Consider the following 72,089-nt stretch of genomic DNA (forward strand, 5'->3'; position numbering starts at 1 on the left):
AAAATATAAGAAAATGTTTGAGAGCAGCTTATGCTCATGTCAGTTCCTATTTGGTATCTTATTCCATGTATGTCTGTACTTTGTTCAAAATTAACCCTATCCTGTTTTTATGCTTTTTTCCAAAAGACCTAATTCTAAAATATTAGCAGGCATTAAGTGTACAAACTCCTTTCTTAATATTGCAGTAAGTATAACACCACAAGAAATGTTATGGAGACCATTTAGGCCATGCCACTTAATGTTTTCAAGTTGAGATTTGCGGGTTCTCAAAGTTTTACTGTCAGCAGCACTTAATCATAATTCTTTGCATGTACTGTAACTATTGTTTTATGTTTAAGTGATACAAAAGAAACATCAATTATAAATACAAGATGGCAGACACTGACATACAGGAAACAACCTGAGTAAAGGATTTAGGGGTTTATGTTGACACAACATTTTCATTGAGTAAGCAATGCAGAGAATCAATTAAAAACCAAATGAAATGTTAGGTTATATCATAAAAACTGTTGAATTTAAATCAAGGATAATTATGCTCAAACTATACAATGCTCTAGTAAGGCCACATCTGGAGTGTTGTGTGCAGTTCTGGTCACCACAATACAAGAAAGACATAGCAGCACTTGAAGCTGAGGAAAGGAGACTGCATGTGGACCAAATCCAGATATTTAAAATAAAGTAGATCCAGCAACATTCTTTTGGCTTAAGGGTGAATCATGTACATGAGGACATCAGTGAAAGTTAAGGAGAAGTGCATTTAAGACTAAAGCCAGGAAGCACTTCTTTACACAAAGAGTTGTGGGACTCTGGAACAAACTACCGAGACATGGTTGGGGACAGCTTAGCTATTAACTAAACAAAGGGGCTTGATGGACGCAACGGTCTTCTCTCCTTTGTCAAACTTCTTATGTTCTTTATTCAGTACATTTTACAGAATTTTCTGTTTGGTAGCTTCCATTGTTGTTTCAGTACTTTTGTTTTGAAAGCTAATTATAACAATAACATAAGCTACTAACCATTTTCAATTTTAAACAAACTGGCAATAAATCTTCTTCTTCTTTTGGCTGCTCCCGTTAGGGGTTGCCACAGCGGATCGTCCAAAATTGTTGTCCGCATATTGATTTGGTAATAAATAAATAACGGTTATTCCGTCCAACATAACTCGTCAATCCCGATTAGCATCATTTTTGCAACACATCATCAAGTATAACATTTTTGTAAAAGCTGCATATTTTAAATTTAAATCTCAAACAGTTACATGACTTCTTTAGGTGTGGATAATGGATGGATTCAAACCTTAACCCCTCACTCAGAAAAAAGCCCATGCTAGCCTGTCAGTCACAGCTAATAAAGTTAGTAAATAATAACCGGACCATTTCTGGATCAAAATATTGACTTTTCATGTTTGGTCACAGCCCTGCCAATAAAATGCATGAAAAATGTAGCAATTAAGAACAATAATGTTCTCATAAAGAAGTAATTTAGTAAAAGAATTTGCACAGTTGTACTTGGCGACCTTGCAGTCTGCTACTATAATATATTCAGCTCACTAAGTAAACAAGTAAGTAAGTAAATCAGTCAATAAATAAATAAATTAGAGAAGCTTTTTGTTTCCCATCTTGTTCAGCCTCATCCCTATTTCACTGGAGGCTGCCCATTATCAGGCATCATTAAAGAGCAATTAGCTGGAAATTAAGATGAGCACACATATTGATTAGATCATTTAGAATGCGAACCCTAGGCTGTCAATAAAAATTACTGCTGCTCACCCCATTATCTCCAAGGTTAAAGCGTGTGGTTAGGGAGCCTCATTAAAACCCCAATGATTTATTGATCTTGGCCCATAAAAAAAGAAGGAGGAATACAACTTTATTACTCTCAGCTGTCACAGATGGTTGAAGGCTCAATCATTTAACCTTAAGGCAGGGCTAACAAAAATGAAAGAACTAATTAATTCCGACTAATTTGATAATTCTTGTAATCAAGTAGAAAACATTATTATCCATTTTTTCTTTTCTTTAAAGGAATCAGATACTTACCCACATTAGCATTACAAATGTTAATATCTCTAATAATTAAAATGTTCTGTATTCTAGGATATATGTGCATGCTAGACAGAGAGGCATATTAATATGAATGGCAGTATAAGAGACAGATAGATAGATACATTTTAAATTAAAGGGGCAGTCCAAAAAAGAGATGCAAAATAAATAATTAATTTGATTAAAATCCTATGTTTTTATGTAAAATGTTACAAAGGAAACCCACTTGCTATTTTTAGATGTAGCCTAAATGCGTAATCAGGTTCTCTTTGTTTCAACAGTTCCCCTCACACAGATCATCCCTAACAGAAAATACTGTAAATGTGGGTCCACACTCTGCAGAATGAGTGGAAAACTGCCGTCCTAACCATTTGGTTGAGAGACTAGTCTGGCTTCTGACTGTAAAGTGTGTTTCTTCTTCACAGCTGCAGGGTCATTCTATTTGAACCCTGCTACAAATGTTTTACATGGAAATTCATCCATTGTGTCGGTGTGTTCTTTACTGGCTTTGTGTGGTGCATCTTTTATATTTTTAATGCAGAATAAACTATTAATACAAATTAACCAAAGTTCTGTATCAGGCATATCTGAGGTTCATTTTAAGAGTTCTTGTTAATTGGTAGATGATAAGGCCCCTTATAATAGATAGATAGATAGATAGATAGATAGATAGATAGATAGATAGATAGATAGATAGATAGATAGATAGATAGATAGATAGATAGATAGATAGATAGATAGATAGATAGATACTTATTTGGCTTTTTACAGAAGCTCTTTAATTAAGTAAATACATAAACAGGTAAAGAAATAAAAAAGTATTCGCACACTTTTGTCTGAACATACACTAGAATGACTATAAAGCAAGAAAATTCAAAAGACATAAAGGTTCTGATTTGGCTGTCACAGTCACAGCTAATTACAGACTGACTCTTTGGTATAGTTAATGCAACTACTGTCCAGATTCACAGAGTCCCAGGTTTGAATCCCTGAATGAGTTTTCACCTAGTATTCCAGTATCTAATTTAATCTAAAATGGTTTTTAAATGTGCCAGTTGCACAAAATAGTCCTTCAAAGGCGAGGAAAACTATAAAACCATAAACATGTGGCAAAAAATCGCAAAGGTCAGTGAAGAATCTTTCTAAATCAAGAGTGTGTGTGTGTGTTTATGTGTGTATATATATATATATATATATATATATATATATATATATATATATATATATATATATATATATATATATACATACACAGTATGTTGCATTGTTTACTGTCAAATAATACAAATAGTATGCAACATGTGTTTCACCCTTATTTGGGCTCATCAGGCATACACATTCACTGCACCCCTGTCGGGGATCGAACCTTGGACGTCAGCGGCAAAGCCTCTTTACGTTGTGCCACAGCGTGTGGTTCATTTATTTGACAGCCTGGAGATCGGGGTAATTACATTCATGGCATTCGTAGTCTGAATCACAATCTGTCGTGTACTCTTTGCATTATTTGACAGTAAACTATGCAACATTCCATGATCTGCTTCTCACAAATGAGAGGGCACCGTGGCGGATATTTGCCGACTTACAGACCAACCACAAGCGTTACCTGGTAGGTAACCACCCATACAATCAGATTGTGATTCAGACTACAAATACCATGAATGTAATATACTGTATATATATATATATATATATATATATATATATATATATATATATATATATTGTGGAAGCTCAGCCCCAGAACACAGACAGGCACACACAGGTGGTTCCTAAAAGCACACATTTATTTGTAATTTGTCCACACAACACACAGTGTCCCTGCACCAAACACCCTCTTCACGGGCCCTCCAGTGGTCCTGCACTGCCTCCACTCCTCTCCACCAAGCTCTGTCCTCTTCCTCCCTACCCCAGCTGTCGACTAGTGGGAGGCGGCCCCTTTTATATTTACCTGGATGTGCTGAAACCAGGATTCATTATAAAGAATGATGTCTTTTAATTCCTGCAGTGTCCTGTCTTTGAGTTACTTAGCCCATTGTAATGACTTCTTTTTTATATTTCTCGATAGAGGTACCGTTTAGTTCGGTTGTTGGGTACTGTAGTGCCATGATAAGATTTGGTCAGTTAAGCTCTGATAAGGCTGTTTTGTTATAGTCAGCTGATAGTTAATTCAGCATAGCCTGTCTGTTACTTGTCGTAAGTATGGTCAGTCTCCATTTAGTCCATCTTGTGAACAGGGAATCCCAAAGCATGTAAGTCCCAAAAGAAGCACTTCCAAAAATGCACACAAGAGGGGGAAACCACTGGCTACTAACAACAGCAAATGCATAACTTAATTAAATTTACATACATAACTTTATAAAAAGTGTATTTCCACAAAAATACTTTGAAACAATAGCAAACTTCATAGAGCACAAAAGGAAAATGGAGTTACCTAAAACAATAGACAATCCAGGAAAACATGGTCTCAATACAGAAACCCAGAGCAAACTGAAAAACTGAGCAAACCATTTGAATTCACAAAAGAACAGATAAAAGCATGAGGAAACTCACCAATCCCAGGCACACTCAAAATGACCAACCAGGAGCTGGGAAAGACCCTCCGGATTTTTAGGGTGAAGGGGAGTTCCTGGTGGTGACTGGCAGGTGGCCCCACCTTTTAGGGCACCACCCACGAAACACATGGAACATAACACAGGCAGGTTAAAACCACAATCAAAAACAAAGAACAAAGCACATAATCAACAAAAACAACATTAACATACATAAGCAAATACTCAAAAATTAGCAAAAAAAGACATAAAACAAGACTTTGAACCCCAGCCAGGGGAGGAATGCTGGCTGAAATATGACACTCCTTATTATCAATGGCCTGATTCTTACCAGAGGCCCTCCACTGCTTGGATGTTTTTTAGGGTGGTGGGTCATTTTCAATGTACCCATAATACTGAAGTGTCCGAATACTAAACCCCTCGCCAACTAGGAATCAGTAGCTATGCAATTAAGCCTTAATATAATAAAGCATTACAGCCAGGGTTCATTCTATCCAGGACAGGGAAAGGAGGTTGAGAAAGTGAATAAATATTTAAATACATAAATAAATAATTGACTCAAACTGTGAAATCTGCACCTGCATTTTTCCAAATATGATGTTGCACTGGAACTAAGTCCATCTTTCTGTTTGCATCTTCCTGATCAGATACTTTTAAGGTCTAAATAAAACAGTTTCCAAAACACATTTAAGATGTTTAGATCAGAAAAACTCACATGCAGGTAGTAATACAGATGAGTGTCACTGAGGTACAAGAGGTTAAGATGGCTACCTCACAGAATTCAGACGTCTTTTCAATTCTTTACTTTTTTTATGAGGAGTTCACAAGTTGGTTATAAACCGAGTCACTTTGTCCCTATAAATAACACTTGCAAAATGGAAACTCTCATGGGCTCATTGGAAATCTCATATTATCTTTTAATTGTTATGGCACCTTTTATTTAAACTACTTTTGCTCTATTAATGAACCAGCCTTTAGATTTGAAATAAACGGAACATTCACACAACCATTACAAAGCAGTTTACATAATACAATTAGAAGGAAACCAAATTTTTAAAATTGCCTTTCCCGATGGAGTGAAGCCGAAAAGAAGCCCGACTCCATCAACAAAGACATCTAATCACCAAATAAGAAGGAGAAGGAGAGAAATTTAGGAAATGACCAATAAAATGTAAACAGTTAACGCTTGAAAACTTCAATGAATTAAAGTGATTACTAATAATCATGAATTACCATTTCAAATGAAAGTTAGTGATGATAGGCATGACATGGAAACACCTTCATTTGGAATAAGTACAATTTTTTCATTACTTAGAGTATAGCGCGAACTGTATATTATGCACAATAGCAATACATTTATTAAATCTATTTCATACAAATCTTAAAATGGAATAAGGGGACTCAATAAATGGATTCATAGATCAATACTGTATATATACAGTGAGTTCAGAAGGTATTGGCACCACTTTCTGCCCAGTTTATTGTGTTATAGATTTATTTTGAAATGGATACATTTCCCATTTTTGCCCCTCAATCCACACTCATTAACCCATAATGACAAAGGTTAGGTTTGTATATTTATTAATAATCAGAAACTGAAATCAGTATTCAGACCCTTTGCTGTTGTCTTCCAAGTGATGGTCGGGTGCATCCTGTTTGCTTTAATTGTCCTTCAGACGCATCAAGAACTTGATTGGAGTGCACATGTGGCAAATTGAATTGACTGGACGTCATTTAGAAAGGCACACAACTGTATATAGAAGGTTCCACATGTCACACAGCATGTTAAGCAAGAACTTTAGGCAAGCAAGCTCAAGCACTTTGAGCTACTTTTTGTATGAAAATGTGCTATATAAATAAATGTTGTTGTTGTTGTTGTTAAGACAAAAACCAAGGCATGAAGTCCAAGGAGCTCTGTGTAGACCTCTGTGATCAAATTGTGGTGTGGTATTGGTCAGGGCATGGGTACAAAACTATTTCTAAAGCTTTGAGTGTTTCCAGCAGCACTTTGGCTTTAATAATTGCGAAAGGGAAGCAGTTTGAAACCACCAAGACTCTTCCTAGAGTTTGCCGTTTGGGCAAAATAAGTGACCTTGGCCTTGGTCAGGGAGGTGGCAAAGAACCCATTGGTCATTCTAAAAGAGCTTCAGTAGTTCTCTGACAGGTTCTTCCATTCATCAATCCAAAAGGAAGCCACTCTTGAGTAAATGACTTACTGTATTCATTGTATAGGGAAACGTGTTTCCTTACTGTGCACATGACAATAAACTTTGAACTTGAACTTGAACTTATGATAGCCCTTTTGGAGTTTATCAAATAGCATTAAAAGGATTATGAGAGCATAAGGAAACAAAATCTGTGGTCTGATGAGACAAAAATTGAACTTTTTGGGCAGCACTCCAAGCACTTTGTCTGGGGAAGATCAGTTACTGTTCATCACCTGCCTAATATCATCCCTACAGTGAAACAGGGTGGTGACAGCATCATGATAGGGGGTGCATAACAGCAGTAGGGACAGGGAAACTTGTTAAAATTATGGGAAGGATGAATCCAACCAAATACAAAGAATAACACCTACTTCAGAATACATGTGACCTCAGATTGGGCCCATGGTTCAGCTTTCAACACAAGAATGACCTGAAGCATACAGCCAAGACAACATTGGAGTGGCTTAGTGACAAGTCTGTGACTGTCCTTGAGTGGCCCAGCCACAGCCCTGTCTTAAAACCCATAGAACATGAGTGGAGAGACCTAAACATGGCAGTTTACAGGTTCTTTCCATACAACCTAATAGAAGCAAAGAGGATCTTTAGCTTGTAGAGCAAAGCTTGTAGAGACTCACCCAAGAAGACTCAAATCTGGAATGGCTGCCAATGAGAATGAGAAATTTCAGTTTTTAATTTTTAATAAATTTGCAAACCTTTTCAAAAGCATGTGATGGATTATTTTGGGTAGATTGATGGACAAAGCTGGCAAATTTATTAATTTAAAGTTAAATCCTTAACACAGTAAGATGTACAGAAAGTGAGGGTCGGAATACTTTTTGAATCCAGGGTAAAACACATGTCAATCTTTAATGGCAGTTTTTGAAATGCACTACTGTATATTTACATTCAGCTATATCACAAATTGACTACTACAGGGGGGCAGAGTTAGCACTGCTACTTTACAGATCCCAGGTTCAGGATTCAAATGCAATGTCTGATTGTTGCCTAAATTAGATCAGATTAGATTAGATTAGATTAGATCAACTTTATTAACCCCATGAGGAAATGCAGATGGATACTACAACAGAAATATTAAAAACAAGGACACAGACTCACACAGCAGATAACATGGTCAATCAGTCCACTGATAAGTAAATAAACAAATAAAAATAAAATTAATGAGTACATAGAGTGGAAGCATTGAATTGCCTGACAGCAGTGGTCATAAAAGACCATGATTGCATCTAATTTTATCACCATCCCCGGTAATAGAGCAGGCTTTCCTGATAAGTTTGTTCAGGCATTGTGTGTCTTTGAGCCCAAGTTGCTTCCACAAGAGACCACAGTGCAGAACTCCGCACTGGCTACTATAGACTGTTAGAACATTTCCAGCAGTTTGCTGCACACATCAAAAGACCTGAGTCCCCCTAGCAAGTCCATTCTGTTCTGGCCCTTCTTGTACAGCACCACTGTGTTGTCAGACCAGTCCAGCTAGTTGTTTATGTGAACCCTCAGGTTCTTGTAGCTCTGCACCACTTCCACATCCTCCCCCTGAACAGTGACTGGTCTCAGAGGTTTTTTGGCACCACCAGCTCTTTTGTCATGCTGATGTTGAGTTGCAGGTCGTTGTTCCTGCACCACAAGATGATGTCCTCCACAACATTCCTGTACTCTGACACATCTTCATTAACACAATCTCATCTGTGTGGTGTTTGAATGTTGTCTCCAGATCCGCTTAGCTTTTCCTCCAGATACTTTGGTTTTCCTCTCACATCCTCAAAGCTGTGCACATTAACTTAGTTGTTGACCATGAAATGACCATAGTGTGAGTGATTGTGTGTGTGTGTGGCATGGGCCCTCTGATGGACTGGCACTCTCTCCTGAGCTGTTTACTTCCTTGCACTCAGTACTGCTGGGATACATTCTGGCTCTTCGGAACTGTAGATTAGATTAAGCGCTTTTCAGAATGTACTGTATGTTCTGTATGTAATTAGCTAGGAAAAGGTTCAATTCAATAACAGTGTACACAATTGTTTCTCTTAAAGCTAGAAGTATTAAAATAATTGAAATAGAGTGTGGCAAACTCTCTGTAAGTATTACATTAAAGCAAAGTTTACAGTAAAAACAGAAACAAGATGACTCTAAGAGATGTGGATGAGTATGATACAAATGAATACAGTTTATTTAGATATGACAGGAAAAGCTGAAAAGGTTCAGGGTTGTATGTATACTTATCAGGAAATGTAAATACAGGGCTTCTATTGGGAGATAAGCAGCCTCTTAGTGAATATATTTGGTTTATAATTAAAAGCTGAAAAGAGACACTCGGAGTGTGTTAAAGACCCCCAATGTGGAAAGAACCATCAATAATCAAATTTGTAATAACGTCAAAAAAGTGAGTTTAGACTAGGATGTGGGTAACATTCATTATCTAAACACAAACTTGGGAAATCCTGTAAATAGAGGGCCATAAAAGCAGGAAATCATCGACAAACTGAATGAATGAATTAACTCAGCATATCAATGTACCAAGTGAAGCTTCACCAGACTTAATAGTCTGTGATGGTCCATGCATACAGGCAACGGAACAGAATAAAGGAAACACTTGTGTGAAAGAGGAATGCAGATTCTGCAGACAGCAGCCATTTCACTGCCAGTGAGACCATGGAAATTCTTAAGTAATTACTTACATGTCTGCTCAATTCTTTCAAAGTTTCATAAGGAACAGTAGCTAAGGTGGTAATGGTATGGAAATCAAAGGTAAAGACATAAGCCGGGCAGCACTCCACAAAACCATAAACCCCTTGACGATGATGTCCATGGAACAATGCAAATCCATACTGGGATCCTCTTAGCAACAAGTTTAATCATGAACTGTGACAAACAGAGAGTAAGACAGAGAATATTGACAGGTTGTAGCACAAAGACAATTTATTTAATCTAAAATGGCACTTTTGTGGGCATGGTGATCTAAAGAACACAGGCTGTGATCTACGGAGATGTGTCTTCTTTTACTTTGTTTTACAAGTACATGTGTGGCACACAACAAAATGTCAGAAAGTGAAAGTTTTGAATGGTTATGTTTTGGTGTGGGGTGCATTTTCCTGAGAGCATTGAGAATTCTCATTAATATAATCGGAGAGATTTTTATTCAAAATAATATGGTAATGGAACCTTCAAGGATATCGAGGATACATGTGAGGTCAACACTTTTTGATTGACCACATGGTAAACCTATATAGTACCATGGCTGTCCTAGTCACCAGAATTAAACCCAGATGAGCACTTCTGGGAAATTCTAGTGTGGTGCTGGAAACTGAATTGTACACCACAATAATCATCATCAGTTCTCATAGAGGAATGTGGTCAGATACAACCTTCAGAGGAACTGAAGCAGTGTGGGAGGCCTGAATTACCCCAATGCCATACGTAACTCATTTTTTTTATTTTATTGCACATAATCGCTACATAAGTGTACAGGTTTTCTTGAAAAATGGGCAAATCGGCCATGAGAAATGGGGATTGGGGGTGGAGGGGAGTTATTTCAAATGTCTAACCAGTAGGATCATAATGAGGGGAGTGTTTTGTAGGTTGCTGACAGTTTTTGCTCCAATGAGTTTCACAATCGGTGAGTCATTTTACTTCTAGCTGACCTCGTTCTTTAATTGGCTGGTCTTATATCTTCTGATATTCTGCATTCAGAAAAGTTCAGTATTGTGAGATTTATTTTTGAAAGAAATTTAGAATTTTCTTTATGTTTGCTTTGGCTTAAATGGGTAAATGTCTTTTTTCATGTTTCTATTACTGTTTTTTCTGTGTAGTGTGTTCTATTAATACTAATAATGATAATTGATGTCAAGCAGATTAGATACCAGGGCAAACGATACTGTATGGTATCAGACCCACTGGCACATTCATTAGTAAGTATGGCTTAAATAACCAGAACATCTGGAAACTTGGAATAAGATAAAAAAAAATAAACGCTACCCCTATGTAACATATACAATTTCTAACTACTATCTAATGAACAATTAGCACACATTATAAAATCTGCGTAAGCTTTCCATTGATTTCTCTTTTTGAAAAAGAGTCCAAGACAAGCCTGTTTTACCAGCACTGGTATCCTGCTTTAATAAGTACAGGTAAGTGGTATGTGTGTTTGCTTTGAGCATGGCTTCTGCTAGGCTTCTAACATCATAGGATTAAGACAGTGATGCCTGGAGACAGACAAATCCTCTTTGACTTACCCTCCTGCTTTGTTTTTTTGATTTGTTACGCGTTTGTTGCTGGAGTTGCATCTTAACAAAAGGCAGAGAGGATTTAGGAGATAACAGACTACAACTATAATTCTTATTAATGGTACACTTTCCATCATTGCCTCCCTTGATAAGCAAATGGCTAATCTGTACAAGCACATTAGCTTTCTAAGAGTAAGAATTGGAAACAGAAAAGAGAGAAACACACCAGTATGGGCTGGAATAATTAAGCAAGTGCAAAAAAGCACACACGCACAGTCAGTGCGTTTACATGTGCCTTAATAGCCTGATGTCTAAAATGCCAGGTAAGGTTCTATTTCTCACTGAACTCAGCAACCCAATCTAAAGAGCAGTAGAGTAACAGTTAAAAGTAACCTACCTTATGTAGTCTGATTACTTTTTAAAGTAATGCGTAACCTAACAAAATACTTATCTTTCTAAAGTAAAACTACCTATTGTTATCCCAGCACGCACTGGGTATAAAGGAGGAAGCAAAGGTACTGGATACATTGCAGGGCAGGAAAAAAATGGAAGAAACCTTGGGAAAGGCAGTTCAAAGAGAGACCCCTTTCCAGGTAGGTTGGGCGTGCAGTGGGTGTCAAAAAGAAGGGGGTTAATACAATACAATACACAGAACAGAACACAAGTAATCCTCAATACAGTATAAAAATAAAAATATTACAAGTACGGAGCAGAAGTTAACAGTAGAGGATATCACATAATAGTTACATAATAATCACATAATCACAAAATAGTAGCCACAGTATGTTTATTGATACAAAGAGAAAAGGGTAGTGTGGAAGATCAACCTGGCCCAAGACAGACACAGGATGTACAGGTCCAAATCACACATGTTTATTGCTCTTCTTCACAATGCATAAACCACACTAAGCTCAGTCCTTATTCTTTTTTTCTAATTGCCTTTTGCCACCTCCATTCCTCTTCCGCAAGCTCTGTCCTCTACCACCTGACTCCAGCTCCCCGAATGGAGTGAGGCGGCCTCTTTTATTTTGTACCCTGGTGTGGCAGAAGTGCTGCATGGGCATACGGAAGCACTCTGGGTGTACCTGGTTCCTCTTCCGGCAGTACTGCCTGGTGTGGGGAAAATGCTGCAGTCCATGGCTCCAGAACCATCTAGGCTCCCCCTGGCGGTGGCAACGGGTAACAAAGGGGGTGAGCTTCTAAGCTCCAATCCTGTGGCCCCAGTGCAAATCAAAGGGGCTACCCTCTTGTGTCCCAGGGGAGCTACTGTTTCTCTCCTGGACCTTCTATCCTCCAGACGCTGTCCACTTAGAAGAGAGTCTAGGAAGGGCTAGAAGAAAAGAAGTACTCATCCACCTGTCTACCACAACAGAGTATGTACTCCCTGCCAGTGATAATTGGAGCCTTTTAGCACCTTAGAATCAGTCAGGGAAATGCCTGAGACGCTGCATTCTTTAAGTGTTATCGTCATTTTGAAACAAACAAGCCATATAGGGTTTGAGTGGCAGAGACAATGTCAGTTCCTTTAAGGGAAGGGCAAACAAAGAGAATTTTAGTAGGTGAGCATCTGTTGAGATCTAACTCATGATGGACCAAAGCCAATACATAACCTAAACTCATAGTTCTTAATCATCATTCTTATTCAGGACTTTGTAAACTATGTAAGTCTTTTATTCCTTCCCTATTTAAACTAGTCTTTGTTGTTTTTTACCATATTTGATCCAGTAAGTGATGCTTACTGCCATTTTTTATGTGAGAGGTGGAGTGACATTACATGCCATAGCAGCAGGCCTGTGTAGCACAGAAGGCCAATGGGCACTGTGGGGGATGGCCTGTGTTCTTATCCAGCCGAGACGTCCTTGAGATGGAAGGAGAGGGGTAGACAGCTTACACAGGGCTTTGTCTCCCCCAGGATCCTAGATGGCAGAGAGCCCAGGCTCAGATCTCTGCATGGGTGCCCACAATGCATGTCTGGTATTGTATTCCCAGGGTACAACATTGTTGGGTCTCATGGGGGCCACCAAGTGGAGCTGCAGGATTTGGGAGTACCTACTTCATAGGGCTCCAACCTCACCCAGAAGTGCTTTGGAGCTGCAGTGTCATGTTACCGGAGGCACTCCTGGGGATTAGTTAAAAAGAGATGCCTGCTTCACATGGATGAACCCGAGTTGGGTGGAAGGTGGAGAAAGCTTGTGTGGAGGATGCAGTGACAGAGAGGAAGAAGGCAAATTTTTGTACATGTACTTTATTGTACTTGTGGCTGTGGTGGTGGGAAACGCATGATAAGGAAGAGTTTCCCACAATAAAAGACTCTTTGCCTTTTAACTTGTGTCCCTGCCTGTTTGTGCTGGGTGTTTGGGGAGCTTGAACAGCCCCTTGTGTCCACAGCACCCATAAAAAAATAAATAATTAAAAAACGTATCACAAAAAAAAAACAACCACAATAATTTGTCCAAAAACAAACAAGAAGGAAAATCAAACAAAATCCTACTGGAGACAACAGGGAAGGAAAATGCGTAAGCAAAATTTTCAACAAAAATGAACATAATATAAACCTACTGACATTAAGGCCTACACCTGCTTGAGATAACTGTAGCCTGGGGACCTTCAAATCTTGACTTGATGTTATTTTGGACAATCTAGATGAGTAGGCTGGATGAGCTTGTTAGGATGGATAGCCTGTTCTCATCACAGTTTTTTGAATGTTCTAATGTCTGGTTTCCTTGTACCCAAAGGGGAGCCTCTTACCTCAGACATGATTTTGGGGCTTAATCAGAATGGACCCCAAAAGGGCATTAAAAGGTGTGTTAGGAGGAGAAGTCTGGAGGAGGTTTAGAACCCGTATTGACTGGAGCAAGACAAGAGAATCAAGGAGCATGAAAAACAAAGAGACATTAGGTGTTTGGTGTGGTGCTTCAAAGGTTGGCAAGTGGGTGAACATACAGTATTACCACCTGTTTAGGAACACCCAGAGAGACAACAGTTTTTTTCTTTTCTTATTATTATTTTATTGTGTTTTTGCACTTTGTTTTCACATTGTGCCTGACAAATCCTTATGTGCCTAAACATAAATGCCCACATTTTGATATCCATTTCTCTCTTGGCATAATTAATTATGTGAACAGATGCCAGGTGAATACTCTCTATCATTAACATTTTTTAAACTAAAATGTATTCTATTCTGAAGAAGACACTTGATAAGGAAGTCCTCTTCGCTTCACAGATTATCTCTCACAGAGCCTTGCCTCTGACTCTCTGTAAAGCAGTGGCATCTCTGATGGATTTTATTAGCTTGTTTTATTGATAGCGGTATCTCATAAATCAGGCACTTTTCTGCGCAGCCTTGTTTGACAGTCTGTCTTAGACAAATGGTGTCACTGGACAATGGCAGGATGCCGGAGGGACACCCAAGCTGCTTAGTTGTGCACTCGAGGTGGCGTGTTTCAGCCTCCTAGCAGTCGCCATTTGTTGATCCTACCAGGGCTGATGTCATTTTTTTTCCTCTTTCTTCTTTCCTTCCTTCCTTTCTTTTTTTCACCTCAAATGCTGAGACTGAGAAAAGGGTGAAGAGACTGATATGCGGGAGCTGACAAGGTTATCTATTTCTGTACGCTGTCTATTAGGCCTGACAAATACACAGCCACGTCTGATGCCTTCCAGCAGTTCACATAGATTGCAGACACTGCAGAGCCAAGTGAAGGTGGCTGCTAATCTTGATGAGGCTTCCAGGTCCTTTCTATTCATTATTTTCATTTTTGCAATAGCTTTGTTTTTTTCTAACAACAAGAAGTTTCATATTTTTACAATAATAGTGTTTGTAAAAGAGCATCATTCTTAAATGATTGATATAAAGTGCTGTTTGCAGTAATTACATTCTTCAAACTATCAATCCATTTTTAAAATCATCTCAATCCTATTTAGATCAGGTACAAGACATACAAGACCCTGAATGACCCATTGCTGCCTAAAGAGATCCTGACACATATGAAACAAACAAACAATGCAGGCACTGCTTGTGGGCCCCCAAGATGGGCTGCTAGCAAGTTTATTCCCTTATTCCTATTATGTAAGCCACATGCTTTTGCCGAGAAAATAAGCCTTGTAAGTAACCTGACACTTAGACATGCCATTTCAATCCACCCAGCGAAATAACCATCAATTAATAAAACAAATAAACAGCGAGGTGCTTCCTAAAAATAAGATATTTTTTTACTATTTTGCTGCAATGTTTTAATAATAATAATTGAGGTTTTCTTTATTTAGACATTTGAATGTCATTTCTCTCAATGGCAGAATTTCTTCCTTTGTGACACAAATCAAACCACAAATGACAGATTACCACTTGTATCTGAACTTATTAGACAAGTTTTCCTTGTTTCATTCCTTGGGCACATCTATTTCCCCTCCTGAAAAAGCAGAAGGTCAGTCCTATTCAAAGGAGTGACATGTCATAGGAGTGACATAACAAAGAAGTGAAACCTCAGATCTAAATTTCAAAGGAGTGACAACCATCCAACCAACCATCCAAGTGGTAGGTGAGGTGACAACGATTCTTTTGGTGAGCGTACTTTCAGTTGTGTGTGGTCCAATAAAATGCCACTTCTTTAATATGGTATTTATGTCACTCCTTTGTTATGTCATTCTATGAAGTCTCACTCCTTCGATACAGACCCCAGAAGGTCACTCTTAAATCTGGAGTTAGGCTAATACTGGGGAAGGTTTAAAATAACTTCCAGTTACCCCCTTTTTGAATATGTCTTTTTAATAGCTACAGCAAAAATAACAAAATTTATTTCTATAGCACATTTTCATACAACATTGTAGTGCTTTCCAAGATGACAAAGAGAAGTTACAAGAAAAGAAAAATAATTAAGATTAGGCAGTAATATTAAAGAATTAAATAATAACAAAAAAAGTTTAGGTCAGATGGCCGAGGGGACAGGAAAAACAAACAAAAAAAATTCCAGTTAGGCTGGAGAAAAAAAAAATCTGCAGGGGTTCCACGGCCATAAGACTGCCCAGCCCTCACTGAACCTTCTACCAAACACAAATGTTACTAAATCTAAACTCTTAGTTTTCACACTTCACTGATAGGATTCTGATGAAGTGGGTCTCATGGACAGCTATGACGCCCGCCTTCATTCCATCGTCTCAGGGGGCTGCATGGTACCTTGATCAGGTGGTGGTGGCACACTGAAGAACTGGAAATCAGTGAGAGAGTAGTGGGAATTAGTACAGATTGTGGAACCTTGAAGAATATAATTCTATGCCCATACAGTCTGCTAGGAATACAACTAAATTGTAGCTATGAAAAAGCCAAATTAAAATAATGGGTTTTTGGCAGTTTTCTAAAATGCTCCACAGCATTAGTCTGGAGGATTTCTATAGGTAAAGTATTCCAGATTTTAGGTGCATATCAGCAAAAGGCCTCCTCGCCACTTCTTCTAATCTTGGCTCTTGGAATTATAAGCAGACCACCATTAGAAGATCTAATGGTACACTTGAAGTGTAAGGGGTGTGAGGGATTGCCGGCCGTATATCCCGGCCAACACCCCCAAGCTGCCGGATGGAGCCATCCCTCAACATGAAAGGGCCCCGAATTCCAGCAGGGCATCATGGATATTGGAGTTTTCCTTCACAGCCTTGCTGGATACCTTGGGGGGCCAACAGAGGATGCTGCAGGGAGGCCCAGAGACTCTAACGTGCCCTATAACCAGGAAGTACATCTTAGTCACAGTGACAGGAGGAATGACGTACTTCCGGGATGAAGAAAAGGATTTTTATCTGACCCGGAAGTGATAAGAGGTCACATGGACTGAAGGATTGAGAACACTTCCGGGTCAAGGATTATAAAAGGACTGTGGGAAATCACAGACATTGAGCTGAGCTGGGTGGAAGGGTGGCAATGCGTCTGGGAGAGTGGAGGATTGTTTATTGTTATTGTATTTGAGAAGTGGGGAGAGGAGGGTGCTTTGTGCACGTAATTATTATAATGTAATGAATTATTATTATAATTATTATAATAATTTCAATATTTTGGATTTTACCTGGTGTCTGGCGTTTGATCCGAGGGTTCAAGGGAGTGATAGCGCCCCAATCTGTCACAGTTGGCGTAGTCGGCAGGATTCTCTCTTTGGCAGAGGACCTGTATTTAAAAATTTACTGTGAACAGAACCCTAAGAAGGCAGCATCACGACACACGGGAAAAATCGCCACAAACCCTCTTTTCTAAGACCGTCATGGGGAAGAAGAAGGCAAGGCAGAGCAACAGTGCCAGCGGACTATCCATGCTCATCAGGGCTGATGCTCGGGATGAGTCATGGAGTGGCCACACGGATCGGGAAAAGCCTACGGAGGAAAACGACTACCACGAGGTATATGCCGGCGACTCCATTGAAAATGTATTTAAAATAACTCATTTGGTGCCATGCACATACATCAAAGAAAGTCATCCGGAGGCTCTACGGGATGCAGAAGAAATTCCCGAAGACAGGGGTGTCCTCCTGTTCGAGCCTACAAGCAAAAGGAACTTCCGCATGTCGGGTGCTGGCGAGGACCACGTGATCTACCCCGGTGGTTTGGGGGGAGGAGGACGTCCTCGTCCTGCTACTTTTGACTTCGCCCACACGAAGAAAGACTTGGTTTTTCCGAAGGGGAAGGGGGAGGCGAGCGAAGCACCGCTCACCCCGCAAGAAAGTAAGGAGGGCCGGGAAGTGGCTGATCAATCCGCCAACAAATTAGCACAGGCGGATCGCAGTCAGCCAAAGATGGCGACCTGGTCCTCGGCCAAAATAAACTCCAAATCCCAGAAGTCTGTGCGAAGCCCGTCAGAGCACGTGCTAGGAGCAGACGTGCTCATTGGCTCCCAGTCGGAGGGTAAGGCTAGTGATTGCCTGGGCCTGCCTCCGGCTAAACTGAATAACTTTATGGACGTGCGGGAGCTGGAAAAGCTACTCCAGCCCGTACATGCTTTTTTACAGATATTGGAGACGATCAAAAAGATCATCGGAGATCTGGGAGCGATGGCTGAAACGCCTTTGAGGAAGATAAATGAATACCTGCTGCGGATCAGTCAAGATCCTCCCGTCTTATATGATTTGGCAGTACAGGTAGGTAATGCCGGTACCGTACAGCATAAAGGGACGCAGTGTGATCCGGGCCCGCGTTTAATAAGTAGTGGGTGCCAAATCACTGCAAGCCCTACAAAAGAGAGTGGGACAGAGCGGTCGGGGGATGGGTCGATCGAACCGGGGCAGCTAGATGGTGCTGCGATCCTGAAGACCCCAACCCGTATTATAAATAAATCTAGAGGGGTGCAGACAGGAAAGGGTCTCTCTTTATTAAATAGAGACTCAGACTGTGAAGAAGCCCCAGAGTAAACAGGAGATCCCAAAAATAAACAGGGGGTCTCCTGACAAAAGAGAAAAGGGTGTTGGAACATTAGAGACGGCTGGGGACTCCTCCTCAACGGGAATAGGGGCGGAGCCCGACTTCCCCAAATGCTTTTGGTCTTGCAGAGGGAGGCAAACAGGAGGACCAAGGCTGTGCTACGAATGCCATAGGCCGGGCCATGGATGGCGAAGTTGTCCTAGGAGGACAGGGGTGCAAAGTACTCATTTTTATAATGTGCCTCCTAGGTTTGTACGAGAGTGTCGTCAACATTGCCAAAGCCTGACCGGAGGATCCTCCTGGAGGATGATGTCCCTCGCGGGGCTGGACGCTCCGCCCCACTGGGCTTCGCTGAGGGGAGGGAACTGTGAGGGATTGCTGGCCGTATATCCCGGCCAACACCCCCAAGCCGCCAGATGGAGCCATACCTGCAACATGGAAGTGCACCAAATTCCAGCAGGGCATCAGGGATATTGGAGTTTTCCTTCACAGCCCTGCTGGATACCTTGGGGGCCAACAGAGGACGCTGCAGGGAGGCCCAGAGACTCTAACGTGCCCTATAACCCGGAAGTACGTCTTAGTCACAGCGACAGGAGGAATGACGTACTTCCGTGATGAAGAAAAGGATTTTTATCTGACCCGGAAGTGATACAAGGTCACATGGACTGAAGGATTGAGAACACTTCCAGGTCAAGGATTATAAAAGGACTGTGGGAAATCCCAGACATCGAGCTGAGCTGGGTGGAAGGGTGGCTATGCGTCTGGGAGAGTGGAGGATTGTTTATTGTTATTGTATATGAGTAGTAGGGAGAGGAGGGTGCTTTGTGCACATAATTATTATAATAAATTCAATATTTTGGATTTTACCTGGTGTTTGATCCGAGGGTTCAAGGGAGTGATAAGCGCCCCAATCTGTCACAGGGGACAAACATTCCAAAATATAGGATTGAGCAAGATTGTTTAAGGCTTTATAAACCATTAGTTGTATTTTAAAGTCAGTTCTGAACAACACAGGTAACCAACGTAATGATGCTAAACTGGTGAGATGTGCTCAAATTTTCCTTTTCTAGTTAAAGATTCTGCCTGCTGCACTCTGCACTAATTGCAAGCAATTGACGTCTGTCTGAGGTACTCCTGTTAGGAGTGCATTGCAATAATCTTGCCGACTAAAAACTACATTTCAGTTCTACTTTTAATTGACTATTATATTCTTCATGGATCTGCAATCATTACTAATTCATACTTTTCATAGCTTACTTTTCTGGTTTTTCTGTGCCACCAGCACCTGACTGAGGCTGATGCCCCAGCTGTCCACGAGACCTACTGTGTCAAATCCTCTGGGACAAAGTTTGGATACAATCAGGAATTACTTAGTGATATCTGTGTTAGGCAGAATTCCCAGTGGGGACGGAGCGATCTTTATGCCTTAGATCTCATGCAGATTTAGTTTTTTTCTCCAGCTTAACTGGAGGGTTTTTATTCTTTTTTTTCTGTCCTCCCGGCCATGTGAACTTTTATTCTGACTCATCCTTAGAGACTTAGAATACAGTATTTTTTATTAGACACTACTTTTCAGTTACAATTTAGTTCAGGTTCCACAACTGTGTTTCTTTCTTCTTGTTGTTGTTCTTCTTCTTCTTGTTGTTCTTCTTCAGTAGCTATTCCCATTTTTATAAGGGGTCAGTAATTTTTGACTAGATGTCTCCAGTTTTGGCATGATTTTAATGGCCAGATGCCTTTCCTGACACCAGCCCTCCCCATTTGTATTATTCATTTGCTCTTACATTAACAAGGTCTTAACAAAGGCTTCTTTTGGTCTTCATAACGCTTATAAAACATCAGTAGGTCGGTTATTTGACTCTGTTCAGGGTTGCATATTGACATGATGGTAAAATTACCTATTAATGTGAAGGATTCATAGGTCTTATTATACTAAATATGTAATATGAAGAGAAATATGTCTCAGTTAAGCCCCTCAGACCACTCCAAAGTGACATTTTGTTAGTAGTTCACATTGCAAAGACGAATAAACACTTTACTAATGCTTTGTAAGTGTTATGAAGACTCAAAGAAGTGTTGTTAAGGTCTTGTTACATAATAGTACATGAGTAACAGATGCGCTTTTGCAGTACCTACTCTAAAATGATTCATACTTTTCTATTTGTTTAATTTTTTTATTATGTATTCATCATTATTCTTGTCTAATTTAATGTGTTTCTCTTTTCTTGTAACTATTTGTTTGGCATTTTGTAAAGGAGATTGAGCTACATTCTGTGTATGAAAATATTCTATACTGTAGAAATAAATATTTTTTTGTTGATTGACAGGTTCCAAGATCAGAATTCTAAAAATTAGCAATGAAGCTAAATACAGAGGGCACATATGTGTACTACTACTCTATTCTCTGTTAAAAGAAGCAGAACAAATCTTTAAGAAGGTGAAAATGACTATGATGCAGTTTAGGGATAGGTGGACGATTACTCATGGTAAACTTTATCCATACGTGTGCAGGATTTTAAAAATGGTCACAAAAACCCCATTAGTATCCTCCTCCGGATTGCAAATCACTGTAATTTATGGGTGCAAAAGATAAGAACACACAGTATGTGATGTGCACCAGGCAACCTCAGAAGATGTACAACTAGTGCCAGGATTGATACTGAAAAAACAGTTGAGCCTGGGCAACAACCTGTGCAGGTAAAGACCTACATCAGCTATGTTCCATATGGAAGTATCAGACAACCAATGGAGGTGACAGGCAAGCATGAAGGCTTGAAACAAAAATGATATGAGAGGTCATGGGCTATCACTTGTGATTACAATTCTGACCGCTGCATGCACTGCAAGACTGAATGAACTTATTGCTGCACCACACCACACTTCTGTCTAGTTAGGCCCAGTTCAGTGAGTGTCTGAATAATTGACTGACTTCGTACTTGACTGTTTGATTACCAATCAGATTAGATTAGACAGACAGATAGATAGATAGATAGATAGATAGATAGATAGATAGATAGATAGATAGATAGATAGATAGATAGATAGATAGATAGATAGATAGATAGATAGATAGATAGATAGATAGATTTTGTTTGTCCCCAGAGGGAAATTTGGCTTTTTCCAGAAGTTCATTAAATAAATTGATATATAAATAAATATATCTATACATTCACACACTACACCCTGAAAACACACCAGTATTACTAAAAAAATAGGAAAATTGAAAAGAAATAACTTCTAGCTCGGCAGTCCCAGTCCCAGTGAGACATTATACAGGCATATTGCTGATGGCAGGAAGGAGCCACATTAGTGTTTTCTGACACACGTCTGCTGAATGATTCATTGTCTGAAAGTCCTCAGTGTAGGTGTGTTAGAGAACATTAGAACATTAAAACATTCCAACATTCTAGACAAGAAAAAGCCATTCACCCCAACAAAGCTCACCAGTCCTATCCACTTAATTGTTCTAAAATAACATCAAGTCTATTTTTGAAGGTCCCTAAAGTCTTACTGTCTGCCATACTACCTGATAGTTATTCTAAGTGTCTGTGGTTCTCTGTGTAAATACAAACTTCCTAATGTTTGTGCAAAATTTACCTTTAACACATTTTCAATTGTGTCCCTGTGTTCTTGATTAACTCATTTTAAAATAAAAGTCTCGATCCTTCATAATTTTAAACACTTCAATCATGTCATCTCTTAATCTTTTTTTTTTTGCTTAAACCGTAAAGGCTCAGCTCTTTTAATCTTTCCTCATAGCTCATCACCTGTGGCCCGGTAAATGAGGCTACTCGCACTTCATTAGACATTTTTTATCGCTGCTATGTGCTTTTTGAGAGGGTGTTCAGCATTGTTCATAGTGGCAATCAGTTTTGCTCTAATTCCCTCCTTTGCCACGACCTCCAGGGAGTCCTGTGTGTGTTCCATAACTGAGTCTGCAATTTTAATTAGCTCATTGATTCGGTGGGCCTCACTTGAAGTGATGTTACCAGCCCAGCACACCACAGCATAGAAAAATGCACTGGCCATCACCGAGTTGTAGAAGATGTGAAGGATGTCACTTCCCACATTAAAGGAGCACAGTCTACTAAGATGAAAGAGCCTTCCCCGCTCTTCCCTTTCTTATATAGTTCCTTTGTGTTCCGAGACCAGTCCAAACTGTTAATAATGTGGACCCCCAAGTACCTGTAGGACACCACTACTTTTATATCCACTCCCTGAATAGTGACCGGACATAGAGGCTTATTGTTGTGGTAAAAGTCAATAAACAGTTCTTTGGTTTTCCTGAAGTTAAGATGCAGACAATTCCAAGAAACAAAGTTTTCTCCCATAGTCTGTCTCATCCTCCTTATCAATACACCCCACATGTGGAGAAACCCCTGCAAGTTTATGCAAGTGACATGATCTGGTGTTATATTTGTAGTCGGAGGTGTACAGAGTAAAGAGTAAAGGAGACAGAACTGTTTCTTGTGCTGCTCCAGTGTTGCCCTCATCCGTATCAGAAACACAGACCTTGAGTTTTATTTTTATATTTTAAATTTTTTATATTGAAGCATATTAAGTTATTTACCATAGTTCCTAGACAATACAATCACATCAAGCACATAACTGAAAACATACAGTACACTCATTTACTTTAAACCAATCAATGATGATTTTTTAATGCACCGGATCATAAAGTTTCTAACTTTTTAATGGCATACTGTATTAAAGAACTGTACCTATTTTCTGTCTGTATAATATGAAGTTTGCGCTGCATCATTAAATAACACAAAATGCTGGATTATGTGCATCCATTATGTAAAGTAGGTTGCTGGGGAAGTGTTAATGCATTTTAATTTCAATCAGAGCTGGTTTGCTTCACAAAACAGTTTCAATAGATTGCAATTTAAGCAGCCGAAGCCGTCACCAGAATAGTTCAATCGCTGTAGAATTTAAATTACATTTCAAGATGAGCTTTTAAAAGAATTTACACAAGTCTCTTTGCTTGAGTTTTCATAAAGTCATGTAAAATTGAAACGTAACAGCAAGCATCCACAGGGAGTCTCTCTTTTGGACTAAAGCAGTCAGGAATCAGGAGGCAAAAGACAGAACAGGCGAATATGTAAGTATCGCTCTGTCACATTCATGATTACAGTTCTGAATGCTGTCAGCATTCTTCTTGCTTTGTCATGTGACTTAATGGCCCATATCTGTTTAGAACAATGCAAGAAAAATATCCTGGTCTTCAGTTGTTGTTAAATGATGGAATTCAGAAGTGGATACAATTAACAGAAACCTCCCAGCTGTACAGTCAATGGCCAGCCTTTATGAACATTTTTCACTTCATTTTAACAAATGTGATTTGATCCCGCTCTTATTTGGCATATTTAGTGCATAAAACATGGGGGCCCCAAAATTAATCCTGGGGTCCATTATAACTGGTGTTTTTGTTCCAATAAATGCATTACTCCTAATTCAATTTGTGTCTTTACTTACATGTCACATTTTGACTTGTCTTCTGTAAAGCCCAAAACAGAATTAAGTTTTGAACATTAGGACGTTCTAAAATTTTTCACGAGACCAGGCTATCAAACACAACAATGCTCGACAATCCCATCTACCTAATTTCTCTACTCTCCACCACACAACTTGCAACTTATTCTAAGTGTCTGTGGTTCTCCGCATGAAGAGAAGCTTCCTAAAGTTTGTGCAACATTCACTCTTAAAAAGTTTCCAACTGTTGAGGAAGACAGCTGGCAGTTCAACCTGGCCGGGATGCCCACTGGAATGAAAGGATGGGAGAAGGCAGCTACTTGCCGAAACTGCCTTCCCCAAAACACTAGATGGCAGCTTCCCTGTAGCAAAGCAGTGCTGCAGATTCCCGCAGGGCATCCTGGAACTTGTCGCCCCTTTAACCCAACAGACATATACTCAGGACGCCAGGTAAAAGCACCAAGAAGATCATTAATTCTTTATCTTCTCTAAACAGTGCTCCCCAAGCTCCACAGCCACAATAACACAAGTAAGTAAATCAAGCACAATTAGAAATCTTCTGTTTCTTTCTCCTCCACACCTCCCAGCAAGCTTTGTTCACCTCCACCTGACTCTGGCTCCCTTGCTGGGTTTTCAACAATCCTTTATATAGTCCTTGACCCGGGAGTGCTTCTATTCTTCCTCCCACGTTACTTGCCACACTTCAAATTCTTTAATCAGCCTGGAAGTACTTTGGGGTTTCCGTCCTTGTGATCCACTAGTACTTCCGGGCTAGGTGAGAACTTTGTCTCCCACCACCTTCCCATAGTGTCCCCTGGCAGCACCTACGGTACCCAGCAGGGCTGTGTTGCTGAACTCCATGTCCCATAGTGCCCTGCGGGAATCTGGGGCACCACTGCAGTCCAGGGAAGCTGCCATCTAGTGTCTTAGGGGAAGCAGTGTCCTAAAAAAGCTGCCATCCCCCATCCTTCCATCTCAGGGGCGTCCAAGCCTGGTTGAGCTGCCGGCTGTCTCTTACAAGAGGTTAAACTTTTTACTTTCTATCTCATCTTCTGTATGCAGCACTCTTCTTCTTTTCTCCTGTTCCTTAGTATTTCAAGTCACATTCCTTATAATGTCTGCTTCACACCTCTAACTCACTGCCTCTTCTTCATCTCTCTTGCCACCTCACCAGTTTCCTCGCCACACATCAGGTTTAATGGAGTGTTGGAAACTTGTTCTATGGAGTGATGAATCACACTTCTCTGTTTGGCAGTCAGATAGTTCAGTCTGGGTATGGCAGATGGCTGGTAGAATGTTACCTGCCTGACTGCGTTGTGCCAACTGTTTGGTGGAGGAAGGATAATGGTGGGGGGCTGTTTTTCAGGGTTTGGGCCAGGCCCCTTACTTCCAGTGAAGGGCAACCTTAATGCTTCAGCATACCAAGACATTCTGGACAACACTACGCCTCCAACTTTGTGGAAACAGTTTGGGGAAGGCCCTTTTCTGTTCCAGCATGATTGTGCCCCAGTGCACAAAGCAAGGTCCAAAAAGACATGGTTGGATGAGTTCAGTGTGGAAGAACTTGAGTGACCCACACAGTGCTCTGACTTCAACCCCATCAAACACCTTTGGGATAAACTGGAATGGAGATTGCGAGCCAACATCATTGCTTGACCTCATAAATGTTCTACAGAATTAATGGGCACAAATTCCCACAGAAAAACTCCAAAATGTTGTGGAAAGCCTTCCAAGAAGAGTAGAAGCTGTTTTGGCTGCAAAGGGGGGACCAACTCCATATTATAGTCTATGTGTTTGAATGCAAAGTCATTAAAACCCCTGTTGATGTAATAGTCAGGTGTCCCAATATTTTTGTCCATATAGTGTATATTTTGAACAGTGTTATTTCACAGAGATATGACAATCTTTCTCATTTTGTCTGTCTTAACAAGGTGGTACGCTATATGAATTGAAAGAAAATCCATCCATCTTTTCATTTTCTAATCAAGTAATGAGGTAACCATTTAAACAATAATTGAAAGACTATTGTATAAATGAACAAGTAGAAGAAAAAAATGTGCACGAATAACAAACACCCCACCAGCTATAGACATCTTACAGTCAGGTAAAACAATTTAAACCTCTTCAGTCACACAGAAAACTTTAAAACAATAGTCTTCCATCATTTGGATATAAGATTTATTTAAATCTCTTCATTCAGTGTGATCGGTTCAAGGTCATCATTGTGTTATCACCCCCCCGCCTTAAAAAACAGCACACATGCTCATGACAGGAGATCATCTTTAGCCACCAGACATCCAGACACCGTGGACTGTCTGCGGTTGGAAAAGAGACGGTGACGTGGCCACCTCAACCAACCAACCCGCCTGCCTCTGTGATCATCTCATTGACAAAAATCAACATTTACATTAAGGTGAAGTGGAGACGCCTGGGATTCTTTAAAGCTGTTTCCTAAGGGACCCGCTCACATCCTTCTGGCTATGTGAGAGACCAAGGTCTGAAGAACACTCCATGGCCTCTTTGCCCAATGTTTGCACATCTAGTCTGTTACATCACGATTTATAGCATTACAATAATTCACCATAATGATAATTTATTGCAGCTAAACCCTACTAAATATTGTTTTATTTAAGTCTGGTTTATTCTTTCTCCCTCTTTCATGTGTATTTTCTATTGCATTTAAGTAAAATTAAACAGCATAATAGACCTGATGAAAGCCATACATTTTTTTTGTAACTAGTTCTTTTTATTGAAATTGAAATGTATACAAAGGTATTATTCACTAAAGGATATAAGAGAGGTAACAGGATCAAGAAAGAGATAAGCCATATAAACAGAATTTTAACACACCAATAATATATACATTACCAAAAACATATGCTTAAGTATACATTTCTTCTAAATTCATAATTTTAAAAAAATTTAAACCTTAAAGAGCTAACAATTGAACTTGTGATATTTTCCAATAAGAACATCCCTTTGAACACATTGGATATATAAATAAAAATATATATTTTAATTTACTTAAATAATTAAATCTTGCAGTTAAATCATGAGACAAAGACACAACCAGTCTGAACATTTCTGCAGTGTGTTTTTTTTTATATTGCCACCCCAGACCACTTTATACATCACAGCTCAGGCTGCCATTTGTGCCTGTCCTGATTTTTTCTTACTTGCCCTTTAGGCAATTACACCGGTGAAGGAAGCCCATCCACCCTTTGCTGCAAATGAGTGGGGGTACCAGGACATTTTATTGAAAAGAATGAGTTCTTTAATACTAATTATTTGTTTTCTGCAGTTTGAGGTCATCAGGCTTGAAATCACCATGTGTACATAGGAAGGCCTAATAGCTAAAGAATTGGACTTTAAACCCCAGGGTGGCCAGTTTGGTCTCTGTATCAGGCTCATTATGTGACCTTAGCAAGTCAATTAACCTGCTTGAGCTCCTATTGTAGAAAATCAATGTAAACAATTGTGAGACATTATATGGTTGTATATTCTTAACACTCACAAATTGGCAGTGGGCAGTGGTTAGTGCTTCTGTTTCCTCCCACATATACAAGGATACATTAATTGGCAACTCTAAATTAGCCCAATGCACATGAGTGAATTCTGCGTTGGTCTGGCACCCCAGCCTTGATGGGCTGCCCTATACCACTTACCAGATGGTATCAGATCAAATAGAAAAAGTCCAGGGTGCTTTGTGTGTTTTCTGATGCTGCTAGCCTTCTTCTTCAGTTGGCTAACATAGACATCGTCCATCTGTGAGAGGTTGGTCCCAATGATTCACTGAGCCAACTTCACCACACGATACAGATCCTTCCATACTAGACAGCCATGCAGTGGTTCAGGATGCTCTTGATGGGGTTGTGGTAGAATTTCACTAGGAGTTGTTCAGGAAGTTAGGCCTGTTTCAGTTTCCTATGGAAGTATAGTCTCTTTTGCATTTTTTCACCAGGTAAGAGGTGTTATTGGACCATTTCAACTGTTTTGTTAAGTAAATGCTAATGATTTTGATGGTCAGCATGTATTCACCTATTGCTCTATAAATATAGAGGGGGAGGTGTTCTGTCTTCTTAGTTCTTGTGAAGTCTGTGATGATCTCCTTTGTTTTGTTGGTGTTTAGGACCAGGCTGTCAACCTTACAACACTCATATAGATGTTTCACCTCATTCATGTAGGCTGCTTCCTCCCTACCTGAAATTAATTGAACTATTGTGGAGTCATAAGCATGATGATTTATGATATTGGACAGGTCAATGGGTGTGTTGACATGGATAAAGAGAATAAAGATAAGTGGGCTCAGCACACGGCCCTGTGGGGTTCCTGTGTTCAGGATGAGAGTAGAAGTGTGGTTTCCAATCCACACGTGCTGTGGTTTGTTCAAGAGAAGTCATAACAGAGCAGAGACAAATGTCCAGACCCAGGTTGCCCAATTTATTGACAGGGGGATTATGGTATTAAATGCAGACCTAAAGACCAGAAATAGAATCAGCATGTAGGTGTTTGTCCCCGTGACCCTGTGTTCAGATTCAGCGTGTTAGAAAATGGATGGATAGATGGATGTAGGTGTTTGTTCTAGATGTGTCAAAACTGCTGCATTCTTTGTAGATCAGTTTGCCTGGTAGGTACACTGATGGTAGTCCAGATCTGGGAGGAAAATGGATGTAACATGCTACATTGCTGGTCTCTCAATCCACTTCATAATTATTAGTGTGAGAGCAATCAAGTGATAGTAACTTAAACTCTTTGCTACTAACTTCTTAGGTACTGGAATGATGGTGGAGGATTTAAAGCATGTTAGATGAGCAGCTTGTTGTAATGAGAGGATGCATATGCTAGTAAAGACCTCTGATAACTGATTGGCGCATATGTTCAATGTTCATCCAGGCACTCCATCTGGATAAAATGAGTTAAACTCTCAGCTACATCTCTGTCTATGTGGAGTTTGAGTGTTTTTCTCTGAGTATTCTGATTTTCCTTCCTCATTCCAAACATGTTGTGGTTATGATAAATGTGTCCAATCTTAATGTTGTGCATGAGTATTCTGTTGTGGCACCACTGGTCCAAAGGCAAGAAACATCCTAGACTGAGTGCATGCCCAGGTCTTATGTACACATATTAATTTTTTAAATTTCTTTAAGGAGACACTAAATCAACAACCTTGTATTATAAAGCCTATAATGCCATAGCAGCTAGGCCATAGTGCGAGAATAATAAGCTTCAACTGCATCTTTTTCAAACATAAAGACCATTCCAACATATCCCAATTGATTTCATGTAAAATGAATTGAAGCAGTGATTATGTTTTCTATTATTAGAGATGTGAAAAGTCCATATGTCATTTAGTATTTAAATAAAGAGCTTTAGTGAAACATTTTGCTGAGCCACCAGAGGTGTTTTGGTAGTACGATCATGACTTTGTCAATTATAAAGGATATCTCTGTAATTGCAATGCTAAAAATGATTCAGTGATAGAAAAGAGACTTGAAGTTACACACGGCTAGGACAGTACATATCTGTAACCTGTTCAGCACGAATCAGGAAACAGGAAAGGGCAGTTGCTGGCTAATTGTGCAGCAGGGAGTTGGGGCTTTTCAAGTAGTGAGATTTTCTTGTGGAGAAAGCGCAGTAATGTATATGGTGGAACATTATGATATGTCTTTGTGCAGAAAAAATTTCAGCATGTCACATTTAAAAAGAAAAAATGCGGCACCTCTGTGATTTGACAGGTGTCTGACGGATTGCACACATTATGCATCGGTAAAAAAGAAGATACAGGTAAACACAGAAGTGTAAATCAGATATTTGGGAGCTATATTCCTTTTTTCCACAACTAAAACCCTCTAAATCTCTTTTTGGTGGGTTTCATATTTCACAATTGCAAAATTGTTCTTGCAAATACAACATACCAAACCAAGTGTATTGGTTTTCCTAAATATTATAGCAACTCCTGGGAGTGAGGGGTGTTTAATGGTCATTGTTTCTGTTACAAAAAAACTGTTCAATAAACTAACCAAATTAACTTCATATGGATAGGTAAACTATTATTAAAACTGATTTTTTTATTAGAAATTAACCACTGAAATATTTCTGCTTTATAGAAAAATATGAGTATGCTTGGAGGAAGCATGATAAATTGCAATTAATATGCAGTTAAGTTTAATTAAAAATGTTAATTGTTCGATTAATTGTGATTACATTTTTTAAATGAATAGCAGCCCCAGAAATACAAAGCTTTACTGTCTTCTAGGCCTAGCTTCTAATTAATGGAAACCTGCACCCACTACAGACCTACAGGAGCAGATTTGAGTACCCCGATCCTCAGTATAAACTGTTGACTATTTATTGCCCCAATGTGTGTGTGAATGCACCCTCTGATGACCTGGAATTCTATCCGAGTTTAGTTCTTGTATTGTCCTAAAACCAGTTCTTCCTGCAAGTTAGGTTTTGTTAGTGAAAACATGCTTTATTTCTATTAAATTCCATCAATGAAATGTATTAATTGTATAGCCTGTTTAGTCCACATTTAAGCTTACAGAGTGTGAAAGCCTATTATTCCAGCATCAGTAACCAAGTAAGAACCAACCATCTATGACATGCCATCCATTTGAAAACAGGGTACTTGCAGAAAACACATGCAGACAAGGGGAGACATGCAAACATACCAAGAGATCAGAAGCAGCTTTATGAATAAAGGTGTCATTATACTATACAACCCTTCCATGAGAAATTCCAAAAAAAAAAAAACCTATAGAAAAGAGAAAGGATTGAAGTTCGATCTTGGGGAAAAAAACATTTATTGCTTGGATGCATAAAGTTGTAAAAAGTTGCACATTGTGGAACATGAAACCATGGGCAGTGATGTCTGTTGGGTAAGTGACTTGTAGAATTTTGTAGCGACTTTGTGAATTTCCCCTTGGGATTAATAAAATATCTATCTATCTATCTATCTATCTATCTATCTATCTATCTATCTATCTATCTATCTATCTATCTATCTATCTATCTATCAGAACAGCTTGGTTTTCATCCAGTCATTATGAGCGTTTATACTGTGAGCTTGTATGATGTTACCATAGTTCAACAAGTTATTAATGGACAGATATTGCTGCTCTCTATTTATGTTAATCAGTTACCAACTCATTTTTATCCTGACTTTGTGACCACCAGGGGGCATTGCAGCACTCCAAACCCCAGACAGACCCTTACAGACGCCAGTTCCAGTATAAATACATTTTTTATTCACAGCAAATACTTTATACAAAGGCTTCAAGATCAACATAAACCAACAAAATTTCTCTCCTTCTTCTTTTTCTCTCCTTCTTCTCCTCCAGGCAAGCTTTGATATTTTTCCACCTGACTCCAACTCCCTTGGATGAGGTTGAATGGTCTCTTTTATCTTTGACCTGGGAGTACTTCTGGCGCTAGGGCATAGCCCAACAGACGTACTTCAGGGTCAATTGGAAGTCCCAAAACTTAGGGATTGGGAATCCCTTCAGCTGCCCCTGGCAGCCCCCACTAAAGGCAAGATGGCTGCCCGGCAAGACTACATGTCTCAGCCTGCCCTACGGGCATCTATGTGGCAATCTTAATCCAGGGAGGCTGCCACCTAGCGTATAGGTGAAGAAAATATTCATCAGTGCTCATCTCTCCCAGTTATTTTATTTTACTGGCCTCCATTAGGATTCCTTGTTGAATCCTTACTGTAATGCCAGTCTCTGTATGCCATCAGTTACAACTGTTTAAACAAATCTGTGTCTTTCTGTGTACTCATTACATGATTCATAATTTGTAAATTCTATGCTCGTATCTACCTGTGAACTTGTCACAACACTCTACGCCTGCCCTCAGTGAAGTGCGCTATAAAAAAATAAACTGAATTGAATTAAATTAAAAGCTACAGAAGATGGAGTGGGCAGAGTCATGTTGGGATCACTGCTCTTCTTCTGTGTCAGCAGCTTTCTGACTGGCAGAAGCACAAGGACACCGGACTTTCCTGGCCTACTTTGGAGCCACATCCTCTGCTTCCTACATTGTAGAAAACCTCATACACAGCTGAATGGTCACACTCATCACAATATTTTATTCTGAACTTTTTATTTAAAAATTTTAGATTAAATAACATAATAATCAGTATAATAATTTACTTTATTACTTTTTTTATTTTCTCCACTTTGCCATTTACACAAGGGAGCTTAGTGTTGCTTCTTCTGCGGCAGTTACATTGCAGATTTATAGCTCTGTAATTCACCACAATTAAATTGAGACATAATGAAAAATATAATAAAAATGTAATTCATTTTTCATAGCATTTCATTCTGTAATATCTGTATAAGAGAAGCTATAAAAAATCTCATCATTTTGCACTAGACATCTCAACAATATGTCCATGTTTAATTCATGAGAGACACAAAGGCAAGCACAAACTTTATTGTGGGTCAGGTACATTATTCACGGAGAACGATTTGACATCTCATTTACATCAAATCTTTAACTGTTTACAATGTTTTCACATCTGTCATTGCCTAGCATATCCTTTCAAAAACATAAGCTCTATTGTCTTATGCAGTGTGGAGCTTTGCTGTGTATAATGAATCAGGCGGATGATCATTTAAAAGCAGACTGTGGTTAGCACTACAGCCGCAGAGCTCCTGGGACCTGGGTTCAGCTTTCTTTTTTTCAGGGCATTTTGTGCCATGTACAATTGGCCTTTTTCTCAGTACTTCTATATCTCGAAATAATGTAAATTGGTGCCACTAAATTGCCCTGTGATGTACTGGTGCCCCATCTATGCTTGGTTTCTGCCATGTGCCCAGTGGTGGTGGGTAGGCTGTCACCCATGAAACCTTACAGTGCCCTCCGTAACGTTTGGAACAAAGACACAATTTTCCTTGATTTACCCCGCTGCTCCACAGTTTAAAATTACAAATCAAACAATTCAGACATGATTAAAGTGCACATTGCAGATGTTTCGTTGTCCCCTTTAATGCAAGAGGTTCCCCCGATTTTCAGGGCACCATAACGTTTGAGACAATTGGTGTCACAGGTATTTGTGATCACTCAGGTGTGTTTCATGGCTTCATTAATGCAGCCATAAGATACCTCGGCTTGCTTCTACCCTTTGGAGTCTGTAGTTGTCATTGTTCAACATGAGGACAAGAGCTGTGCCAAGGTAAGAAGCCATTATAAGGCTGAAATACAAGAATAAACCCATTCAAGACATTGGTTAAGATTATCTAAATCAACTGACTTGAATATCATTAAATAGAAAGAATGTACTGGTGAGCTCAGTAATCACAAAGGGTCTGGTAAACCAAAGAAGACCTCCACTGCTGATGACAGAAGAATCCTCACTATGGTAAAGAAAAAGCCCCAAACACTCATCCAACAGATCAGAAAGGAGGCAGATGTGGATGTGTCAGAGACGACTATCAGCAGAAGACTTCATGAACAGAAATACAGAGGCCACACTGCAAGATGCAAATCACTAGTTAGTCACAAAAACAGGATGGCCAGATTATAGTTTGCAAAAAAGGACTTAAAAGAGCCTGCAGAATTTTGGGAAAACATCTTATGGAAAGATGAAACAAAGTATAACCTGCATCAGAAAGAAGGCAAGAGCAAAGTGTGGAGATGAAAAGGAACTGACCAAGATCCAAAGCACACCACCTCTTCTGTTAAACATGGTTGTTAGGGGTGTTATGGCTTGGGCATGTATGGCTGCCACAGGTCCTGGCACACTTCTCTTTATTGATGATGGAACTTCTGATGGTAGACGCACAATGAATTTTGAGGTGTACAGAAACATCTGATCTGCTCAAGTTCCAGTAAATGCATCTAAACATTTTGGATGGCACTTCATCCAACAACAAGATAACTGATCCCAAATATACTGCTAAAGTGACACTGGATTTTTTCAAAGCTAAGAATTGGAAAATTCTTGAATGGCCAAGCCAGTCACCCAATTTAAATCCAATTGAGAAGGCCTTCTATATGCCTGAAGAGAAAGCGTAAGCGGAGAAGCCTCTTTAACAAGCAGAAGCTGAAGATGGCTGCATTGGAGTCTTGGCAGAGGATCCTTAGAGAAGACACTCAGCACCTGGTGATGTCAATGAATCACAAACTTCAAGTCAGTGCATACAAGGGATATGCAACAAAATACTAAATATGACTGCTTTAATAGATCTGCCATTGCTGTGTCCCAAACATTATAGTGCCCTGAAATGGAGGGGGCACAAAGAAAAAATGTTGTCATTTCTACATGGCATGACTGAAATGTATGCATATACCCATAAATTAAAGTCTGCAATGTGCACTTTAATGATGACTGAATTGTTTGATGTGTAATTTTAAAACTGTGGACCAGAGGGCCAAATCAATGAAAAATGTGTTTTAGTCGCAAACATTATGGTGGGCATTGTATATTGTAAGAAGCTAGTTCAGAAAACAAGTGGGTGGACATTGCACAACTACTGGTGTTGACATAACAAATGCAGTGTCTTTAAATGAAATTAAATGTCATTCAGATATATCAGTACTATTTTAAAAAATAAGTCTGCAATGTCTGATGTGTAGTCAATGACACTGGAATCATTCATTCATTTTGAAGGCCAATGCAATTCACTTTTGGGGTACAACAACCAGACCAGGAAAGGCTGGCACTCTGTGGCAAGCTACAAATGTGCACATCTTTCTTGTGCCAAGTGTCCTGAGATACAGTTTTTGGGATGTTGAAGTGAATTTTGGTTCCACAAAAACTTCATGATGACATGAGCAGAACATTCGAAATCGACAAGGACAAGCTAGGATCTGAACACACATCACAAAAGCTATAAGACATCAGCTGTAACCATTGTGCCACCATGCCTGCGCCACTTGTTCTTAAGTAAAATCACACTGGACTAAGTCTGAAGTTTCAGAGCATTTATTAATGCATTTTGCCTACCTGAATTTATCTTCATAGAGTAGATACATTTAATAAGATTAAACCCTACATTCATTCGTAAAAGTCGTACTTCACTAGAAATGGTATGCGAGTTTGATCCTGTAAAACCCCCCCAAAAAAATATAAATAAATAAATAACACGCTTATCTTGAATAATTGGTTGTATTTAAAATGCTGAAAGTAATAAATTACATACACCTGCATGCCAACTGCAGGTCATTAGTAATCTGGATGAGAGCTGGCACACGCTGAGGATCGCAGTTTCTCCCTGCTTCAATTTGCTGGTGTCTTTTGATCAACTCAAGTTAATAAAACATATTTAAAAAGGTTTAACAAACTACATTCTTAATTAAATAGTTCTGAGTGGTCAGTTTTAACAAAACTCAACAAAAATGAGTAAAAATTTATTAGCGTAGGCAAAAATGATGACAAACATTTATATGATGTTATCAAAATGAATGATTAGAAATGCTAATTGCATATTTAATAATACAATTAACTAAATGTTACCACAAAATAATCAAACATCAGTGTTACTTTTTATAGTTTTAATTTAGCAGAAATAAATGAAGCATAATATTAATCTCATTTGCATTTTGAACTGAAAAATACAATTTGAAAACTCCCATTTTCTTGTCTCTTATTCATTAATGATGATAATGATGATGGTGAGGAGTTGGTGGCACAGTAGTTGGTCAAGCATTGGAATCCTGTTCCCTGTCACTGTCTACATGGATGCTCTGCTTTTTGCACATCCAAAAAACATGCGTGTGATGCTAACCTGAGATTTGAAATTGGTTTGTGCTGAGTGTGAGTGGCTGTGTGCATATGGAGTGGGTTTAGATTATTCAGGGCTGGACCCTGGCATGCACTTGATTGTGACACGATATGACACATCTCCCTGCATCCCTAAAAGTAGATTAGACTAAGTTAGTCACTGGATGAACAATAACAATAATGTTCACTTACTCGGCAAATTATTAGGACAACTATAGCTATAATGGGTAAGGCCTTAATTCTTCACAGCATCAATTCTACAAGATGTTGGAAGCATTCGTTTGAGATCCTAGTCCACACTGACATGATGACATCACACTGTTTCTGCAGATTTGTCAGATGCACATTCATTCTGCAAATCTCCTATTCTAACTCATCCAAAAGATGTTCTACTGGTTTCAGATTCGGTAACTGGAAAGGCCACTGAAGAACGCTGAACTCATTTTCATTTCAGAACATGATAGATTATCGTGCTGGAATTAGCCATTAGAAGATGAGTAAATTGTGAACATGAAGGGATGCATATGGTCAGCAGTAATACTCAAATAGGCTGTGGCATTCAAGCAATAACTGATTGGTATTAACATGGCAAGAATACATTCCCTGCATCATTTCACCACCACCGCCAGTGTGCACTGTCGACACCATATTCTGACCCAACCATCTTCATAGAGTAGATACATTTGGTCAGATTAAACCCTGCATTCCTTCATTCATTCAGCCTCAACAGAAACTAAGAATCCTCAGAACAGGCTACGTATTTTCAGTCTTCAGCTGTTCAGTTTTGGTGAGCCTATGTCCACAGCAGCCGTAACTTTCTGTTTTTGACTGACTCTAGTGGAACCCAACATGGTCTGCTGCTGTTGTATCTCATCCATGTCAAGTTTTGACTTGCTGTACAATCTGAAATGCTTTTCTGTTCGCCACAGTTGTACAGAGAGGTCAAGTGAGTTACTGTAGCCTTTCTGTCAGTTTGAACCAATCAAGCTATTCTCCTCTGATCTTTGTTTTTGAGTAGACTCTAGAGACTGTTGTGTATGAAAATTTCAGGAATTACAGAAACACTCAAACCAGACCGTCTGGCACCAATAATCATGGCATGGTCGAAATTACTGAGATCACATTTTTCCTCCATTGTGATGTTTCATGTGAACACTACCTACTCCTCATCTATATCTGCATAATTTCATGCATTGCACTGCTGCTGTGAGATTGGCTGATTAAATAAATAAATGGATAAGCAGGTGTACAGATGTTCCTAATAATTTGTAACATGACCGTACATGAGAACATCAGAAATATCCTTATGATTTCTGTTGCACACAGTCAGCCTAACTGCATTTTTTCACTAAATATTGAACACTTCCCCAAGGTATTGGTGAAGGAGGTGAGCACTTCCCAGAAATTCTGTCTTCTGTAGATGATAGAGTTTCATTATGTCAAAGCTCAAAATGTTTAGTTTGCACTCCATATCATTAGAGATTCAATCAAGAGTGACAGTTACTGCAGGTACTAAAACTGCTAGCTTGTTTTCAGAATTGCTTAATCTCTTATTATTATTTTTGCTTTTCCCATTTATTCTGCCTCCAGTTATGGGTCCAAGCTTTGGTCTTAAGAACCTACAGGTTGATGTTTGGAACTCTTCTTATAACATGTGCTGTGTCCAGCAGAGCTATCTTCTGTAAATCCAAAAAATATTTACTATAATCTCAACATACTGTATTTATGGTAGGTATCTCTTTCTTTATAAGGCCAAACACCCCTGTAATTATTAGTATTGTCACAAGACTAGGGTCAGATGCAGTGTACTGTCGGCTCAGGATGATCCCATGCTGGGTGCTTCTTAGTCCATATTTACGATAATAAGACTAATGTTTGGGTTTAGCGCTGCTGCAGTGTGCCCCAGAGTTGTGGACTAACAGCATGGCAAGACAAGACTAAGCAGAGTTGCAGTGTGTTTCTAGGAGTTGGATAATAGGAACAAATATATACTTACTTAGACCACCTCGTGAGGAGGTATAATAGACAGTATGGGCATAAGGTTTCAAAATTAATTCCGAACGCATCAGACAGACTGTTATGGGAATAAGAAAGTACTTACATGCCATTAAAAAATATATTTGGACTGAAGTCTAGTGTGCTATTGAATTAAATATATTTAACTCAATGCCATTGTAAAAGACAAGCAATGCATGGCAATATTTATGTTGCATATTATTAGAATATGGATACAACATTTCAACCTACATTTAACCATTAATCTTCAGTAAAAAGATGCAGAGTCGATATCCCTAATTAAGACATCACTCAGCTGTGGGTTCAAAAAATATGCATTGAATGATGCTGCAAATTTTCCCAATGCTATATTCCTTTGGAGTATTGAGGAAATATCAAATGAAAATTAAATCAAATCAAATTTTATTTGTCACATAAAATTATACACAATTTTGAAATGCTTAGTCGCAGAAGCTCAACAGAAATACAAGTATTATAAGAAACAACTCCCAACCATATATTAGAACGTCTGGTTTGCTTTGTCTTCCAGATCTGATAGGAGATCTTGCACAATACGTATTCTATAGAGATGTGCTGTACTGTGAAGTTTGTGATGAGACATTCTTTATGAACGTTCTCCAGCCCCTTGAAAAGGTATTTTAACACACTTTGGTGACTGTTCGATTAATTTCGTTATTTTGCTAAAGCTGAGTGCATAATGAATGATAAGTATCAAGTTTTCTGTACTGGGAAATGACATACAGGTACAATTCTACTTATGTCTGTCTAACTTTTGCCATCGTTATTTTCTATATACTTTTCATAGATTTCAGATTCTTTTTATATATTCTTAAAGTGAATAATGTTTACATTTATGACACTCATTTCATTCTAACAGAGCTTAAGGACTGCAATTTGTATTACATTTACACAAAGATATGCTATTCCTCTTCATGTCATTAATCATATAAGATGAACTTTCAAGTTTCAGATCTCCCATTGCATTTTCAAATCTAACATTTCCAGACCTTATGTGTAATACCTTAAATGAATTACATTAATATTCCTGTGACTCAAATCTGCCCAAAATGACATGATGTCCCAATCCTCCTGTATTGATTTGGCTGATTCTAGATTACCTACCATTCCTCCTACCACATATACTCACATATAAGTCAGGTCTTCAAACCCAAAAAATCGATCATAAAATCAGACACCGATTTACTGTATATGCCTGTTCAAAAATACGAAACTTAAATTTTTTTTTTTACATCTTCTTGCCTCTTCTAATCTCGCATCAGTTTCTCAGACGCATCAAACTTTGTTGCAGCAGCGCAGTTACCAATTTCTTTTGCTACTTCACCAACATTTAATTTAAAATCAGCTCATATTTTCTTCTGATTAAATGCTCCATTATAGATAAAGGATGCTCTTACGATAAAGGCTTATGAGGGTGTGAGATACAAAAAACACAAATCAGTGCAAACATTGCTTCGGAGTAGTTTGGGTATTACCGTGTGGTCACATAGGCACAACAGAGAGAGAGAGAGAGGTTAGGAGCACACGCTGATACAGCGCATTGCCGCACCCACATAGAAAAAAAGGCCGTGTGCTCTGTGGTTACTCTCGCAGGTGGGCGTTAGCATATCATAATCTCTTGGACCAATAGTGTGAGTTTTCCGCATTCGACTTATACAACCAACATTATAAAATACCAGAAATGATATGGTAAAATCAAGTCCTGACTTATACGCAAGAGAACTTATCCACGAGTATATACGGTAGTTTAGTAATGTGAATAACAAGGCAGCACAGCACTTAGTGTTACTGCATCACAATTTTGGAGTCCTTGGCTCAATTCCAGGCCCTTGTGAAGTTTACAGTACATGTTCTCTATGTGTCTCTGTGGGTTTTTCTTGTACTCTTGTTTTTCTCCCACATTCCAAGAACATGCAGTTTAGTTGCTGACTCTAAAGTGGACGTTATGTGGGCAGAAGTGTAGCTAGGGTTTTCAGCGCCCGGGGACAACTGAAGATTTCGCGCCCCCTCCTGTTTGCCAAAATGCAATGGGGAAGGAAAATTTGGCGCCCCCTGGATGCTGCGCTTGGGGACAGATGTCCCCCCTTGCCCCCCCCCCCCCCATCTACGCCACTGTATGTGGGTTAGAGTTGCCAAATTTCCTAAATAAAATAATGGACAACCTAAGGCAATGACATGGGTGGGTAGATTTATTAGCATGGGTACTTGGAATGGGGGTTTGAAGGGGAGTTACCAGATGGCCCTTCTTGGCACTGGTGTCATCCGTGGGGGGTGGTTCCCCTCTTTAGAGCTTTTGTGCTGTATAAAATATGGAACAAATAGCACTTCAGTACAGAACTCAAAATATCTGTTTCAAACATGGAATGATTCCATAAAACAAGGAGAGGTTGACAAATCTGTGATGGTGTGCCCTACAATTCACTGGCACACCATTCAGAATTGGTTTCTGACTTGCACCCTTTACTGCCTGGGTAGACATTTGCTCCCAGAAACCCTGAAATGAATAAGTGAAAAAATGGATACATGTATAAACAAGAAGAAGACGCACACACACTTTTTGTTGTTATTTATTATTATTTCTGTCTGTAATTTGGCATATTATTAACTTGACAGTGCTTCAATTGAAAAGTGTATTATTAATCAGATCCTGTATAGTGCCTTGGGGTAGTGTTCACTACAGAAAGGCACTACAAATATTAAAGTAAAGTTTGTTTGATTAAAACAGAACATTGCCTGTGGTACCAGATAACGTCTTCACTCCACCCCAGGTTTTTCAGCACTCCAAACTTGAAACTTCATCATAAGACATCCAGATATTAAAGTTACCCTCATTTAAGTTTTGATTTTGTTTTTTACATATTTCTGTATGCCTTCAAAAGAACATGTGTATAGAAAAGAGATTAATTTTTGTTTTGTTTCTTTGCAATGAGTATGCAGAACTGGCTGAATTTGTCCAAGGACTGAGCTGTATTTTTCTCATCTTTGGCTTTTCATGTGTTATCTTTTATAAATTGCCTAATGACTTATTTCAGTCAATAAGCTAAAAGTTTTTCTGTTATAAATGAGAATACATACTAAGAGTTACAATATCATTTATCTAGATCAGGGTAGTAAAAAGTGACATTACCTGAAGAAGAGAACAAATTGGCTGGAGAGAAGCAAAGGGATCCCTTAATGATATTGACTAGAGATTGAAGGATGAGATCATTATCTTCTAAATTACATTACTAGTTTGTAGCTGCGCAAGGGTTGATTAACCAGAAGACTGAATGGGTGGAGTACAGATCAGTAATATTAACACACATTAGAGCATGGCGTGCTGTAGCGCAATCTTGGTTTCATTCCAAATGAGCTAGCAATCTGCTAAAAATAAAGTGAAATCATTAAAATTATGTCCTATTTCGTACGTTTCTGCTTCATCCCTTTTACCTGTTGCAGGAAGAATGGTCTTTTTCTTTTCAGAGACTGAATGTAAATACAGTTCTCTTTATATAATGTAATGGTCCTGATTACATAAAATAAAATTACATTCTCAAACCTGCTCAGTTCAATTAAGGGTTGTAAGGGGCTAACAAGAACCAACCTTACATGGTGTGCCGCTTCATTGCAGTGCCCATTCACACACGCACACTCTACAACTGCCAATTAATTTAACATTTTTGGAGGAAAACCAAAGTGCCTGCAGAAAAATCCAAGCATTAATGACCAGATGCAGTATTTAAACCCAAAAACAGCAGCAGGCAGCAAAAACAAGCAGCAGAAAGAATTTGAAAAGACTAGGACAATCTTCAGAACTGGACAAACAATTGGAAAATGCAGTTTAATGTAGAAAGTCCAAAATGCTAAACATGTACAAAATGGAAAACCAGTTATAAATACAAGATGGGAGACACTGTCCTAAAGAAAGCAACCTATGTTGAGGATCTAGGCAGTTATGCTGACACAACATTTTCATCATCTAAGCAATGTCAGAAGTGATTAAAAAAGGAAAATAAAATGGTACCTTATATAATAAAAATTGAACATAAATCAAGGGATGTTTTATTTAGTCTATATGATACACTAATGAGACTGCATCTGGAGTATTGTGGGCAGTTCTGGTCAACACACTAAAACATAGCATAAAACATAAAACATAGCAGCTCTTTGAAGCTATGCAGAGGAGAGCAACCCATGGACATAAGACAATGTCATACTCTGAAAAGCTCAAAGAATTAAACCTGTTTAGTCTTGAGCAGAAAAGACTGTGTGGGGACCTAATTCAGGTCTTCAACATTCACAAAGGTATTGATAAAGTAGAGACAACAAAATTCTTTCAAGTAAATGGTAAGTCATGTACTCACGGACACCAGTGGAAATTAAGGGGATACGGCAGGAAGCATGTCTTTACTCAAAAAATTGTGAGAATATAGAACGAACTGCCAAGTCATGTAATTGAAGCAGGTACCTTTGATTAGATAGAAAATTAACTTAATGGACTGATTGGTCTCCTTTCGTCTGCCAAATTTATTATGCTCTTATGTTATGTTCTAAGTTTTTTTTTTGAGTATTTGAACTTCTTCCCATTTTGGACCTGGATAGGCCATAGCCTGCCTGTGCTCATTCTAGGCAGGCTAGGGATTCCCATAGACCTGAAGCCTCACACAGTTTTGTTTTGTTGTATGCACTCAGAACGTAAAACACAGAAGTCATATGTGGTAACATTATCGTGTGACAATTTAACAGCCAGTGCCACATGTTTACCAAACTTGCAGGTTCCTTTTTAAAAAGAAACCTGTGTGTATTAGTGTTTGTTCAAAAAAATTACTATTACAAACTTCTGGGATCAACTTTAGACTCTGAAATTTTATTGCTATTTTTGATTTTGTTAAAAAGTCATTTGATCTCAAGATTTAACAGCGATAGCTGCCTTTTGACTATGTATTTTTAACCCCTGGTTCTTTTCACTCTGCACACTTCTGACTATAAATATAACAGCAGGTCATGTCACTCACAAAAATGCTCAGGTGATTCTGCACTTTTGGGGAGAATTGACAAGGGGGGGTGAGACACAGTATAGGGGACAGGTGGAGAAGTTTGTTTTTTGGTTCAGAAAGAATTGCCTGCAACTTAACATCAGCAAAACCAAGGATCGTCATGCCAAAGACCCTCTATGTTCGGTCACTTTTCAGGAAGTGGATGTTGAGAGGTTCATTCCTTCAAATATTTGGAGGTCAACATCAATGACAAGGTGGACTTGTCCCATAACACAGAGGAACTATATAAGAAAGGGCAGAGCAGGATCTTTTTCCTCAGGTGACTACATTCCTTTAATGTTGGAAGTGACATCCTACACATCTTCTAAAATTCAACACCTTGAACGCCTTCAACACCATCCAACCTCTGCTCCTTAGGGACAAGCTGACAGAGATGGGAGTAGATTCATACCTAGTGGCATGGATCGTGGACTATCTTACAAACATACCTCAGTGTGTGCGTCTCGGGAACTGCAGGTCTGACATTGTGGTCAGCAACACAGGACTGGGACAGAGAACTGTACTTTCTCCGGTCCTGTTCAGCCTATATACATTGGACTTCCAATATAACTCAGAGTCCTGCCACGTGCAAAAGTTCGCTGATGACACTGCTATCATGGGCTGCATCAGGAGTGGGCAGGAGGAGGAGTATAGGGACCTAATCAAGGACTTTGTTAAGTGGTGCAACTCAAACCACCTACAACTGAACACAAGCAAAACCAAGGAGCTGGTGGTGGAATTTAGGAGGCCCAGACCCCTCATGGACCCCGTGATCGTCAGAGGTAACTGTGTGCAGATGGTGCAGACCTTTAAATACCTGGGAGTGCAGCTGGATGATAAATTGGACTGGATTGCCAATACTGATTCTCTGTGCAAGAGAAGACAGAGCTGGCTATACTTCCTTAGAAGACTGGCGTCCTTCAACATCTGCTGCAGATGTTCTATCAGACGGTTGTGGTGAGCGCCCTCTTCTACGCGGTGGTGTGCTGGGGAGGCAGCATAAAGAAGAAGGACGCCTCACACCTGGACAAACTGATGAGGAAGGCAGGCTGTATTGTAGGCATGGAGCTGGACAGTTTGACATCTGTGGCGGAGCAACAGGCGCTCAGCAGGCTCCTATCAATTATGGAGAATCCACTGCATCCACTAAACAGTGTCATCTCCAGACAGAGGAGCAGCTTCAGCGACAGACTGCTGTCAATGTCCTGCTCCACTGACAGACTGAGGAGATCATTCCTCCCCCAAACTATGCGACTCTTCAATTCCACCCGGGGGGGTAAACGTTAACATTATTCAAAGTTATTGTCTGTTTTTACCTGCATTTTTATTACTCTTTAATTTAATATTTTTTTTTGTATCAATATGCTGCTGCTGGAGTATGTGAATTTCCCCTTGGGATTAATAAAGTATCTATCTATCTATCTATCTATCTATCTATCTATCTATCTATCTATCTATCTATCTATCTATCTATTGTGACAGACGACCGGCTATGGACTCCGGTCATCACCCCCAGGCCGCTAGGAGGAGCCCTCCGGACAGCATATTTGTGCCCCGAGTTCCAGCAGGGCCTCATGGACTTTGTAATGTTGTGACACAGCCCTGCTGGATACATTGGGGGCCGCCAGGAGTCGCTGTAGGGGGGCTACTGGGCTCTGGCATGCCCTATAACCCGGGAGTGCATATCAGTCACGTGACTGGAGGAAGTGACGTGCTCCCGGGATAAAGAAGAAGACTGTGTGCCCTGACCCGGAAGGAAAACGGACTTGTGGGTTTGGCTTGGAGCCACTTCCAGGTCAGGGGCTATAAAAGGACTCTGGGAAGCCCAGAACACTGAGCTGAGCTGGGAGGTAGGGTGGCGACGTGTCTGGGCGAGGAGGAGAGTTATTGAGAGAATTGTTTATTGTTTAATGAGTGTGGAGTGGAGGGTGCTTTGTGCACAGTATTATAATAAAAAGAAATATTATTATACATTCACCTGGTCATCAGAGTGGTACCTGAGGGTTCGAGAGGTGGACACGAGCCTCATCTGCTACACTATCTATCTATCTATCTATCTATCTATCTATCTATCTATCTATCTATCTATCTATCTATCTATCTATCTATCTATCTATCTATCTATCTATCTATCTATCTATCTATCTATCTATCTATTCTATAATGGCCAGTGTGATCTTCTATGCTGTGGTGTGCTGGGCTGGTAACACCACTTCCAGGGAGGCCCACTGAATCAGCAAGCTAATTAAAAGGGTAGGCTCAGTTATGGGATGCACTCTGGACTCCCTGGAGGTAGTCGTAAAGGAGAGAATTAAAATAAAACTGAGTGCCATTATGAACAACACTGCACATCCTCTATCTGACACACTAACACTAAGGACTTGCAGTCAACGAATTATTCAACAGAAGTGTGTCAAGAAACTATTGGGGCTCTTTTACTGTATACCAACAGCAGTACACCTGCATTATGTCTCACTGGTGCAGTCACAGGTTTTCTTTCTTTCTAAATTTTTTTCTTTTTAGTCATTCTGTTGTGTGTTCAGACCATATCATGTGTGAATGTATATTTATTTATCAATCTATCTATGTATTTATTTATCTAAGAAGCTTCTGTAAAAAGCCAGATTTTCCCCTGAGGACAAATAAAGTTCTATCTTTGTATTTTGCATTGGGATTTGGCTTGCCGTGGATTTTCTTCACTGGCAACTCTTTTTTTGCCTTTTGTGCTCCAAAAGCTTGCGTTTGTTCAGAGCTTAGTCTATATGGTCCTCCATGTTACTGGCCAGAGCTTTTGATGGTGTTTCCCCCTCTAATGGACATTTTTGGAACTATTTGGGACTTACTTGCTTTGGAACTCTTGAGAAGATACCAAGAAGACAGTATATTATTTTCACAAGTGTACCTGTCATAATTTGACCAGGTCTCCACTTCATTCCTTGCTTTAATTTCTTTTCTGTTTATACAGGTATGTTGTTTTTTTATAAGTTCCTTTGTGTTTTATGTCATTAATTATTTCCAGCTTATCTTATTTTTTGTATTGTATTACATGATAACAATTATTGTTAATTAAGTTCCTTTTTTCTCGAATGATGGCCCACTGACAGTGCATCTGTGACTGTCAATGTGAAGCCTGAGAAGGATAAGATTGAAGCATTCTCTCCTGCTGGTCTTGTTTTGTGTGTTTCAGACTGGTGTTGAAGAGTTTTTGTGAGTTTGTTGTTTGTTTCTTGAGTTGATGAACTGTCTGCTCTCATTCAATTCAGATACTGTTCTTAAGGATGTTGGATCTGGATTTGATTTTTCCATGTGTTACACGTTGAGGGCAACATTATGTAATTTTCCCTTTTGATTCCATTTGTTTTGTTAATACATTTTATTCTACAGATGATAGTTTTTGTTTTTCGTTTTTCTAGGGTTTTCTTCCTTTTTGAGAACTATAGGTCTGATCTCTCTGGGGTTACAAGTCCAGGCCTGCTTTAATTCTCAGTTCCGGCATAATTTTTGTTTTAAGGCATACTGCGTTTTTGAGACCCACTTAAGAAATCAACCTGTTGTGAAATTTCCATGCAATTCTTTTTTTGAAATTGAGTGTTTGTTTTGAGTTTTGTGGGCCCTGAAATCACAATAGCACCCATCAATTCTGAGATTGTTTAAAGCTTTGCACAGTCCTTAGGATTTAAAATACACACAGTCAAAGATTCCAAAGCCACATCAAGGTGATCCTCTCATTCTCCAATTAAACTCCAAATGCATCTTAATCTGCCAGGATATTGTGTATATCCCTACTCTCATCAACCAGCAAGCATTTAAAAATCAACTGCCGATAATGTAGTGTGCCAGCTGAGAGACATTTTGGTGTGGCAAGGCAGAAGAAGAGCAGACCAGAGGGCTACCCATTATGTAAAAGACTGACACTGAGAGGAAGAATAGGGATGTTTCCTTGAACAGGAGAGAGTAGCGAGCTGGACGTAAGGTGGAAACAATGCGAGCTGAAGAGTGATGTATGATAGAAAGTTCTAGTGAAAAAGATGGAGTAGCTAGGGCCAGAACAGTGAATGGTTTATACCTAGTCGTAAATACTTCTTGTTTTATTTATTTCCAAATCACTTTTACACTCATTTATTTGGAATGATTAAAATAAACCATTTCCTACTACCACTTCTTTGTCCTGTTGCACCATCTTCTCAAACCAAGTATTGGGCTGTTACCACAATACTTCAGTGAAAATGTGATAATTAAACACAATGATCTCGTATGTGATGGAAAAGACACTGAAAAGAACAGCTAAACACTGAAATTGAGGCACATGCAGATGCCCAAACCAGAAAGGCACACTAAGCCAATGGCCTCATACAGCACTGCACACAACGATGTGGTTTGTCTTTTCACAGTTACAGAGGACATCACAGCTTACCTTGTGACTGAATCCTATTTACCTAAATGCCTGACTCTATTAACTTTCACAGAACCTGCAAACTTCACACAGTGAAATATCAGGCTGGGATTCAAACTGAATCTTGGGCGGTTGTAAGGTGTACCTTACTTGCCAGTCCTGCTAAACTCTAATCATAATAGAATAATTAAAATACTTGATTAAAACAATTTAAGATCATGGGATGACAGGTGTTTATTTCTGCAATATCAAGTACAAGTTGGGTACCAACCTTGGATGACCCACCAGTCCATCACAGGGTCCTCTTATGCACTCACCCACAGGGCCAATTTGGAATTTTAATTAATGTGCACATCTTTGGGATGTGGGACAAAAACTAGAGCATCTAAAGGAATATGGAGGGGAATGGACAACATACAACTGAGCATGGCTTACAAACAATGGACATTGGAGGTAAGGTAGCATCTCTAACCAATGCACTAGGGTGCCATCCTAAATTAATATACGATAGAGAATGATATACTGTAAATACTGTAATGCGTTGTTGCACTGTACTCCTTGACTGCTTGAATAGGCCCTGACTGCTCCGCAACCCTGCCCTGGATAAGCGGGATAGGAAAATGGATTGATGGATGGATGATCTAAGTAATGCCATTTTTGTTTCAGTCCTTATTTAGTTCTTTGAAAATGTCCTTTTAGTACTTCTTGTTCTCATGGTTAGCCAGCAGTTGTTTAGTTTTTAAGATCTAATTTCCAATTCTTGATTAGTAACACCACAAATTATTCCTTCCTTTCCAACATATTAGCCTTCTGCTGTGTTTGACTCTCATTCTCTCCTTTCTTTGTTGCTTACCAGTTAGTTTTTCAGCCTTCTCCTAAAGAAAAATCCTCCTTCTCAATCTAAATAAACAATAAGGTGATGACCGCTCTCATTTAGAATTCAACATGAATTGCAGGTCATTCCTATCAGTAAAGAACATCCTTAGAGATTTGTGGTGAAAAAACATTATAACAGCCATCAAATACATTGCTTTGGCATGCTTTAATATATTTTGAAACCACCTGACAAATTATTTTAGAAGTGGTTTGTTTTCTTTTATTTAGAAAAAGGGCTGCAAGCAGAAGAGTCAAAAGAAAAAAGCAGCAAATGTGAAAACAACTTCATGACTCGTCAGTAGTCAATGTAAAGGTCATATATCAAAAATGAGCAGCTTCAGATCTGGAGTGTTGTAATGGTGGCAGATTTTCATTGTGATCCATGCCACTGTAGGTGTTGTATCTATCTATACAACAAGTGAGTAGGAAGCTTGATAATTTGATTCTATTTGAGATATATGATTGAGAAAAGGATGGAGTATGCTCCTTGCAATGGAAAATGCTTTGTCAAAAATATGATCTGATTGAGCTTACTAACCGTAAACCAAAAGGGGTCACAAGAGAGAGTTTTATAAGAAGCCTGGGAAATTATGTCTGTTTCCTTCACAGTTCTGATTTTTCTGATCTGGAAGCAGATCTGTGACCCCCCAACCTACTCCATCCACCTCTCAACCTACTGCTCACTATAAAAGGCTCATTGCATCATTCATCAGCTGTCCTTTGACCAATGTGTGGAAGACAAAAAAATTCAAAGTATTGTACAACAAGCCAAGCTAAATGTGTCCTCATGCACCTTACTACCTCACAATCTACTCTACAATAAATTAGATATTATCCTGCCAGGACTTTAATCCTTCTCCTTATCTTTGTCTGGTTATTCTTAATTTAGTTTGAAAAAGGATCATTAGTTGGATGAGTGGATGGATGGCCTGACACTGTTTGCAAAAAAAGAGACAATTCTGATTACTTTTGAATGAAGAAAAAGAATACATTTAATATTACTAAGAACAGACCTGATGGATTATTTACCATTCTCTCTGAACAGTACTGTAGAAATAGTGCTGAAAGCATGTGCAAGTCAAGTCAGGTTTGTAGTCAAATATACATAGTTCAATGAAATTCACACTTGTTTGTCTCATCAGAACAGCAGACAAAAATATATATAAAAAATAGAATCATGGATGGAACAGAGATGTATTAATAGTGTTAATCAAAGAGAGGAAGTATGGTCTATTTTCAACTTCTTCAACATTGGCAGATGATTATTAAAGGACATGAATGCTGCCTAGCTGACTATAAAGACAGTTCAAAATATTACTGATTTTAGAAGACATTTTTCTCCAGCTTTCTGAAGATTATGTTGCAACCTTAAATATTCAAATGACAGATAAGTAATTCAGTATGCTTTATTACAGACAAAAGGCTATCCCTGAGGTATCAGAAAAAAATAGTCCTAGAGGACAAAAGCATCTACAGGTTTTCATGGTCACAGACATCTACCTATCTATTTATCTATTGTGAAGAGAAGAACTAAAAGAAAGCATAAATGGTTGGCCAACAACCGGGTACCGTGTTTAATAAAGTCAAAAACTATGCATAAAGGTTCAACGAAAAAATCACACATGTCTCACATCCAAGGCTGCCTAAGTCTTGCCAGTGCTCTCTGATTCTCAGTTGTCTTCAGTAAATATGTTTCTTCCTCGTAGCTCCATACTCCTCAGAAGCGGACTTCCAAGTGAATGCCAACTTATGGTGCCATTGTACTTTTAAAAGCCCCTGAAGCAGAAGGGGTGGGAGTGTCATGCATAACCAATGAAAACAGCATTAACACACATTCGGACTTGAACCCAGCATATGCAGGCTTGAAAAGAAGAACATGCATGTAAAAATAAGACTTTATGACCAACAACCCCGAACTCCACCTCATCAATTAACCCCCCCCCCCCCCACACCTTCCCCTCCTCATTTGCTATATATTGCCTTGTATTCATGTAAGTCTAGTCATATTCCTCTGATGATGATTCCTAGTTGGTAGTCAAAAGCTTATGAATAAAACACTATTTTAAGATTCGTGATTCATTTTCACCCTTTGTGGATTTCCAACAACAAATATGCAAACTGTATCACAGACCTTCGCTTCCATAACCAAAAGTGTCATCACAGTCTAACTCGTTCTCCAGTTTCCATTATAAAAGGAATAAGATGTTAGTGTCAATGTTTCCTCATGTGCTGGAAATGGGTGGTTTACCTCAACAGAGACCTGCAGATGCCCTCTATGTACAAGCGTACAACACTATCTATCTATCTATCTATCTATCTATCTATCTATCTATCTATCTATCTATCTATCTATCTATCTATCTATCTATCTATCTTTTGTCATTGACTGGTAGTACTAAGGTGTTGTACCGTGTTAGCCATTATGAATGTAGAGAAAAGCCAAGCAAAATAACACCTTTTATTGGCTAACTAAAAAGATTACAATATGCAAGCTTTTGAGGCAACTCAGGCCCCTTCTTCAGGCAAGATGTAAATTGACTGGTAGTAAGACAGGAACCCCAATGAAATGACTGGGGGCCAGCCGGGTCACCACATTTACTTTGACAGAGTTGAAATAAAACTGACAGGTGCTCGATGGCACAGGGACTAACAAAGATATAACTAGCCATTGGCTAAAGTAAGGATGCTGTAACAGGGTTGGAGCTCCGTCTTGCAGGTTGCTGATGCCTAAATGAGATGCCTCCTTTCAATTCAATTCAATTCAAACCTTTATTAACATGGAACATACAATGAAATTTGAGAGATGCTATTCATGATCAATGCAAATTCAAATGCACAACCATAAAAACAGCAATAAACACATACACATTTAGATATAAAGTGTAATATCATTCCTATATGGAATTTAGAATGTTGAATGACATTAGATGCAAGAATTTAATTCACATACAGTATAGCCCTTGGGAAAAAAATGGTTTTAAATCTATTACATTGAGTTTTGATTGGATTGAAATGCCTATCGGAAGGCAGCAATTTAAATAAGTAATAATCAGGATGTGAAAAATCTTTTGCGATATTAGTAGCCCTCTTAAGACAATGAGACCTGAATGTGTCCTCTGTGGACAATGGACAGCCGATAATATTTTGTGCTGCATTTATAACTCTTTGAAGAGTCTCCAAGATCAGGCTGCTTCTAATGAGCTTGCACGCAGTTTGTGTGAGGAACTTGCAGATTTGGGTACGACTGCTGATCCTAATGTGATGTGGGAAACCTTCCGTGACAAGACCTTGAAGGTTGCTGAGGGTTGTGTTGGTGTTACTGGTGTTCCCAGAAGGAGGTGTTTCATCTCTCAGGGCACCCTGGATATCATCGAGTGAGTCACAGTGCACGGCTCAATGGCAACTCTGGTCTGTACCGGGAACTGAGAAGAACGGCTGCGAGGGCTCTGAGGACAGATAAGGAGGCGTTTGTTAGAGGAATCTGTGAGCAAGTGACACACCATCTGTGGTCCAGCGACCCATGTCCTGCTTACAGAAGAATCGAAGCATTATGCACATCCAAATCTGTTCCTCGGAGAGTCACAGTCTGGGCAGCTGATGGAACGGTCCTTATGGATGACACTGCAGTTATGACCCACTGGGCTGGCTACTTTGAGCAGTTGTTCAAAGCTGATCCTCCAGCTAGGACATTGGATATCTCTGGGTCCACGGTCCTTGAGGTTGATCCTCCAATTAGCTGTGAACCACCCAATTTCACTGAGATTGCACAGGTGGTGAACCAGCTGAGAGGAAGAAAGGGATCTGTGGTATCCAGGGTGAACTTCTCCAGGCTGGTGGTAAGGCTGTCCTCCTGGCATTGCAAACAATCTTTGATTTCATTTGGGAGATTGGCATCCCAAATGACTGGAAAATGGGACTTGTTGTCCCTATCTGGAAAGGGAAGGGTGATCACCTGGATTGCAGCAACTACAGGGGGATAACACTGCTCTCTGTGCTGGGTAAGGTCCTTGCTAGGGTCGTCCTCAATAGGATCCGTGTTCACTTGCCCACCTACTAGCGACCGGAACAGTCTGGTTTTATGCCTAAGAAGTCTACCACTGTCCGCATCCTGGCACTGAGGGTTCTCATGGAACGCAAACACGAATATTGGCAGCGTTTCTTTGCAGCCTTTGTCGGTTTTCGCAAAGCGTTTAACTCAGTTGATCGAGCTGCACTGTGGGACATCCTGACGGTTTGCATGATCCCCTCGAGATTGCTGGATATCATGACTGGCATGTACACTTGTACTGTGAGTGCTGTGCAGAGTGGAGGCAGGAGCTCTGCGTTTTTCCCAGTTGATTCTGGGGTTCATCAGGGGTGGGTTCATCAGGGGTGTGTTCTTGCTTCTACTCTGTTCAATGCTTGTATGGACTGGGTGTTGGGCAAGGTCGTGGGGTCCAGCAGTTGTGGGGCATCTGTTGGTGAAGAGAGATTCACGGATCTTGACTTTGCTGACGATGCTGTGATCTTTGCGGAGTCAATGGACACTTAGATCGAGGCACTAGAGATACTGAGTGAGGAGTCTGAGTGTCTGGGCTTGCGAGTGTCCTGGATAAAAACCAAGATCTAGGCTTTTAATGACCTCTTGGGCACAGCAATCAGCAGTGTGTCTGTTTGCGGAGAAAGTGTCAACCTTTTTTGAGAGGCTGACTTACCTTGGCAGTGACATTCTTGTCTCTGGTGACTCTTCCAAAGAAGTCAGTAGATGGATTGGGAGAACATGGGGGGTCATGCGGTCGCTGGAAAGGGGTGTGTGGCACTCCCGATATCTATGCAAGAGGACGAAGGTCCAAATTTTTAGAGTCCTGGTGCTTCCTGTCTTGCTATATGGTTGTGAGACATGGATGTTATCCATTGACATGAGACAAAGACTGGACTCCTTTGGTACTGTGTCTCTTCGGAGAATCCTTGGGTACCATTGGTTTGACTTTGTGTGGAATGAGCAGTTGCTCATGGAGTCCCAAATGAGGCACATTACCTGCATTGTGAGGGAGCATCAGTTATGGCACTACGGCCATGTGGCACATTTCCCCGAGGGTGATCCAGCTCGCTAGATCCTATTTGTTGGGGACCCGTGTGGCTGGACCAGGCCAAGGGGTCGCCCACATAACACCTGACTGGGACAGATAGAGGGTCATTTCCAGAGGGTGGGACTGGACCACGTGTCGCCTGTGGGGTTGCAAACCGGGATCCTGAGTTGTTTCGTCGTGTAGTGGGTGCGGCAACTAACTGTACCAGTGCATGCTCCCCAACTTGACTTGACTTGAAGAGTCTCCCTGTCTGCTGCTGAGCAGCTGGGATTTCACACCAAGATATAGTATGCCAGCACACTCTCAATGGAAGAATGGGCCACAAGTAGTTTCTCTGCCAAGCTGCTTTTCTTGAGTACCATCAGAAAGTGTAGCCTCTGCTGAGCCTTCTTAACTACTGCAGTAGTGCTTTCAATCAGGGAGAGGTATTAGATAACAGTGCATCTCAGATCTATATTTTGCGGTCGAGTGAGGAATCACAAGTCCCAAAAAATATATTTTGGACCTGCGACCCAGTTGTCCCTGTTTCCTTCTAACAGAAATTAAAGTAAAGTACAAGTACCCAATGGTGTAAAGGCAATGAAAACAAACAGAAACAAAAGTAGCTAAATCAGGCCTCAGATCGTTTTGTGCTTTGGTCAGTCACGCTGGAGCTCCTTCCTGTGTCATGCTCTATTCACAGAATGACATCTCCTTCCATCATCCCTCACTGGACACCTTCTCTGTGCTGTGGAAGCAATAGGAGAGGATGTAATTAGCGATAGCACCCCATCTTGACCTGGTGGTATCACATATCTTAGAGGATCCCTGAGGGTGATCCCCAAATGTGCATGCTTGACAATATCTTCAAGCTTTGGAAAGACATGCTATAAATAAAATGCAGTATTATTATCACATGTATTCCTATTTTGGTTATTCTGCATGCATTTATGTTTAAAAGTATAACAATAACACTGTCAGCATTGCTCTTGTTCTTGAATTTGTGAATGTGTATGCCTTAAAATAGACTTGCAGTCTATTCAGGGCTACAAAATGGATGGATACATTGTCAGTATAGAGTGAGGGAACAGTACAACTAGTTTTCATCTATCTATCTATCTATCTATCTATCTATCTATCTATCTATCTATCTATCTATCTATCTATCTATCTATCTATCTATCTATCTATCTATCTATCTATCTATCTATCTATCTATCTATCTGTGTTGCCAACAGAGACCACAATATAATATAATTTCTTCACATAGGCTTTAAATTCTATAATGTGCCCCCTCATATTCATAGGAATATTAGGAGTCTGACAATTTATATTTCTTTGCATGGTTTTAGGTTACCAGCTTTTTATTATTCAGTCTCTTCTATTTAATGCAGATCACATGACTGTAGTTTTTTCAAGTGAAGTCATTCTGATATGAAAAGCCACTGGTGATAGTGGCAGAGACTCTACTGCCCTCTTCACTTGTGTCATTTCATCTTCAGATATGGTTAAATGATCTAAACTGCCTGAAACCAATGTTCCACCTTTATATAAAGTAGTAAACCAAACTAACAGTAATTGCTTTTAATTATGAGCAACATAAAACAGAGACATTGACAGTGGAGATGGGTGGCAAGTGCCAGAGCAGGCAGTGCTGTCACTTCACAGATCCAGTGTCCTGGGTTTGAAGCTCACGCGTAGCCATTTTCCATGTTTTTGCTGCGTCGGTGTTGATTTTCCTCCCATATCCCCAAAAACATCTTATTTAGGTTTGATTGGTGATTCCAAATTGGCCAGTGTGTGTGTGTGTGTATGAGTCAGCCCTGTGATGGAGTGGCACCCTTTATAGGATTGTTTCCTGCCATTCACTCCATTTTTCTGCTGGTTGAAGAATGTTTTGGGTTTATTTTTTTGTATTATATTGGAGTTAAAATTAAATGAAGAAATCACCAAACAGTGAATCTAATTAAGGATTCCAACTATAAATAAAATAAAAATAAGGAAAGGGCACTTGTCCTCCAGAACCCGAAATTTTCCACCTCTGATATTCATACACACGACTTAAATAATAAGTACTTAAGGGGGCACATTAGCCTTAACATAAAATATTGTCATTTTTCATTTTATTAAACTTTAGTAAGTCTCATAGGAGCATATTATTTCCATGTAATATTTCTTTCTTTGCCACACGCCTTTGGCTTATCAATGCAAGTATGTCTTTTATTAGTTTTGCAGCCAAGTAAAAACACTTGTTTCTGTAAGACTACCAGGTGTTTCCATACTCTGCACAGCTGAAGTTCACTTTTATGAACCTTCTCAAGCAACAACAAAGTAATCTCTGGCATGTCATTAAAAGTTGTGACCCTTAATGTAACCACAGTATTATACTGCTCATCATTACAATTGCAACACTTGAAAAAATGTATGAAATTGGTTTGAAACTTGCAGGATGTCTAGGCCATGATAGAGCGGAAAATGATCACAAGCATAGCATTTATTGTATGCAAATGACTGGTGTGAGTAATGCCCCCTGGACTTTTCCATAGTGGGCAAAAAAAGGTAACTGCAAAGGGAAGCTCTTCAAGTGACCACTGGTGTGTACTCTTACTGACCCAACATTCCCAGCTATAGAACTTTGAGCAAAGGAAAATTGTGGGACTATAGAAAGGTGGATTATCCTTCCAGGACATCAGCACTCATGTTGGATGGAATGTAAGTTCAGTGATCAGAGTAAGACATCAGTCAGACTTACTGACATGCGTGGTGTGGAGCACCACAATGCACAAATGAATATGAGGACAGGCATATTATGCGCATGGCAGTGATCACCCAAACAGCCACATCTATAGAGCCTAGCCTGACAGATGGGGTCTGTCACACATCAGTGGGTGTCTAACTGTTCACCAACTGTAATTCTGCCAACTAAGAATGGTGCTAGTGACACGATTATAGACATTGTATTGCGTTTTTCGATAAGTCCTGGTTCAGTTTACTGTAACATGAAGGACAGATCATTTAATGGAGGCACAACATCAAAAGGCTCCTGGAGGCACACATTTTGTGGCTCCAGAGGGATCTTTAGTAGGAAGTGGCCTTTAAACCGCACTCTGGGGGCTTACTTCCAGGCATCTCTGATATTACTTACAGAGTTATGATGTCTCTCCTAAAAAGTCATAAAGCTAAAATGTGAAAGGTGAGAGCTCCTTGACACAATGTGCTCCTGAGTTCTGTAGTACCTTCTGTAAGGGTTATAGGTACCAATGTCACCTTCCAGGCCACCTACTATATTATATTCATTGCATGTGTTTGATAGATAGATAGATAGATAGATAGATAGATAGATAGATAGATAGATAGATAGATAGATAGATAGATAGATAGATAGATAGATAGATAGATAGATAGATAGATAGATAGATTTTGTCACACATGTACATCTAAGGAAAGCACTACCACCCTGGAACACCAGGGAGTTCAATTGCTAACCATGTTGTCTTCTTTTCCACCCACAGCTCTTAGAAGATGCTCAGTGAGGGCAACTGACCACACCCCTTCCAGTCCACGGGCTATAAAAGCAGGACAAACCCAGAATAGAAGACATCCTACAGAGATGAGGACCAGAGAATAATAGAGTGGTGTTCAACAAATAATTTGTCAGTGAACATCACAAAAACTAAAGAAATAATCATCAACTTTAGGAGGAACAGCGCAGAACCAACTTTTCATCAATGGGGTCTGGGTGGACAGGGTTCCCATCTTCAGATTCCTGGGAACCCAGATCCCCTAAGAACCTCTCCTGGACAGCCAACAAAAACACAGCAGTTAAGAATGCTCAGCAGAGGGAACAGTTCCTCAGGGTACTGAAGAAAAACAGATGAACAGATGATACACTGCATCATACTGCAATTAAAGGACAACATGAGGTCCTTGTGCACTTTAAATGTCTTAGCACAGGAAGAGAAATAAGCACTGACTGCATTTAGAGCATACTTTTTTTGCGTTTGTATATCAATCAAGACATTCTGGAGCAAAACTTACAGCCCAGTGTCAGAAAGGTCTGTCTCAGTCACAGGTCATGGATCCTACAACAGGATAATGACACAAAACACAAAGCACCCAAGAACAGCTAAGATCAAAACATTGGACTATTCTGAAGTGGCCTTCTTTGAACCCCAATTTTAATCCCATCAAACATCTTTGGAAAGAACTGAAGCATGCAGTCTGCTCAGGAAGAGTGGGCCAAACTACCTAGACAAGTGCAGAAGTCTCACTGAGCACTGCAGGAATCACCTGTTTGCTGTGATTGCCTCTTAATGTTGTACAACAAAATATTAGTTTAAGGGTCCCATCATTTTTTGTCCATGCCATTTTTAATTTATGTGATTATCCTCTTTAATAAAATCCCTCTGTTAGTCCATGTGTCCGTGTCTTCTGGTGAAGTGCGCATGCACGGGGCATGGAGCGATGCTTCAAAGGTCGCCTGACGCGTCACACAAGACAGAGAGGGCGGGACCTATAAAATATCGCGCAGCAAATCCAATCGGATTTCGGTAAATGAGGTAAGACCTAAAACAGAAAACACGAAAAATCCAATCGGGTACTGAGACGCAGAGACCAACTTCCCCATTGTTGTGCAAGTGTTCACTCTGAGGATGTCAGATTTGCGATTAAGAAGCTTGGCCCGGTAAAGTGTAAAGTAAATGTAGATTTATTTTCGCGCACATTACATCAGTTGCTGGGGAGAATCTGCTGATTCCCACTGTTGTCACAGAAAATTAAACACATATTACGGACAGCAAAGCCACTATTACTGTCAGAGAAAATTACTGGCATTTTACGGAAAAATGTAATGAGGTAAAAGGTCCCTTGCCATTTAATATAGACTTTTCCTACTAATGTTTATGGACTACTGTTCTAGCGTCCGTTATTGTAACGGGCTTAATGTCTAATTTGAAATATTCTGTTTAATCAACACTGTCTGATTTTTGTAAAATGCAGAATAAACAATGATGGGTGCCAATTACTGTTGTCAGTTTCAAGTTATTTCAGAGAATATTGTGGGATCTTCTTTTCTTGTGGGGGAGTACCAACAGATTTTTCCATGTCTGTGAGATATAAGAGGGGCTCGTGCCATGGATACAGAGGGTGACTCCCTTGCCTAGGTCTCCATATGGGCTTCGACCATCTCTGCCTTTCAGTGTTTAACTACATTGATTGTGTGTGCCCCCTATAGCTGTTATTGTGCAGCAGCAGATCTTGTACTCAGGCATATTATCCCGTGATTTTCCATCCCCTTTTGCCTCAAAGCCAAAGTAATTCCAAATGTCACTCCGGCTGTCCTGTTTGTCAATTAAACATGCTAGTGAAGACTCTGATGTCAAAGAAGTTGCCATATTAACACCTGCGAGTAAATGGAAACTGGGATGCAACTCTAGTCATGGTGAACTGAATCAATATAATGAAATATGAGTACTGAAATAATTTTAAAATGTTAAAATCTATGCTTGTCAATATTTCAAAATTTTTCACAAACCTACTACCTGTAATTCCACCCCAAACCGCAGGTTGGAGTGGTTGCTCACATCTCTCCCTCTTGTGTTCACAAAAACCACAATTTCAAAGACTGCTGACCTTACTTCCAGCTATCCAAACCCGACTCTTTCGATTACTTAAACCAATGATCCACTGGAAGTAGGCAGTCATAACTGACTCACATCTGCAAAAGACAATTTGTTCCTGTTGGTGCATCAACAGCACTCTTTTGTGATCAAAATATTTTATGTTAAGTTCAATAATCACAAAAAACACATTTAGGAATTTTTGAAAGAGGACCACATTATCAACAACAACCCCCCAAGCGTCTGAAAAAATTGCCCTGGAAAGAAATTTCCATATCAAATTAAAAACTGGTGAGATAAGCCAGACAAACACAGCAAGCCCCATCTGAGAAAAGGAATAAGAAAAGGGGAAAATTAGGGATTAAGATTAGTGGCATGACAGAAATCCCTCAGCAGCCAGCTCCAAACAAAATGCACAATAGTTGGCCACTTTCTATACCAGAGCCAGATGATTCATTGATCCACACTGCCGAAAGTTGAAGTAGGGTTAGATTAAAGAAAGAGGATTTCCAGAAGATTACAGAAAGTGAGGCTGGAGATTTCCAGTGAGAGGCTAAAATGAGTTTAACAGAGATGGTACCCAGGCAGAATAACCTTCACTGGATATAAGTCAAGGTAGGAGAGGAGACGTCCAGCTAAAGAACTATATGAGGCAAAAGGGGAATATTAACAGAAAATCATTAGATAGACAGTTTCGAAACATTCATCCGAAAAACATAACCTGGAGAGCAGTCCCAAAACATATGGAGAAAAGTGCCAGGGGCATTTAAAGAACACAGGTGGTAGATGGGATCAGCAACCAAATGGCAAAAATACATTCTATACCCTATATGCTATATAAATGTAATGAATTATTATTATTATTATATATACAATATATAATACAATACTCTAATAATTCTGCTGCCCAGCTCTTAGAGTTCCTGGACTGCCTAAGTCTGAGGCAACTTGTCGAGGTCCCCACTCACAACAAGGGCCATACCCTCAATTTAGTCATTACTGACTCAGTCCTTATCTCTGGCCTTCAAGTACTTGATCTGGGTGTTTCCAATCACAAAATTTTCTCAATGGATTTACCCACAAATTCACTATGCTCTAAACCACAGCACTGCATCCGCTTCAGGAACCTGAAAAAAATTAATTTGACTGATCTTAAATGCTGACATTAAGAACTTCTCCATTGCTCCGCACCTTTCTTCTGTCAGTGAATTAATCGATTATTACAACAATGGGCTCCACAACATCCTTGAGACCCATGCCCCAGTTAAATCACGAGTGGTCACTTTTGTAAAATCTGCCTCATGGTTTACAAGCGAGCTTCGACAGATGAAAGCAGCTGGGCGAGCCCTCGAGCGACGTTTTGTTGCAACCAGTTTAATGGTCCACAAATTAGCTTAACGGGAACACCAAAAAAACTACTCCAGGGCACTGACCACTGCCAGATCTCAATACTATTCAAATTTAATCAACAACAGTCCTGGAAATTCCAAACAACTTTATTCCATGATAAATCATTTACTCAATCCTCACACCTATCTATGCCTGTAATAATTTCGCAGAGGAGCAGTGCAATAATATTATAGAATATTTCACCTCTAAAGTGGACATCATCCGCTCTTCATTGTCTGCCTCCAGCCCTCCATCACTGGATGTTTCTACATCAAAGCCAATGGGCTGCCTTTCCCAGTTTCTCTGTACCACAGTTAAAGAAGTTGAGGGCATCATACAGAGCATGAGGCCTTCAACGTGTTCATTGGACCCTTTTCCTACTCCTCTGGTAAAAGCTAATGTATCAGATTTAAGCCCTCTATCACTCTCTCCAGAACGGCTTAGTCCCAATGGCCTTGAATTGAAAATGAAAATTAGACCTCATTTAAAAAAATTCTTTGGATTCTGAAGTGATAGCAAATTATTGTTTGATCTCCAACCTTCCATTTTTGTCTAAGGTTTTGGAAAAGGTTGTTTTGGTCCAACTTCAGGATCACCTCAAAAAATTCAGTCTGTTTGAAAAATTTCAATCTGGTTTCTGAACTTCTCACAGCACAGAGACAGCCCTGATTAGAGTCACCAAATGACCTCCTGATGGCTGCTGACCAGGACTCTCCATCACTCCTTATCCTCCTGGACCTCACAGCTGCATTTGATATGGTAGATCATAATATTCTCCTTTATCATCTTCACTATACAATTGGACTTTCTGGCATTGCTTTGGAGTGGTTCGAGTCCTATCTTACAGCTAGGGCTATTTGGCCTTGGGGGATGCTAAATCTCATACCCACACTGTCACCTGTGGGGTCCCACAAGGATCAGTCCTTGGGCCGACCCTCTTTAATATCTGTATGCTACCCCTGGGTCACATCATCTGCAAGCATGGAGTTTCATGCCATTGCTATGCCGATGATACGCAGCTCTATGTGAGACTGGATTCGACTTCTCTTACACTTCCATCAACTCTTTCCTCTTGTTTGGATGAGATTGAGGCCTGGATGTCCAAGAACTTCCTCAAGATGAAAAGCACCAAAACTGAAACTCTTTTAATTAGCACACCCCCCCACCCCCACCCCCCATCAACTTCATTCCTCTGTAAATTGTATTTCCTTTTCTGACCGTACCATTACCCTCTCCCCTTCTGTTACAAATCTGGGTGTCAAGTTAGACTCCCATCTGTCATTTGATACACATGTCCATCCCCTTTGTAAAATTGCATTCCTTCATATCTGAAACATAGCTAAACTCCGTCTCTACCTCTCCTTCTGTGATGCTGAAAAGCTGGTTCATGCCTTTGTCTCATCCAGACTGGACTATTGTAATGCACTCCTCATCGGGATACCCAACAAATCAACAAAAGCTCCAACAAATTCAAAATAGTGCTGCAAGAATCCTGATGAGGGTGCGGAAATATGAACACACTTCACCAATCCTTCAATCATTTCATTGGCTCCCTATTCACCTCCGTATCGAATACAAACTCTGTTTGTTTACTCACCAGTGTATCCATGGAAATGCTCCACAATATCTCAAGGAACTCCTTATACTACAGTCCTCTGCAAGAAACCTCCGTTTTGCAAATACCTACCACCTTCGCCCCACTGTGACCAAACTTCATACAATGGGTGACCGAGCCTTTGCAGCCGCTGCTCTTAGGCTCTGGAATGCCCTACCAGAGAGCCTAGGAACACAGCAGATTGTGTGCTGTTTTATAAATCAGCTAAAGACTTTTCTATTTAGGAAAGCTTATTTACAAGAATGCTATAATTGTTGTTTTATCTCTGTTTTTATCTTGCTTTGCCTTTCTTTACTGCTAATGTAAAGTGCCCTATAAATAAAATGCGTTATTATTATTATTATTATTATTATTATTATTATTATTACATTCTTAAACCTGCTAAACCAAAATTCTGGTTCACTAAGGCTCTCATTATTGTCCCACATATTTCTGCATCTGCTAATTGCATTCTTGACACCAAATGGAGAAAGACACAAGTTTCAGATTGAAGTCATGGCGTGTGCACCTCCTCTTCATGCCCCACTAAGTTTTCCTCTCACATCCCTAAATACATGTGGGTTAGATTAATTGGCCTCAATGTTGGTGTGAGTTATGCCCTGCCATGGACTGACACCCTGTCCAGAATTGCATTGCACTTGATGCTAGTAAGATTGGCACTGCCACCATCCTGAGTTGGGTTAAAGAATTTTATATTATATATGCATATGTAAATAAAGCACAGACTTTTAAAAGCAATTCAGTCTTTAGTTTTAGTCATTCCTGTTTTAGGATTAGCTGTTAATTTATGATTTTTTTTTCCTTCTCATGAAGCTCAAAAATAAATAAGCAAATTTTACCATCCCAAAAACTTGAGCAAGTGAGACAAATGAAGACATTTATATTACAATTGCCTGGAGGAAGCAATATCTTAATCCTATTTAAATGCAATAAAGACAAGGTCATTAATAGCTATTGTTCTGCAGCTCACTGTAATAATACTTTAAGTGTTTAATGAAATTTTTATGTGCTGAAGACGAGGGTAACACTGTTCATAAAGCGGGTGCGGCGGGAGCAGAAGGGTGAAGCAGATTCCATTTAATCTTTAATCCCTTCCTTGTATATTGTTAAAACTTTATTTGGTCAGCAGGGTCCAGGGAGGCACAATTACAAAACGCCCCCACCCAGGCCCCTCCTTTAAATCCCCACGTCAATCTTAATTCTACACAAGAAATTAATTTTTCATTAGTACCCCTTCCTGTCAGGCTGTACTTTCAGAGATAAATGGGATCAAAGCTGTGGAAGAAATATTGAAGTGATCCGTCATTACCAGGACATCATTAGCGGGAGTCACAGAGGATCTACTTTATAACAGTCGTGCACCTGATTAGGAGATGAATGCAGGCTAATGCAATGCACAAAATCAATAAAAGAGATGCAACAATTTTATCAAAAGTAACCAAAAGGACAGGCAATGGGGGCAACACTAGAACAGTACTGTCTGGAAATACTCTGTTGTTAACACATGATTTTAGTTAATGGGAACATATCAATGAATGCAAAAAGGTGTGAAATGATAAAACTGAAGATACAAAAAGTTCTCATATTTTATTGTTTTTTTTCCTTTCATTTATTATTTGTTTATTTGATTTCATTTATTAGAATTGTGGATGCAAAAGCAATGGAAACGATTCCGTCCCCATGCTATCCTTAGCTTCTTCTTGATGTGCCGGGCTCACATTGTGGGTAAATGGAAACACTTGCTCTGTACCTGTAATGCTGTTCTCATGGATAGGTACAATACAATAAAGAGGGGACTGTAACTCAACTGAGCAAATAAGAGTTTTGGATGAAGAAAATGGTTGCAAAAAAACAAACAGTAGATGTATATACTGTATGTTTTAGCTTGTCTCCTTATCCTTGGAGGATGAATATAACACAAAGAACCTCTGATGTAATTTCCTCAACAGCCAAAACCACTCTCCTTCTTCGCTGGGTGGTTTATAATCATGAGTCACACCAGAAGTTGGTGTTCATTCAAAGACATCCTTTGATTGAATAAGGATCTCTGAGCATTTGATCATGTCATGTCATTTTCCAACCTTCTTAATCCAGACTGGGGTTGCAGGGGTGGAGGAGCTTATTCCAACTAGCATGGGGTGCAAGGCAAGAACAAACCATGGAGAGAATGCCAGTAAATCGCAGGGTGAATACATACACAGACACACACCAAACACACACCAGGGCCAATTTAGCTTTGCCAATTTACGTCTTTGACTGTGGGAGGAGACCAGTCCACCCGGAGGAAACTCACACAGACGCAGGCAGGGACATGCAAACTCCATGCGGGGAGTTAACTGCGATGCAACTCCCTGAAATATGGAATACCTGTAATCTTACTGTGAGGCAGCAGTGCTACTTCTGCACCACCATGCTGCCCCTCTGAGCATCTGAAGTATTTTTTTTCTTTATTATTACACTATTGTGAAACAGTGATCTTGTCTTAGGCATTATTGTGCTTTATTTTTTGTCCTTCGGACACTGATATTAAAAGGGATTTCCTACAAGACGCCAACCCTCATTTCCCAGTCTTTTGTTTTATTTTACAACTTATGTATTGTTTTGATCTGAAAGATTTGTATTATAAGGCAGAATACACATAATTTGCAAACCTTGTTACACCAGTTCAGGGTTGCGGGTTGGGCCTGTTCTAGCAGCATCTGGGACAAAGTGGGAACTGAACAGAATACTAGTCCATCACAGGACTCACTAATGCAAAAATCCATTTGGGATGAATTTAGAATGAACAACTAACCTAATGTAGACATTTCTGGGGGATGTGGGAAGACAACTGTGTAGCCAGAGAAAAAAAAAGCTCAGGATGCTGTTCCCAGGAGAAAGCAGTGCCACCTTTTTGAGCAGAATTCAAACTATGAAGTAATTCTTTCTTAAAATATTGTTGTTGCGTTTTAGTTAGTGATTTAGGAATAAAGAATTGACTGGCTTACATTGTATAAGTGCACTCATTTTTTTTATTTGTATGTTGTCATGTGTGCTTCTCTTATGGTCACAACTGCATATTAATACAGCTGAAACTAATGCATTTCACGGTTTAAAAAGTGCATTTAATGTGATATTTAGGAGAATAACTGAAGCAGTTTGAAAATCACAATCTTTCAAGAAAAGGTTTAATAAAAGGGGTGAATTTCTGTGTTTAATATTACTAACAATTACTTAAGCAATCAAATGAATGTGAAATAAACAAATTTTTTTTTTTTACCTAAAATTTCTCAAACAAGGCTTGTATCACAGTTGAGAGTGACAATTATTAGATGCAGTTTGGTCCTCTTTAACAGAATGTGATTAGGCTTTTCCTCCTCACTGAGCACATGCAGACTATGCAAAGCCACTTCTCTCTGATTAAAAAAACATTTAAGGGACAAATACACTCAACTACTTCAATTGGCTGGTCCTTAATTCATATTCTATAGCTGTTTTATCAAGGACAGCAATAGACACAAAGCAAGAACCCATTCTGGATCAGATGCCAGCATTGTATGTTCTTATATAAAGCAACAATTTTAGTAATCCAATATCATAATCGAATATTTATTATGTTCAATCAAATATCTTATTGAAAAATGTATACTCATTTAAATGGATTTTGTTACATTTGGGACAGAAATGTGCATGGCAATCAAACATATCCTATCTACATAATGTTCAAAATCAATAGACACTTTCAGAATGCTACATTAACTAGCACATTTTCATGCATGTATATTTGGGAACCATCTTCCAGGCTCTGAGAATGTAAGCAGTTCCGCCCTGGGACGAGAGGGGGTGATGACTCTATCAGAATCCTCCCCTTTTTCAGCAGTAGCAAGATGCTGCTAAAATGAAGAAGGCTCCGCCCCTTCTGGTCCCATCACTATAAAAAGGAGTCGTTTCGCAGAAGGAGGAGTTTCATATTGACCTGACCACCACTGAAGGCAGAGCTCCCTGTAATTAACATTGGGTCTCAAGGCAATGTAGCTGCCTGTTTAATTTCTGTTATATGAACCATCATGCCATCTTTTCTTTGCTGTTTATTAGTAAATGGGGTAACGCTCTCAGTACCTTAACCATTTTTTGGAGTTCTCTGGTTTCTCTTCAGTCACATTACAATATTCAACTCCTTTAAAATTTAAATTTAGTAGCCATACCTTTTCTGATCAGTTAAGTCTAAGCCTGGTGAGAAGTGTTTTTGGATGCATTAATAAATCCATCCATCCATCCATTGTCTCCCGCTTATCCGAGGTCGGGTCGCGGGGGCAGCAGCTTGAGCAGAGATGCCCAGACTTCCCTCTCCCCGGCCACTTCTTCTAGCTCTTCCGGGAGAATCCCAAGGCGTTCCCAGGCCAGTCGAGAGACATAGTCCCTCCAGCGTGTCCTGGGTCTTCCCCGGGGCCTCCTCCCGGTTGGACGTGCCTGGAACACCTCACCAGGGAGGCATCCAGGAGGCATCCTGATCAGATGCCCGAGCCACCTCATCTGACTCCTCTCGATGCGGAGGAGCAGCGGCTCTACTCTGAGCCCCTCCCGGATGACTGAGCTTCTCACCCTATCTTTAAGGGAGAGCCCAGAGACCCTGCGGAGGAAACTCATTTCAGCCGCTTGTATTCGCGATCTCGTTCTTTCGGTCACTACCCATAGCTCATGACCATAGGTGAGGGTAGGAACATAGATCGACTGGTAAATTGAGAGCTTCACCTTGCGGCTCAGCTCCTTTTTCACCACGACAGACCGATGCAATGGCCGCATTACTGCGGATGCCGCACCGATCCGCCTGTCGATCTCATGCTCCATTCTTCCCTCACTCGTGAACAAGACCCCGAGATACTTGAACTCCTCCACTTGGGGCAGGATCTCGCTACCAACCCTGAGAGGGCACTCCACCCTTTTCCGGTTGAGGACCATGGTCTCGGATTTGGAGGTGCTGATTCTCATCCCAGCCGCTTCACACTCGGCTGCGAACCGATCCAGAGAGAGCTGAAGATCACGGCCTGATGAAGCAAACAGGACAACATCATCTGCAAAAAGCAGTGACCCAATCCTGAGCCCACCAAACCGGACCCCCTCAACACCCTGGCTGCGCCTAGAAATTCTGTCCATAAAAGTTATGAACAGAATCGGTGACAAAGGGCAGCCCTGGCGGAGTCCAACTCTCACTGGAAACGGGTTCGACTTACTGCCGGCAATGCAGACCAAGCTCTGGCACTGATCGTACAGGGACTGAACAGCCCTTATCAGGGGGGCCGGTACCCCATACTCTCGGAGTACCCCCCACAGGATTCCCCGAGGGACACGGTCGAATGCCTTTTCTAAGTCCACAAAACACATGTAGACTGGTTGGGCAAACTCCCATGCACCCTCCAGGACCCTGCTAAAGGTATAGAGCTGGTCCACTGTTCCGCGACCAGGACGAAAACCACACTGTTCCTCCTGAATCCGAGGCTCGACTATCCGACGGACCCTCCTCTCCAGGACCCCTGAATAGACTTTTCCAGGGAGGCTGAGGAGTGTGATCCCTCTGTAGTTGGAACACACCCTCCGATCCCCCTTCTTAAAGAGGGGGACCACCACCCCGGTCTGCCAATCCAGAGGCACTGTCCCTGATGTCCATGCGATGTTGCAGAGGCGTGTCAGCCAAGACAGTCCTACAACATCCAGAGCCTTGAGGAACTCCGGGCGTATCTCATCCACCCCCGGGGCCCTGCCACCAAGGAGTTTTTTGACCACCTCGGTGACCTCAGTCCCAGAGATGGGGGAGCCCACCTCTGAGTCCCCAGGCTCTGCTTCCTCATTGGAAGGCATGTTAATGGGATTGAGGAGGTCTTCGAAGTATTCCCCCCACCGACCCACAACGTCCCGAGTCGAGGTCAGCAGCGCACCATCCCCACCATATACAGTGTTGACACTGCACTGCTTCCCCTTCCTGAGACGCCGGATGGTGGACCAGAATCTCCTCGAAGCCGTCCGAAAGTCATTCTCCATGGCCTCCCCAAACTCCTCCCACGCCCGAGTTTTTGCCTCAGCAACCACCAAAGCCGCATTCCGCTTGGTCTGCCGGTACCTATCAGCTGCCTCCGGGGTCCCACAGGACAAAAGGGTCCTGTAGGACTCCTTCTTCAGCTTGACGGCATCCTTCACCGCCGGTGTCCACCAGCGGGTTCGGGGATTGCCGCTACGACAGGCACCGACCACCTTACGGCCACAGCTCCGGTCAGCTGCCTCAACAATAGAGGCATGGAACATGGCCCATTCGGACTCAATGTCCCCCACCTCCCTCGGGATGTGGTCGAAGTTCTGCTGGAGGTGGGAGTTGAAGCTACTTCTGACAGGGGGCTCTGCCAGACGTTCCCAGCAGACCCTCACAACACGTTTGGGCCTACCACGCCTGACCGGCATCCTCCCCCACCATCGAAGCCAACTCACCACCAGGTGGTGATCAGTTGACAGCTCCGCCCCTCTCTTCACCCGAGTGTCCAAGACATGTGGCCGCAATTCCGACGACACGACCACAAAGTCGATCATCGAACTGAGGCCTAGGGTGTCCTGGTGCCAAGTGCACATATGAACACCCCTATGCTTGAACATGGTGTTCGTTATGGACAATCCGTGACGAGCACAGAAGTCCAATAACAAAACACCGCTCGGGTTCAGATCAGGGGGGCCATTCCTCCCAATCACGCCCTTCCAGGTCTCACTGTCATTGCCCACATGAGCATTGAAGTCTCCCAGCAGAACGAGGGAGTCCCCAGAAGGTATGCCCTCTAGCACACCCTCTAGGGACTCCAAAAAGGGTGGGTACTCTGAACTGCTGTTCGGTGCATACGCACAAACAACAGTTAGGACCCGTCCCCCCACCCGAAGGCGAAGGGAGGCTACACTCTCATCCACCGGGGTAAACCCCAATGTACAGGCTCCAAGTTGGGGGGCAATAAGTATACCCACACCTGCTCGGCGCCTCTCACCGGGGGCAACTCCAGAGTGGTAGAGAGTCCAGCCCCTCTCAAGGAGATTGGTTCCAGAGTCCAAGCTGTGCGTCGAGGTGAGCCCGACTATATCTAGCCGGAACCTCTCAACTTCGCGCACTAGCTCAGGCTCCTTCCCCTTCAGAGAGGTGACATTCCACGTCCCAAGAGCCAGTTTCTGTAGCCGAGGATCGGACCGCCAAGGTCCCCGCCTTCGGCCACCACCCAACTCACACTGCACCCGACCTCCTTGGCCCCTCCCATAGGTGGTGAGCCCATGGGAAGGGGGACCCACGTTGCCTCTTCGGGCTGTGCCCGACCGAGCCCCATGGGTGCAGGCCCGGCCACCAGGCGCTCGCCATCGAGCCCCACCTCCAGGCCTGGATCCAGAGTGGGGCCCCGGTGACCCGCGTCCGGGCAAGGGAAAACGCCGTCCAAAATGGTTTTTCTTCATAGGTTTGTTTAACCGCTCTTTGTCTCATCCCTCACCTAGGACCAGTTTGCCTTGGGTGGCCCTACCAGGGGCATAAAGCCCCGGACAACAGAGCTCCTAGGATCATTGGGACAAGCAAACCCCTCCACCACGATAAGGTGACGGTTAAAGGAGGGCCATTAATAAATCCTATGTACAAATCATTTTGGTACTGGCTGTAATTTTAGTGGGCCGGTAAAGAGCACGCTTCTCTCTGGATTCGAAATTCCACAGCAGTGCACTAGATTAGCTAGAAGGAGGCTGAGCTACCAAGTCTTTTTGAATTCCTGACTCAGCTGTTTGTTATTAAAACATAATATTCTTTTATATGCATTTTTTTATCTTTGTTACAGTATTTTGCATGTTTATTTCTTTCATGTTTTTGAGCTCTCCTGTGATCCTGCTTGTTCTTGTGGTAAATCCTTGGTATGGCACCTCAGAATGCTGCACATAGAGAGGGTTTGATGTAAGGTAGTTGTACTCAATGATCACAGCGCCAGAGGGTGGCAACGTGTTGCTTGTTAATTAGTACATATAAGTAAGAATTTCACTGTCATCTGTTCATGTGACAATATTGACCCTATGTCCTACAGTATATCACTTGGGGGTACAAAGTATGATATTTTTTTCATTCTGGCAGTACCATCATCACAGCAGCATTTAGTGAGTGGTTGGTTTTCACAGGCACCATCTTGTGGCGTTTTTGATGGCCGCGGCCATCTGTGTCTTTCCTATTACACACTTATAACAGCTTGACTTTGGGCTGTGGAGAAAACACCATGAATGCAGGGTAAGAACGTAATCTCCACACAGAGGACACCCCAGACAAATCTAACTGGGGTTCAAATGCTAAGAAGGAGCAATGCTGCCCACTAAACCCCACCTTTCCAAACAACAATAAATAGATTACAAAATTATGACAAAATATGAATGCGATGTATAATTCTTACTAAGATCATATTAATCAAATTCTGATTATTTAAAAGCAAACACTTTATTGTCTTTACATTGAGAAATAAAAAATGGGCAAAAATATCATAAATTGCATTTTTTTTTATTTATGAAACAGTTTATGAATAAGCACTTTAGAGTAATAGGGGCAAAGTGGTTAGTGCTACAGCCTCACTGTTGCAGAGTCCTGGCTTTGAATTCCATGTCCATTCATCTGTGTTGAGTTTTCACATTCTGCCTGTGTTTCTAGGATTTCCCTCCTGGCTACACTGCTTTTCCTAAATTAACACTTTATGAGTGTGAGTATGATGAGACCCTGAACAGACATCTTTTCTAGGGTTTGGGTTTCTTCATGCCATCCACCTAATCCTTCCAAGGCAGACTCAAACTCCCCAGAATCCCAAATTAAATTAAGCAGGAAGTAGAAGGATTTGTTGTATTATTTCAGACTGATTCCAGTATGCATTTATCAACACCTCTTTTATTCTCATTACTTTTGACAAGTTCTTATTGGATCTTTATATAACATCTCTTTTTTTAAAAAAATGAGAACATATAATTTTGTATTTAAAATGTGAAAGAAGATTAAATTGTTTCTTTGGTTTGAGGTTAAGTGAGGCGGGAGGTTAGAGCATGTGAGGATAGTGGATATCTTCACATTTGTACGCTATAATTGTTTTCATGAGAGAGAATCTGATTTACAGGGCATAAAATATTACATTTATGATAAGCTCTGCTCATAAATGTTTGATTTTCAAACTGTCAGATTGAGCTTTATCGTATAGGAAATGCGACAGATTGTAGACGGTTACTTAAATTTCTGTAATACATCATTGTTGTGCTAATGCAATAAAAACAAACCAGTGACTCAGAGTGCAAGTGAGATGAGGTTGTCACTATTGATAAATGGTTTGCTATCTGACCTACACTTAGCATTATATTAAACAAAGCCAAAACTCTCTTTCACCGAACATTGTACTTGTTGCAGTGAGTCAGCCTGCTGTGCTCAATGCTACATACTAAACAGAGTGCTAAGGAGACCCTGTTTCGACATGGCGGTGATGAATAGATAAAGAGGTGCAATAGTTTAATATGCAGATGTTTATACTGTAATAGAGACAGCTGTGGGTGCTCCTTGACCGTGGCCAAAACAGGTCCAAAATATGCCAAAATATTTTTTATTGGACAGCACTAAGATGGGATAAATATAACATATTTATATAACATATAAATGTAGCAAATGTACCTAGAATCTCCCCTTGGGATTACTAAAGTTTATCTAAAGTAAAATGTAATCTATTTAATCTAATAATAAATAGGACTTTACATTACTATCAAATTAAATTCAAAGTCTATAAAATAAATCATGCATGTATATGAATTGTATATGTGCATACTGTATACACTGTACATATTTATATACTACTCATGGTAACCTGCAAAGACAGGTAATAGATTAACTACAAAATATTTGCCAGCTCTTGCCCTATGTGTACCTTCAGCACCTTTCCTCTGTATATGCGTGTGTGAACATCTCTTAACCGGCACTCCCTTTTTGTCATGCATGTTCCCATAAAGCCTCCTTCTCTGACTCTCACTATTTTGGCAGCACCTTACTCACCTCCTGTCTGGTTTTATATTTGCTGTTTTAGAAGGCCTCATACATACTCCTTTACTCCACCTTGTGTGTCTCACACTTGCACTTCCTCTTTCACTATGTCACAAAAGCCAAACTGACCAATCAGACTGCTCAAAGAGACCAGACAAAGAGAGCTTAGTGTTTTATTATATAGTAGATTGTCAGACACACACGACTATAGAGTGTTTTCTGGGCTCTGTTAAGATAAGAACCTCTGAATCTAAGATTAACGTGACGCAGTTGCTGACTCTCTCCTTCTCTCAGAATATACCTTGGATGAGAAGCACTGACATCTCTTCTGATGCTGTCCCAAAAGTCACTCCTCTTCCATCCCAGCTTAACCAGAAGCTGGGGTTCACTCTGGAACTTGTATCGGTTCAAAATGGATTTCACCCTCAGCTCTCACACCTATTGAA

The sequence above is a fragment of the Erpetoichthys calabaricus genome, chromosome 2 (assembly GCF_900747795.2).
Source record: "Erpetoichthys calabaricus chromosome 2, fErpCal1.3, whole genome shotgun sequence".
In the NCBI taxonomy this organism is placed as follows: Eukaryota; Metazoa; Chordata; class Cladistia; order Polypteriformes; family Polypteridae; genus Erpetoichthys; species Erpetoichthys calabaricus.